The sequence below is a fragment of the Coregonus lavaretus genome, assembly GCF_964263955.1.
Source record: "Coregonus lavaretus genome assembly, chromosome: 23".
NCBI lineage: Eukaryota > Metazoa > Chordata > Actinopteri > Salmoniformes > Salmonidae > Coregonus > Coregonus lavaretus.
In genome coordinates, this window is record NC_140010.1 from 14,864,364 (window position 1) to 14,936,452 (window position 72,089).

The 72,089-nt window shown below is 41.3% G+C and overlaps 1 protein-coding gene across 1 annotated transcript; it reads left to right on the top strand.

Moving 5' to 3' along the window:
* Nucleotides 1–15,249: 15,249 nt before the first annotated feature.
* LOC311098619 (suppression of tumorigenicity 18 protein-like) lies at nucleotides 15,250–58,262 on the top strand. The gene is made up of 22 exons (XM_084139150.1): nucleotides 15,250–15,318; nucleotides 24,154–24,272; nucleotides 26,975–27,026; nucleotides 27,956–27,980; nucleotides 28,443–28,636; nucleotides 32,109–32,918; nucleotides 37,083–37,217; nucleotides 45,607–45,697; nucleotides 45,806–45,898; nucleotides 46,661–46,950; nucleotides 47,369–47,595; nucleotides 49,333–49,581; nucleotides 50,304–50,416; nucleotides 51,085–51,147; nucleotides 51,327–51,395; nucleotides 51,736–51,798; nucleotides 52,094–52,174; nucleotides 54,620–54,844; nucleotides 54,969–55,057; nucleotides 55,202–55,305; nucleotides 55,392–55,538; nucleotides 57,741–58,262. Exons 1-22 carry the CDS (start codon nucleotides 15,288–15,290, stop codon nucleotides 57,879–57,881), a joined length of 3,411 nt encoding a protein of 1,136 aa, XP_083995276.1. The 5' UTR covers nucleotides 15,250–15,287; the 3' UTR covers nucleotides 57,882–58,262.
* Nucleotides 58,263–72,089: the final 13,827 nt, after the last annotated feature.

Genomic DNA, 72,089 nt, shown 5'->3' on the forward strand with positions numbered 1-72,089 from the left:
AATAAAAATTATGTGAGCACCATTTCAGTTAAGACGGTTGAAAATAATTATTTCAGAAAAGACTACCAGCCTACCAGTCAAGAGATGAGTCTCAGCTAAACCGTGCCTATACGAACTGTTGACATGTTGAGGGTTGACGTTTGTCCGACTCTTGCCATTTAATAATAAGAGTGAAACCGTGTCGGATTCCAGACGTCATTAATATTTGGACATGCACACAGACATGATCAAATAGCTATATTCTTTGTTCTCTCTGTTTATAATTTCAGCAAGCTAGCTAGCTATATATCAATGCATTATCTACATTGCAGCCGCGAATCTGCCATAGAAATAGAAAGAACATACGCTCCAGTAATATGGATAGCCGAACAGTTTGGAGCGTGTATTGAAGCAATGGGCGAGTTCGTTTTGCATGGCCCGATGCCCCAGGTGGGTGGAGATTTCTCTTTAGGATCAATGGAATGGTTGAAAATGAGCAAACCCTGCATACCCGGGGCACCGGGCCATGCAAAACGAATTTGCCTAAAACTTTAGTGGTCAAAACCATTCATCTTGGGGTTCTAAAATGCAATCATATCACGCAATTTTACCATTTGTAACCCACCATCTCTTTTCGGCTTTATGTTCCAAAATTTGAAATGGTGTTTTTACATTGAACAAAAGTTCAGACTCAGTGCTTCAAAATGGCATATCATACACTGTAGTTGGAGGAAACATGGGGAAGTAATGCTGCTTTAAAAGTTGATAAAATTATAATCCCATTTAGGAATAAAAGGCATTTAAACATTTTGCTGCTAACTTCACACTTGCTCTACATTAATCCTTGGGAAATGTATATTTAGAAAAGGAATACTTTCACCAAATTGCCAAAATGGATTCTCTGAACAATATCTCACTAAGTTTCTGCATTAGGCAAACCATTAACAGTATTAAATAGCCTGTTGTTGTATAAGAACGATAACCTTTCACAATGAACAGCTACAGTGCTGCTCTTTATTTACCCTCCTACCCTCTAAAGCCTTAGACCCACCTATCTCTTAAAGAATTCACATTGGGACACGTGACTGTGGCCGTGCGCTAAAGCAGTGAGGTAGTGCTTAAAAAAAACTAAGAAAATATTTCGATATTAAAATACTAACTTCAAGTGCTAAAGGAAGTAGCCTACAATTAGGAAAAACTTAAAACACACAAAGGTAAAAACACCATCTAGACCTAGGTCTATATCATAAGATCCTTTGAGTGACTTTGGTTCAGGTCATGTTATGATATGAATAAAGGAATCTAGCCTGAGAGCACATATTTATGTCCTGCCCTTTGGAGCAGGACATGTACTGTCCATGGCCTTTTCATTGCAAAAGTCCTCATCTTCTCAAATATATGTTTGCCGGGTTGTGTCCAGTCCGGGGGATGCTTTCACATCTCTGGGAGGAAGGACATCAACATTGCACAGCAGCTGAAACCTGGTTCCATCTGAGTGAAAACTCTTGTCACAACAACACCAGGTTCCAGACAATTGAAGCTATAAAGGAGGAAAGCAGACAAAAATAGACAATACATTAAAACCTTGTATATCAGAAATAACATTAATTGACCCCCAAGTTCAAGTAATAAGCTCAAAGTACAAAGACAAAATACCTGAAGTGTTGCTTGTTCACCCTCGATCATCTCCTTGTACTGGTGGCAGAGAGCAGGTTTATGCTGAAAGACAAATTCAAGAAAAATATGTTAAAACATGAATTAATTCATCTCCTATAGCTTGTTTTTGCTTGTTGACTGCTACAGCTGTACTAAAATGCCCACTACACACAATAATGCCAAGGCAGACACTACAAGATAACTAGCTAGACTTAGCAAACATTTATAAATATAAAATGGTCATTTTTTTTTATACAGACTAGCTATACAATTAGTAAATCTTGGCAAATTATCCAATGGATTATGTTCATTTGCTGGCTTCTTAAAATTGGATTTTAAACCTAACTCTTACCTTTAACCTAACTTTAACCACACTGCTAACCTTAGCCTAACCTTAAATTAAGACCAAAAAGTCATTTTAGTTTTCATTCATTTGTACGATATAGCCCATTTTGACTTCGGCTGTTTGTCTAGTGGAAACCCAAGTGTAGGCTACAGAGAAATCTGGCTCTCAGACGACTCATGAATAGGAAGAACTTTGCAGCAGGTGTTTCTGATTTAATTAACATTGCCATGCTGGTGGTTGGTAACATTTAAATAAACCCAGCCCTGAAACTAAACGTAGGCTGAAAAGAAAGTGCATATAATCTCATAGGAAAAAACATGTAACATGCTGACCACACCGCTCGCGCGCGTGTGTCCGACATCGCGCGCATGTTGATTTTGTCCACCCACACCAGACGCGATCAGGACACACAGGTTGAAATATCAAAACGAACTCTGAACCAACTATATTAATTTGGGGACCGGTCGAAAAGCATTAAACATTTATGGCAATTTAGCTAGCTAGCTTGCTGTTGCTAGCTAATTTGTCCTGGGATATAAACATTGGGTTGTTGTTTTACCTGAAATGCACAAGGTCCTCTACTCCGACAATGAATCCACAGATAAAAGGGTAAACCAAGTTAGTTTCTAGTAATCTCTCCACCTTCAGGCTTCTTCTTCTTCTTTGGACTTTATTTGGCGGTTGGCAACCAACTTTAAGGTGCATTACTACCACCAACTGAACTGGAGTGTGGACCTCAGTTCATCTTTCAATCACCCACGTGGGTATATGCTCCTAAAAACCAATGAGGAGATGGGAGAGGTGGGACTTGCAGCGCGTCAAGCGTCACAAATAGAACCAAGTTGTATTTTAGCGCCTGGCTACGCAGATGTTTGTTGTGATTGAATAACATGTATGTGTGCATTTATTTTGCAACACTCGCACACGCGACGCGTGCAGTGTGGTCAGCATGTAAGACTAACGAAACATCCGAAGTCATACATTCGGATTTGGCACTTCAAGATCAAATCATCAGATCATTTTTTGCTGTTTTGGCTCTGTACTCCAGCAGTTTGGATTTGAAATGATACTATGAATATGACCAAATACTTCACTTTTTACTACTTTAATACACATATAAGTGAGTTTGTCCCAATACTTTTGGTCCCCTAAAATGGGGGGACTATGTGCAAAAAGTGCTGTAATTTCTAAACTGTTCACCCGATATGGATGGAAATACCCTCAAATTAAAGCTGACAGTCTGTACTTTAACCTCATAGTCATTGTATCATTTCAAATCCAAAGTGCAGGAGTACAGAGCCAAAACAACAAAATTGGTCACTGTCCCAATACTTTTGGAGCTCACAGTATATCATACTTTGACTAAAACAATGACTTATTGACTTACTGTACATCATTGTGCAACATCATGGGTAAGCTCTGGCCATCGTCTTTCAGCTTGAAAAAGGGAATTTCTATTTGTGTGTGCATTTAACTTCGAAACTTCACATTTGGAGAAATTGAACAATACAGAGCAGCAGCTTCGAAACTTGACATTTGGCGAAATGTAACGATACAGAGCAGCAGGATCAACTCAGGGTGTCAAAAACAATTCAAAATTTGACGTTTGGAGCAACTTTGAAATGTGATGTTTGGAGAAACGCGGATGAACGTCTAATTCTGCAGTGAGACTGTGAGAGCTAGTTGGCTGAGGTTATGTGACTGAGCCATGGTTGCTGTGTGAAATTGTATCCCGATACTGGCACTGCATCCTTGTGAGGGAGTCTTGTAAAATGGGTTTACTTAGCGCCTTTGCTGGCATTTTCCGAAGATAGCAAATGCACAAACACTGCCCCCTGATCGGATTAACTGTAAAACAAAGTGATGTAACTCTTTGTCTTGCTTGTGTGACAGGTTTCCTCTGTATTAGTTTAGTGGTCAGCTCAAAATGTATGTAGCTAGGGATGTTACAGAGCCAACATGCAGTTCAGCCATAAGACAAGCATCACTATATAATAAATATGACTGATTATGTCTCTTCTGAACATTAATTGACTGTAAAGCGTCTGTCCCCAAAATGTGCCATGTTAAACTACTGTGTCATAGAGACCTGCTGAGTGAGATACCCTTGCCCTTGGGCAACCATCCATGGAAGCAATCTCCTATAGTAACACATACAGTACTTTACATTAAAGGAATGTATGAGACAAGTTATTAATACTGTTGCCCTCTTTTACAAGCACGTCTTGTTGATTTTGTTCTCCTCTAAGGCCTTCCTATGGACACATTGTATTTTGTAATCATGCATAAAAATCATATACTGTATAGTATACTGTTCAACGTATACACGGCCCACACGTGTTCTTTATACCTAGTATTTTACAGAAACTAGAATACTAAGGTTTGTCGAGACCTTTCTTTAATCACTCAATTTACAATACAAATCAGTTGAAAAATCTCCATGCATCCCACTTATTTACATTTTAATTACTACTATTACTTATTTCTGGGATGTGACTATAGCAAGGCCTTACACTAGAAAGAAGCAAAATAACTGTTTCACTGGAGGTTTAGATGCTTGTTTCTTTTAAACACCATCATCTTTGCTGAAATCCCCTCTCAAAAGAACCTTTCACTTGCTGGAATACATTCAAATTAAAATTTAAATCCCTCTTTGCATTTCTTCAGCCTCTTTTAAAATAGCTGCCTCCTCTTAGAAAGCTGTTTATGTAGTGATCTGTTCATAATCCAGTTTGTTTTTCAACAGCAAAAAACACAGAAATCGTATTATCACTATCTTGGAAAGATGATGCGAGAAATCAGGAAGTATAAATGTCTGGATCTGTAGAAGTTTTCAAAGTGCAAAAGACCTTTGATGAAGAACAGTAACATTTGACTTGCAAATATCGATAGTACATTGTATTGAGAGAACTCAGAATGTATCAAATACCTTTTATGATGTTATTCAGAAAACTATACAATGACTGTTCCCTTAACATATGTACAGAAATCTCATTCTCAGCAATCTCAAATATGTGCTAGGTAGATAACTCATCAAACATGTTCTACAATTTGATATACAGCTTTTGTACTGAGCGTATGAAGATTTAACCATTGGCACAATGGGTGAACCTTACATGTCATTGAGAAGTCTTCCAGACTTCTATAAACAAAAACCCTTCCCAATTTCACAAGGCCTTCTAATATTTTGTAGAAAACAAGATTTAATCAAGAATGAAATTAATAAAAACATAAAACAGCAAAACATTTATATGGAAGTGCCTTGTGATATCTATCCAGTTGAAAATATGTAAAATAACTGGGAAGAGCCTGTTGGGAGATTTAATTTGCTCCAGCTAGATTGGGTTCATTGTTTGGAAACAAATTATAATTCTGTCTCCAGAAAGTTAACAAAGATCTAAACAAAAGGAAATCAATGGCCAAGCCCATTAATCACTCAAAGCAAGCTACTTGTGCTGAAGAAACTTACTTCATAATCAATTTCTTTGTTTTTCTCAAAAGGGCATTTGCATTCTGATTCATGTCAGCCAGCTTCCTGTATTGGGCGCAATCAAAACATTGTAAACCACATTAATGGGAGTATTTTTGTATTTTCAAGTGTGTCTCTGAATAGTCATCATGAAAAACTGTGGCTGTCTTACAAACTGCTGTAAAAAGCTGTTTTTAACACAGACCACTGTGCTACTGATAAGGGTAATGTGTTGATTTGTCAACAACAAAAGGTATCAAGGTGGAACATTGTGCCAGACTCTTGTGTTTAGTGATTTAAGACTTATGATTCTGGCATTGATAATACTGACATTTTTAAGCACAAGTACAAGCAATCCAACTCTGCAGAGTTTCTGCTAAAGATCGTAGTTTATAAAATTGAGACAAATCTGTGAGCTACACAATGTGTTGCCGAATGCTACTTATTATTACTCATATCAAGACAATCTACTGCTCATCAGCATCATCATTACAGAAGCCATTAGACACACCCGTTGCCATTGTTTGTGGTCATTCTTTTGCCTGGCCATCCCAGTGGAGCCACTGCTCCCCTGGCCTTTGTGGGTGGGTCGGTGTTTCTGTTGGTCTTTCGCCTCGCGTCAATATCTGAGACTTCTAGAGTAGACCCAGTTGAAGACCAGTCCCCAAGACCCAATACTCAGACCCAGAACTAGACCCAGTGTTTCAAAACTGTGACAAGATCAAGACCAGTTGAAATGTTGAAAACGAGATCCAGACCAAGACAGTTGTTAGAAGTCGGTCATCTTATTCCTAAACATAAGCCATTGCATGGCCAACCAGCTCACACATTAGGGAAGCAAGGCGCCCTGGCACTTGTGTATTGAATCATTCCTTCTTGGCCACATAACTCTGGCAAGAGGAGGTATTGAGCGATATGTCTTGATCACAAGTTGAGTGACTACCAAGACCATGTTGTCCAAACATTAGCACAGACCCAGACCATAAGGATTGCATCCAAAGACACCAATCCAGACACCTTGGGCACTGAAACCCTGGGCCATGCGGTCTTGAGTGGTGTTGACCATGAGATCAAGTCTCCATCTTTACTACATGTCACTAAAAGAGGAGCAACTAGTCCATTTTAATATCACCTAGCATACTGCGATATTCAGAACTGTTGAGCATACAACTTTTCCAAGAGATTGTGTATGCCATGGTAAAGCAAGAAAGAACAGTCAGGAAAACTTTTGTCTGCAATCTGACTTCTTCACTACTACAGCAGCAGATCACCCTATTATGTTATGTAGCTTTTGAATCACTGCAGTACCTCCAAAGTCCTAGAGTAGCGAGGTTGTCATTAAACATTGGGGGTGTGTCTTTAAAGGTCGCCCACCGTTATACACTAGTTATCCCCAAGGGGACTGTTGGGTAGTACTAATTGTTTCTTTAACTGTGATTTAGTTGCATGCAGTGAAGATAATGATCCCCGTGGAAAATGTGCTGTCTTTTCAAAGAAACCTTCCCTGCCTGTTGACATCAACATAAGGATAGTTACACATCCTGGAGCTATATCATCAACATGCACTTACAGTGCCTTCAAAAAGTATTTAAACCCCTTGATTTATTCCACATTTTGTTGTGTTACAGTCTGAATTCAAAATTGATTAAATTTATTTTCTTTCTCACCCATCTACGCACAATACCCCATAATGACAAAGTGAAAACATTTTTAGAAAATTTAGAAAAATTATTGAAAATGAAATGCAGAGATATCTCATTACATAAATATTCACACCTGTGAGTTAATACATGTTAGCATCACCTTTGGCAGTGATTACAGCTGTGAGTCTTTCTGGGTAAGTCTCTAAGTGCTTTGCACACCTGGATTGTACAATATTTGCACATTATTATTTTTGCACAAATTCTTCAAGCTCTGTCAAGTTGGTTGTTGATCACTGCTAGATAGCCATTTTCAAGTCTTGCTACAGATGTTCAAGATGATTTAAGTCAAAATTGTAACTAGGCCACTCAGGAAAGCAGACAGAACCAGGTTTTCCTGTAGGATTTTGCCTGTGCTTAGCTCTATTACGTTTATTTTTATCCTAAAAAACTCCCTCATCCTCACCGATGACAAGCATACCCATAACATGATGCAGCCACCAACATGCTCGACTGAAGGACCTTACAGATAATTGTATGTGTTGGGTACAGAGATGAGGTAGTCATTCAAAAGTCATGTTAAACACTATTATTGCACACAGATCGAGTCCATGCAACTTGTGACTTGTTAAGCTAATTTTTACTCCTGAACTTATTTAGGCTTGCCATAACAAAGTGGTTGAATACTTATTGACTTAATTTGTACACATTTCTAAAAAATATAGTTCCACTTTGACATTATGGGGTATTGTGTGTAGGCCAGTGACACAAAATCTAAATTGAACCCATTTTAAATTCAGGCTGTAACACAAAAGTCAAGGGTTGTGAATACTTTCTGAAGGCACTGTATGCTTTGTTGCTCTTTATTTGCATATGCAAATTGATTGAAAAAATGTAATTCCAATCGTTTTATGTGACTATTTCTGTGATGAACAAGGCATCAAGTGGTTGTACAATGGCAGACGGATGAGTAAATGGGGTTTTGCACTATAGACCAGGAGGTGGTGATTGGCTATTCATATTATTTGAGCACATTTCTGAAGTATTTTATCTTAAATTAACCTCACTTTATTTTAGAATATAATGATTTCAACATTTAGATTAATGACAATGAATATTCATACCTACTCTGTCGTATTGCATGGAAACCTAGAACTAGAACCAGCTTTGGGTTGCCAGTTGCCTAGCTTGAATTGAGATTTTTCAAAAGCATCGTTGGTTGACTTAATAAAGGTCATTGTACAGTACATTAGAAGAATTCCGGAAAACATTATATTTGTGTAGGCTTTACACAAAGCCTGTATGGTGCTCAAAAACAATGGGGTGCTTTGACATTTCACTTTTTTGCTTACATAATTTGCAGCAGAATGCAAAAAGCTTTTAGACACAGATGTGACCCATTGTAATACTTTTCTAAATGCAATCAAACACTTTCTACAAACATGAACAGGACTTTTTAAATGTGAACCCTTGTCTGACATGTAATTTCATCCAACCCACTCCTCTTTTCATTTCTCCACTATCTCCCCCCAGTTTTCCTGTTTATGAAATAGTTTTGAAAAACACTATATGCTGGTTCATGGGTCATGTTGTAGGCTTTGGGATAAACGTTTTTGCAGATTAATCAGGGACAACGCATATTTTTTGCGTGTTTGTGTTTTACTTTCACTGAATTTGTGAAAAACCGAGCGGCTGGTCTTACTACACTGTCCTCTGTAATGGTTTTCATTTCGCTAGGATTGTTGTTGACAAGTTGATCCTTTTTAGGGTTTTATTTTATTTCTATGTTCTCACATTACAGCTGTCTTACAATAGTTCAGGACATGAAGTAATCAGTACTTTCTTGGACAAGCACTTAAGATGTTCTTTCACTATGATTGTCTGCATCAGCTAAGAAAAAGAACATGCTTTTATTATTTGATAAGATGTTGAAAGTGATGGCTCTATGCTGTCATATTTTCTAAACCACCACCACGCACCAATGGTGCATAAGAAAGACCAAACGGAACAAGAATGTACTCTTTCAGTCCCTCTTTTCAGCATGTACCATGAAATGGCTCTTGAAAGACAGTTACAAAATTAGATGTTAAAATGAGGCATTAAACAAGGTGATGATCAACTGCCAAACCTTAAGTAATGATATGCCCCAGCCATCCTCAAGTACCCAGCCTTGCTTAACCAAATTGCGCAGATGATAAAAAGCACAGAAAATACATTATTATTATTAGACACTGTGTTCACGCGTCTCTCCCTGGAGACGGGGATGACACAACCTAGAGATAAGCGTGTTTGGGTGGCCCCTGTCATCAGCTGGGGAAGGGGATGCTTGCATCTCGAAGAGGCCCCCTTATGGGTATCACTTATTTTAAAGGCTAAGCCACAGCCCCCTACCCCCATACACCCACTCCCCCGCCCCTCCCCTCCGGCCCCAGGCTCCACCCAGAAGTGTGGCTTGCCTTTGTCATTGTAATCTGGCCCTGTTTGCTAAACGCTTCCACTGTTTACTCTCTGCTACGGGGGCTTGTATTAACAGGAGTCAGCAGGACGCGGGTGACATCACTGCGGCTGGGGCTGGGGGGGCTTTTGTAAGAGCTACGTTTGTGATGTCTCGGGGCACCTTTCTTCTCTCTCTTTATTCCCCCTTCTCTCTCTATCCAGGCCTGTCTAATGCATGAGCTAACTCAGGAGGCTAACATGGCCTACAGGGAGGAATTACACCTAATTACTTAAATAACTGCTAGGCAGCAGCTAGCCTTCCTTCCTTAGTCACCAAAAATATTTTCCAGGTCCCTGGCTTTTACTGATTGCTAGTCCTCTCTGGTAAAAGAAAAGGTCTAGGACAAAATGGGTTTTCATTAATTCAAATAGGAGAGAAGGAAATAAAATAAAAAAGACAGACAGGTACTAAGATACACAAAAACAAAAAAAAACAAATTAACCGACAAGGCTTTCATGACATATACTTTGCTTGTTGTTGCCGTAGCGATAAAGTCGCAGACATTGAAACTCGTCTGTTGAGCCATTGTTATCATCCCTGGCCATCTGCTGCCGAGGACTGACATTCCCGCTCATTTGCATGATGAGTGATATGGGAAGCTTGGGAGGGCATATGCCCCAGTCAGTCCTATGACAAAGCAAGTGAAAGTTTTTGAAGCATAATGTAAGGGGTAAAAAAACCGATATATATGTGTGTGTATTTGTGTGTGTGTGTGTGTGTGTGTGTAGAGGGCTAACGCATGCATCTGCCTCTTGTTTGTGTGTTTTGCGGATGTGGGAGTAGAATGAGGAGGGGGTTGTCTGCTGTTGATGTGCAAATGTGCATCATATTGAAGGGCTGTGAATGGGGAGGTGTGACGTAAAAAGGGACCCGAACGCAGGTGCTTATCTCCAGGCTGTCAAAGGCATAGTATGTCATATTCCTGGGGACTACCTTTCAAAGACACAGCACCAGCTCGGCCATCAAGCGATTGGGGGGGAAATCATACTTTCTGGATCATAGAAGTAGGTTTGTGTCAAAAGTAATTGTATATAATAATAATAATGTATAGTGGTTATGGTGGGTTGTATTTTTGTCATTGACATCAAGCGCTGAGTGTGAGTGCATGTGAAAGACAAGCGTTTTATCCTCTTGATGTTTGATGCTGTCATATGATTTCATAAAAAGGTGTTAGATATATGAGTGTTTAAAAGTTAATGCACATGCTTATTGCTATATGACAGTTTAACTACTACTGTGTTAAAAATGAGTTTGCTATAGTTTTATAATATGAATACAGAAATAATATAAATTGTGTTATATTTAGAAATGTCATGTCTGCACTTCAAGAAAGTATCTGTATGCTAAATACAGGATTGTTGCCATGATGTGGATCAGTGTTCTTAGAAAAACCTTGCTGGAAACAGAGTGCAGCTTCTACTCAGGTCTCAGACAGCTAGAGAGGAGATTATGTTGCTCAAATGGGTTTTTAAGAAGCATGACCTATTTTGGATCATCCAGATAACATTAAATGCTGTCGACACGAATGCTGTATGTTTAATTTAGGTAGAGTATAAGCTAAGAACACATTAGTATTGTGTCTGGAGACAAAGCTTTGTCAGGTTATGCTGGGCAAAAGTTGCATTAATGTTTGATGAAATCCTGTTGTATTCTAAATGTTGTATTATGGTCGATTTAATAAGTAATAATTGAGACTTCTGTGGCAGACATGGTCCAGACCTTACACTTGAACGAACTCTGAAGAGACACAGTACAAGGTCTCCAGGGAAACTGTTGATTTAGTGGGAAGGATGGATGTTTCAAAGGTTTATCATCAGGACCGTCAATAGACTAAGGCCTATGCCTCAGAAGGGCAAAGACAGAAGAATATGTTAAGGGCTAATTTGGAAGAAAATGAATGAATTTATTCAGAACATACTGCAGATAGGGATTTTGTCAAGACAACTGGTGGGTTGATAAGTGAGTTGTGTATTGAGAAAAACAACTTATTTTTCCATTCCTTTGCATAGGCCACATTATTAAATTAATATATTTTCAGGCGTAACATGTTGTGTGGGTAAGAATACTTTCATTGGATTAAAATCCTTAAAGTAGTCAATTCCCTCCAGCGGAAACTTATTTTCAAGATGTGTATGTTTGTTTGTGTAGTTCTCTCTTTGCACCCTACTTTGGTCTTTACGCTTGAGTAAGAGCTAAATGGACACCAGAGCTTGTCATGTAAACAGTATGTTCCTGTTGGAACTGTTTAGAACATACATTTAAATCGTTTGAGAGATTTCTCAAATATTACATTTTGTATCTTGTTTTTGAAAAACCATACTGAAACAAACAACAAAATGACTTGTTTATCAACTCCCAAAAAAGGCATTGTGATATACAGACCAATATACCATGTCATGTATAATAATTATCGCTGCAAGGTGAAATATTTTCAAAGTTAGGTATGTCCAATAAAAAGAGTTGGAGATGTGATAATACTGAGACAAACCACTGAAACCATGAGCATATGGTCAATCTTTGGAGGTTCTTTTAAAACCACAGTTACAACAACACAAAGATGACAGATGATATGGTATTGTAGTGAAATAAAGTAAAGTAATCTACCCTCTTGCTGTACTGTATGCAGCCCCCTTCCTGCTCCAAGCAGGATACTAATACCATTGCTACACAACAGGGTAATGTTAGTGCTCTTTGCCTGCACTCCAGTACAACAACAGGAGCTGTCCATGGTACCTGGAGAGTAAAGACTGTGTTGTCCAGAGGAGGTGAAATTACAAACTCCACTTTTTTATTTTATTTGTGTAAAACTTGATAAGTTGAGTTCTATGATGATAAATTGATTGTTCTATAGCATACTTGTTCTATAAGTGACTTGTTAACTTTGTCACTTTGCACTTGACAAATCTCTCCATAACTCAACAAATAGATTCAAACAGTTATTCAAGAAAAGAGCACACTTTACTTTTAAATTTTCAGATTGAAGTCAAATATAGAGAAAGTAGCTGTCGAGCAATGTGAAACACTGCAAGCAGCAAAGAGTTACAGTAGCAAAAATGATTGTGGAAAATGTCCATCCAAGTGTATTGTGTTTCCTGCTTTTCCCTACTAAAACTTCACCTAGTTAATCCAGGAAAATGAATTATGTGGATTTAATTCAGCAAGGTTTCAGAAATGTTCCATCTGCTGTTGAGCAGCTGCGGAAAGGATAAATGTAATTAATTACTTAACTTTTGAACAGTATTCCAGAAAAACTGTGATGTTTGTGTATGATTGGGAATACATTTGCAATCCTAAATGTACAACAGCAGTATGTATTTGTTATAGCAATGCTGAATGAACCTTTTTGCTGCTTGTGATTTGTTTGGGCCAAATTGATATCACTTGAATTCACAAAAAAAATTGTATTTTTAATGCCTAAAATGTAGGTCCTCTTATAGATCTATATGTAGTGGATTTCAGAAAGGAGGCATAAAAAGACTGATGTCTTTTTAGTAAGCCATGTTTGTCCTTTGGCTATATCAAATTAATTTGAAACCCACAATGGGTTAAATATATCCAATGGATTCTGTATAATGATAAAGCAGTACTCCTCTGAAGATCAATTTACTTAAGGTTATATATGTTTAAAATGAGCCTGATGAGTCTGACTGGGATAGACTATACATTCCTGGTTGCCATGTAGCAGTTAGAGATATCCTGATGCACAGACTATGAGAAGTATTTAGTGATAATTAGGAAATATTGAAATATTATATAAAACGTATATTAACCCAGATCATTTGAATATGATCTATCTATAAATAAATTACAGGTAGTATTCCTTAAAAAAAGAGAATACATGTAAAATGTATCGTTTTTAGTAAGTGGTTTTATATGCTTGATATGGTGGCGCTGTTAGCGATGCCCCTAATTAAAATTACATGGGATTTTTTTCTGCTAATTTTTTATTCCAAATATATTTTAGAATTTACCTTGATTGTAATGTTACCTCATTGGCTGCGGTTTTGTTTGTTGGCCTAACTATAAAGGATCTGCTTGTACCCTTGTGGGTTGAGAAGAATTAGGATTTATGAATTTATTTCCTCTGTTGTATTGTTTAAACAGCTTTGGTTTAGTTTTGATCCCTTCCTCTTGCCTTTGAGGCTGTTCCACGGTGTCAGCTGTTGACTGATAGTAAGAGAACTGCCTCACAGTGTGAATGAAAGAAAACTAGCGGTTGGTAAACACTGATAAGGGATAAATAGAAAGCGGTCAGGCAGAGATAGTTCTGTGGGAGCCCAGATTGTGTGCGGTCTGTTAAAATGAGATTCTGAGCCTGTCCTTTTTATTCTCCCCCCCCCCCCCCCCCAACCCCCCCCCCCCCTCCTCTCTGCTGCATTTGTCTGGAAAATCTCCAGTGACCCTGCACAACAGTCCCAGGCTGCACTATTCTCTTTTTGTGTTTTGTTTTGTTTTCTAACAAGGGTCAAGTTGGCCGAAAGACATGTCCCTGATGCTTATAGACAGCTGTCATGACTGCAAGTACTTACAATAATTCATGTTACATGGAATTATAGTTCTGCTGCACCAGAAACACAGCATCAGGGAAATAGCGAAAAGAAAAGTAAAATGTCTAGAACATTCTCGGAAAATGTCCAGCCTTTGTCTGTTTGACATTTTATTGTCTCAAGGTTTCACTTCATGTTTCTACACAATTTCTTTCAATGTTTTTTTTAAGCTACATGAGTATGAAAGGTTTTGGACTGAATGGAAATTTGAATAAAAATTAAATGTATATATACATAGATCTATAGAGACATAGATACTGTATATAGATATACATAGATCTATTGATACATAGATAGATACATAGATAGATACTGTAAATACATAGCTACATATGCGGCAGGTAGCCTAGCGGTTAGTGTGTTGGGCCAATACCAAAAGGTCTATAGTTTGAATCCCAGAGCGGACAAGGTGAAAAATCTGTCTGTGCCCTTGAGCAAGGCACTTAACCCTAATTGCTCCAGGATCGGTATTGATAATGGCCCTGGCCATGACCCCACTCTTCTCTTCGAGTCTCAGGGGGAGTTGCAAAAAACACATTTAAATTTCACTCATGCAGATAATACACACTTGTACATGTGTGAAACAGGACAAATATAAGCATCCACCAGATTATTATTACATAGATACATACACAGATCTATAGATACATACACACATTAATCCATACATCCATACATACATACACTAACTTATAAATGTATAAATATAATAATGTGTTTTAAATACATAAAACCATGTCAAAATATTATATTTTAAACGAGAAACTGTCAACATCAAACCTCAAACTGAATATCTACAATTTTTCAAGCCTTTTTTAGGGGCAATCTGTTCATTCTTTTGGTCATAGATTTTTTTGGGGGGATTCCATCTTTTATGTGATTAAAAAGACCTTCAGAGGTCTTACCTTGAGGGTCACCATGTGGTGTATTTACACAGAAAATAATTCAGCCCATTGTAGCCCGCCAGCTAATGAGATTGGTCGTTAAGTGAATGACACAAAGGCTACAAAAAAAGCTTAGCGGCTCGGTTGAATATTACGGTGTCCTCGCACACACACACAGAGACCTCGCGGCAGCGACACACTGGACTAGCCTGGCTACCCACCCACCCCACCTCGATTTCCTTCTACACCATCACCTCCTTGATGTTACTATGAAAGGCAAAACAAAGGCTAACGGGCATGGTAAGTCAGGCTAAAAATTCTGCCTTGTCGGAAATGTTAATGTCTGTGTGTCTCTGTGACTACGTATGAGAGTGTGAGTGAGTGAGTGTATCTGTGCCTGTTTAGAGCTTTCAGTCTGAGAGTAAATAGTGCTCTCGACAGATAAGTCGATTCATGAAAGGTTAGCGCAGCGCCTAAGGAGACTGTCACTTCCAGATATGTTGGCTAATGTGACAGAGGACGAGACCCAGCTGTTTCCTCTTCTTGCTTGCTTCCTTACTGTAACTTTACTCGCTAGCAACCCTCTCTTTTACATCTGATGTCTGTTTTTTATGGAAGTACTGTAGTGTTGTCTTTTACCAGCTCTACATTTTATTCTGAAAATATTATCAACGTTTGTTTTTTAAGTTTAAGATACTTTTTTCTACAAGTTGTTCCTTAGCTTCTATTTTCCATTACAGGATGGTAGTTTCTTAGTGACTACTCTGGTCAAACTTAAGTGTGCTTTCACTCTTTGAGAGTGCCGTCCAAGTGGTGAAACGTAAAGTTTTAAAGGTTATTTTGAGTGGACATGCTAGTGTATTTCAGAGCATTCTTTTCGGCTATTTCTTAATATTCTAAAGTTATTCAATATGTGTCCGTGCATTCAATTCGTGTCCATAATAGTTTATTTTTCTGACTTAAATTTATTTCTGGCTTAGACATTTTGTGATTGCTCGTGAGAATTCAATATATAGATGGTTTTTGTATGTATAACCATACTCCTGAATTTTACATTTAGACGTTTCACTGCCTTGTTCTTGACCTATGCTTGCAGGTACTCTCAACAGTTTTTAGCTGGCTGTTTTCCATATAAGTATATTATGTATCCTACATCATTTATATTGTATCAAAATATCATGCATGACCGGCAGACTGCATAGTGGGTTAAAGTCCATCTTTTTTTATTAAACCCTAGAGTTAAGTGAAATTTACATTTTATTGATGCGTATAATCATAATCACAGACCATCTGCTGATCTGGCAAGCTCGGTTCATACTGACAAAAAAGTCCTGCTAACCTTTTAAGTACAAAATACTATAGTCAGGGTTTAACTCTGCTATCCCAGAAGAGTGTGTGTGTGTGTTTGAGGAGATTGTATAGATTTTGGATAATACTTCATTCAGATCCTCTAGGCCATGTGTGTTATATATATCAGGATCCCTTCGATAACCACCATGATATTAAGCATGATCAATGTTAGCAACAGCCTGGCTAAGAGTACACATTACTAACATTTTGACACATATATGACTGCAACCTGCAGCACTGAATGTGTACATTGCCATGGTTACAGGCATTTAACTGCACAGAAGTTTTGTATTATTTCACTCTTTTTCCTTTTTCCTGGTTTGGAATAATGTTGGTAGAATGGTCAATGAAAAACGATTTTCTTTCGGTAAAATGGTCAATGAAAACTATTTTATTCATTTTCCCCATTTAGAATAAGTAAATTACAACACTTTTATAACCATTTTCTTGCCTTTTTTCAGCAAAATAAGATATTCACGATCGGGCATCTCTTTAAGCCATAAAATACTTATGTACAACTCATTCCAAACAAAGCTTACGCAGACTGAGAATTCATATGCCAGAGGTAAATCCCAGTTAACACGGATTTATACTGGCATGAGTTAAAGGACTAGAGTTTGTAATCCAGGTGGCCAGGGGATTTTGCCACACAGTGAAATCACTTAAAACTCCCCCAACGTCCTGAGCCATGGAGCTCAGAGAGCTGGGAGATTTTTCAGAATTTATGACAGCACAGCTGAACTCTTTCTGTGTGCATGTGCGTGCATGCATGTGCACGCTCGCATGCAAGCGCCTGTCCACCTGCGCATGTGTGTATGTGAGTCGTGTGTGTGTTTATTTGGATAATTTACTTCCTTTATATACTCAATTAGTAAGATTGGGAGCCAGATAACAACATGAGACCTTGACAGATTGGTATTATCTCCCTTTGACAGGGCGAGTGGATAGTATTGGGAAATCAGCGTCCCATCTGCATAAACATAAATACATGTTTGTAGCTGAAAGTAAAGGATCATGGCCTCTATTTTAACAGCCGTTGACTCCACCTCTTCATTAGTAAAGTGACCAAGTGGTTATTGGAATAATTTCCCTTTTTCCCAGTTTGCGCTCTATGGGCTCCATGTACTGTACATGTTTGGATGTGTGTGGCTGTGGAGGATGAGAAGACAGGAATAGTTTGTATGTGCGTGCGTGCGTGTGTTTGTGTGTATTTGCTTTTGCATGTACGTGCACACTTAACGTGTGTGTCTGTTCTTGTATATGTGTTTGCGTATGTTTGTGTGCATTTGTGTGTTTGAGTGCTTGTGTGTGTGTTTGGAGGACAGGACAGGACAGAGGAGCAGAGATGGAGTGGAGTTGTTTAATGACAGGAACAGCTGACTTGTTTAGAGAGCAGTGAAAGGTAATTAACCCTGGGAAAACTACAGCTGCCATGCGAGCTGTTCACTTCAGTGCAATCTGATTAGGAATCAGTGCTACTGCGCTGCTTGGCTCCTTTCAGACACACACACACTGTGTGTGTGTAGAGTGTGTACAGTGTGTGTGTTTTCTACGTAAACTTTTCCCACCCGGAGGCCTCTGGGCACGGGAGACCTGCCTTTTGTGGCACGGGATTAGCTTGAACGGTTACTACGTTTCTCCAAATTGCCGACCACCTGGTAGCATTCAGGCAACACTCCTCCTGCCTGAAAAGGGTCTCCTTGGGAAGAAACAATGGTCAGGATTACTCTGTAGTGATGACAGACACCCGGGCTGGAACTTCTTTCCCCCAAACACCTGTCCATGAATTAGTCCTTGATAGTGTTTTGAAAAACCTATGTTCACTAACGATTTGAAAGATGCAAATTAACATGACATACAGTATTCACACCCCTTGACCTTTCCCCCATAATTTCAAAGTGGAACTATGTTTTTAAACATTTTTACAAATGAATTAAAAATGAAAGCTGAAATGTCTTGAGTCAATAAGTATTCAACCGCTTTGTTATGGCATGCCTAAATAAGTTCAGGAGTAAAAATTTGCTTAAGAAGTCACATAAGTTATATAGACTCATTCTGTGTGCAATAATAGTGTTTAACATTATGTTTTAATGACTACCTCATCTCTGTACCCCACACATACAATTATCTGTAAGGTCCCTCAGTTGAGCAGTCAATTTCAAACACAGATTCAACTACAAAGACCAGGGAGGTTTTCCAATGCTTCGCAAAGAAGGACACCTATTGGTAGATGGGTACAAATAAAAAAAGCAGACATTGAATATCCCTTTGAGCATGGTGAAGTTATTAATTACACTTTGGATGGTGTATCAATACACCCAGTCATTACAAAGACACAGGCGTCCTTCATAACTCAGTTGCTGGAGAGGAAGGAAACCACTCAGGGATTTCACCATGAAGCCAATGGTGACTTTAAAACAGTTAGAGTTTAATGGTTGTGATAGGAGAAAACTGAGGATGGATCAACAACATTATAGTTACTCCACAATACTAACCTACATGACAGAGTGAAAAGAAGGAAGCCTGTACAGAATAAAAAATATTCCAAAGCATGCATCATGTTTGCAATAAGGCACTAAAGTAAAACGGAAAAAAATGTGGCAAAGAAATTAACTTTATGTGCTGAATACAAAGCGTTATGTTTGGGGCAAATCCAACACAACACATCACTGAGTACCACTCTTCATATTTTCAAGCATTGTGGTGGCTGCATCATGTTATGACTTTGTGTCATCGGCGAGGACTAGATATATATATATATATTTAATAATAAAAAAAACGGAATAGAGCTAAGCACAGGCAAAATCCTAAAGGAAAACCTGGTTCAGTCTACTTTCCAACAGACACTGGAAGACAAATTCACCTTTCAGCAAAACAATAACCTAAAACATAAGGCCAAATCTGCACTGGAGTTGCTTACCAAGACGACATTGAATGCTCCTGAGTTGCCTAGTTACAGTTTTGACTTAAATCAGCTTGAAAATCTATGACAAAGCTTGAAGAATTCAAAAAAGTATAATGTGCAAATATTGTACAATCCAGGTGTGCAAAGCACTTAGAGACTTACCCAAAAAGACTCACGTCTGTAATCGCTGCCAAAGGTGATTCTAACATGTATTGACTCAGGGGTGTGAATACTTATGTAAATTAGATATTTCTGTTTCATTTTCAATAAATTAGCAAAAATGTACAATAACATGTTTTCATTTTGTCATTATGGGGTATTGTGTGTGTATATGGGTGAGAGAGACAAACATATATTTAAGCCATTTTGAATTCAGGCTGTAACACAGCAAAATGTGGAATAAGTCTAGGGGTATGAATACTTTCTGAAGGCACTGTAGGTGTTAATTGATTGTGTCTCAGAAAACAAATGTAAATGGGTGCGATCCTGTGATGTAGGCTTAATTTTCTTTGGGGTATTATTAGTCTTGGTAGTTATAGATAGCATGGTAGCAAACCATTCCATAAAACAAAGCAATAGGCTGTTTTTGAATATTCAACATTTCTGTTCTGATTGAGATTGATATTTGATAATTAATTGCAAAAAATCATCTAAAAAGCTATCTTTCATAGAATAATATAACTATATGACTACCTATTTATAAAAGTGCCCCAGTTTTTGTGAAAAAACTACAGAAATGGTCTCTCTGATGGCGGAAGAAGAAGAAGAACCAATCTGGACTTTGTGCCACTGTGACTGTGTGGACCTGGTCCAGATTAACTCAATTTAGAAGGGAAGGCTTTGGGATGACTTTGGAAAGCGATTACAAGATTTATAAATCACCTCAGCGCAGGTGTCACCGTCTGACTCTTTTATGGGCCGCCTTGCTAACTGGCTCCAATAACAAGTTTCCCCTGTAGTTATGCCATCATAACAAATCATTGAAGCGATAGTGGCTGGCCAGCCAGGCTCCTAATTGTCTGTTAAGAATTCTGTGGAGCCTCGTTCCCTTTATTGAAGCTTCTCAGTCTTGGAGAAGTGATAAGACAGAAACCAGTTTGTAGACCCCCGTATAAAAGTACTCATTTGGCATGAGACAAACACTTTGCTTGGCGGCCAGGATGGCTGCATTGGAGACTGTTATGTCTGAAATCACAGTTGTCTCTGGAAGTCCGGAAGCGCCCCTCTGAGTATTTTGGTGTGTAAAAAGTGAAAGCCCACTGATCAGAATATATTCTGTTTCCCTTTTACTGTATTTATGTGAATGGATTGGTGTTCTACACTTTGGCGATTGTTCATGCGTTTTCTCTCCTTCTCTCTCTCTCTCTCTTTGAACTTATATTATCAGTACTGAAATAACGTGGAATTGGGCAAGTCCGGTATGGTTTCCTCCATACCTTGCCTGGCTTAGCTTGTGTTAGCCTCTTTAGCCTACTTGCTGTCACTGTCCACAGTTGGTTCTACTGTATTTAATACCATTCTGTCATCTTCTCATGGTATTGAATATACAATCTTTCATTGGAAGAGGTATACTGTGAGGATTTTTGATGGGATGAGTTTGGAGTGTTACAAAGACCAAACTACTCTATGATACTTTAAACTTGTATAGACCTTAAGACTATTTTCAGTACAATTGCTTGTGAGGTCAAACTATTAGTTCAATCATATCTCTATTAATTCTGCATCATAAGAAAGTCACCAATAACTGAAAATATTGGGACCCATTTGTTTATATTTAAGGAATATTAAATATATTACTTTTATATAAACATTACCCTATTATTTTAAAGAGTTTATAAAATGCATCATTTTGATGGCCGGCTTTGATATGAATAGGAAAATCAGAGTTCCCCCTTCCTCGCTTTCACCCTCCCCCTCCTAAAACGTTTCTTAGCTACTATTCTAATGTCCAGCTGCTAGCTTTTTAAGCAGAGGGCATGCGATGGCTTCCTGGTCGCAGCACCGCAAATAGAAAATACTTTTTTCAAAAACGTGTTTATCAAAATAGTCTCTTAGCAGGGCTTGTTTTACACTATGAATCATTTGCATCTCAATGAAAGGTGGTGAAAGCAGTTCTGTGTTCCTTACCATCATATACCATTTCAATTTGGCTCTCCACTGACAAGGGATCACTGTCTGCACACAAGCAACCAGCATTATTGTAAAGCGCACATTTTTTGTTTAAAAACACTTTACATGTTGCTGATTCTAAACACAGTGGAGGATAACAAAACCCCAACCGCTCCCATTTTACATATACAATTATGATCAGTTTGCTGTATACACTTAGACATTCATTACAAGGAAATATGAAAGTAAATTGTGCTATATATTGTTTGCTGTTTGCTCTTTATTATGCAGAAACAGAAAACACTTAGCATGTCAAATTAATCTGGAAATGATTCCCGGGGTAAACTATAAACACAGAAGTTACCCCGCACATTTACCCTCTTTTTTCCCCTCCTTCCTCTAGATCAGAGTGTAATTGCCAGTAATCAGGTCTGTTTGCTGCTGATAAAACCTCTCTGAATGCGAGGAACCCTCTTTGTGTGATGACTCAATTATGCCAGAAGTGGCTCATCAAACCTGGCCCATCAGCTGCTTTAATAAATAAGGAGGAAAACTTGCTGCGGGTGCATTATAATTCCATTCATTCCATAATTAAATTCATTCCAGTTTTAACCCTTAGTTCATATAGTCTGCCTCTGGAAGAGGAAACAAAAACAGAGGGGGGGGGTGGACTGAACAGACAGTGACCTTGCATAGAGCATCTACCCATCCCCTTAATTCAAAATGATACTGCTGAAGAAAGGTTAAGAGAAAGGCTCAGTGAGAAGAGAAAGGATGGTATCAGTTCAGATAGAGCTCCCTTTCTGTCTGTATGCATTGTTTCCACACAGCTTTAGACAGTAATTATGTTCAAAGTGTAATTTAATCATAACAGTTGGTTGGGGGAGCGTGCGGGAGCTGACATTTTAAAACCTTATTTGGTGTAATCTCATTTGCCTAGCTATCATCTTGCATCTGCCCCAATCTAAAGGAAATGTAAACAAAGTAATTCACGCTTATAGTCTTCACACTTTTAATTGCCCAACTGTAAGGTTTTAGTGTTTTTTTAATTAAGTACCACTAGTGCCATTGACTCAGTTTTACTTTATCACTATAGTGTCTGTTAATTACATGAGGGTGTCCCAAGTGCAGGGATAAGCTGGGAACAAGGGGACATTTGAATGACTCAAGGTCAATTATGATTATTATTATACTAATGAATATCACTATTAGTTGGAGCAGTAACTGTACAGTAGTTGTTGGGATGGGTAAAAATAGGAACAGGACCACTTGTATTGATGGTGACATACAAGTGCCGTTAGTAGTTTAGGAATCAACCACAGTATCAGTAGTCATAGTTGTACAGATGTAGGATCTTAATTTGACCAGTTTCTCACAGCAGGAAAATAATCCTTAAGCAACAGGAACTTTTAATTATTGTGTGGATTATAGTTAATGGACGTTTTTGTAGGGGTTGATACATTTTTGGAATACACTGCCAGTTTGTATTTCCTGCTATGCAGGACATTTCCTGCAACAACAGGGTGATCAAATTAAGATCCTACACCTGTAGTAGTAGTTGTTTTAAACAGTAGCATAAGGTAGCTTCAATATCAACAATTTACAAAACTGCAAGACCTTGTCAATGGCTAACCTTTTTGAAGTGGATTTCCAACAACTCAAATAACCTCATATCTGTATATTATCTATATTTAACCACTTGTAGTTTGAATGGCTATGATGAACAATAATTATGAACAATATATGCTTGATTGCATTTATATTTTGTATTAGAGCAGGCAAAACCACAGTTGGATCCAAAGTAACAGATCCAACGGATAAGCAGTCCCCATTCAACCCCTCTCCAAACGGTGTGTGAGGCCATGGTTATTCATGACTGTTGGACTGGGAAGCCCTCTCCCAGTCCCAGTCAGTCACAGCCCATTCTCTCCTATCCTCTGTGGTGGGAAAGGTAGCAGATGGAATAGGGTGGGGAATGGGCTGGTCCCAAGGACAGCATGCAAAGCAGCCAGATTAGCACATAGAGAATCACATAGAAACACTGAGCATCAGGCATTAGGCAACTCTGCTCAGTATCCCCAGAGAAATCTGCCCCATACATGGGCAAATAGTCCTCAGAGAGCAAGACGTTATTTGTCTATTTGTGTTGGGGGGCAGGAATATGATTCAGCAGATGAGAAACCCACCGACCTTCCTTAAATAGTAGTGAGTCTCTTTTTTTCTTATGCTAATGACTCCGAGTCCCCCCTTTTGGTTTCCAGAGGGGAAATGCTCTGAGTGTTATAATTAAGATGTTTTTTATTTTTCCATTTTTTTTCCAAAGCTAACAGAAATAAATAATTCCTGTAATAAGATCTGTGAAGTGAAGAGGTTTAATGTACTCATTGTGTTCATCCTTGTTTTTCCTCTTGGATGTTTTGTGTTAATTAGACTGTGAGCAATTTGATCTCTGTCAAGCAATCAATTTGCATCTTGGTCCTTATTCCACCATGTGAGGTATTATCATGTTTCCTGCCCGTCACTATCTCTGGCTGAATGCACGTTCACCAACCATGTCTATCACCACCAGAACCTTTAGCATCGAGGGCAATATTATAATTATCAATATGATTCATTAGTTAACCAACCTACAGTATACTACGATTAGATGGCAAATTGGAAATTGCGAATCAGTGAAAAGTTAGTAAGTTGTTTCTTTCCACTCCACTTTTGATTTGTAGGCCTACATGTATTTTTATTATAAGTATATTTGTTTTGTTTTTTTGTTACAGAGGATGAATTTCATGCTCACATCCTGAAAAAAGTCAAGAATTGTACACACATCGACCAAGGTGGACTGCGTGGACCTTGCAGCACGTCGTATATATTACCCAGAAAACTGCAAATAAAGGTAGGCTTAATATAATTTGATAATATATTTTCCAGTGAGGGGTTTGGGTACTATAAATGTGGATAGAAGAGCATGGAGTTAGTGGATGCCCTCTACAATAAGGTTGAAATATAGCCAAGTTCATTGTCCTGAAAAAAAAGGACATTTTACCAATTCGCTTTATCTGTGAACGGATATAGTCATGTATTTGTAAGGCTAATGGAAGTGGTAGCCATGATGTTCTGGATAAGCAGCATGTTTAGCAGTGTCATGTCAACGCCCTTTTGACCCCCGCGAAATATGAGACTCAGATATTCTTCTACATATGCAGGGATGTGGGCGTTTGCAGATTTTGTGTATTCAATATGTAGCTAGCTTTGTTGAGTCTGCTGCTTTATTGTTATACTACAGCACATGTATTGTAGTCTACTGTATGTTGGAAGTGACCATGCCTCCCAGGCTGCATTTAGACAGGCAGCCCAATTCGGATCTTTTTTTCACTAATTGGTCTTTTGACCAATCAGATCAGCTATGAAAAAGAGCTGATGTGAAAAGATCTGATGTGATTGGTCAAATGACCAATCAGTGGAAAAAATATCTGAATTGGGCTGCCTGTGTAATTGCAGCCCCAGTGTTCTACTTTAGAAATACGTTTCTAAGTCCAAAATGGCTGGCTGAAACCATGACAATGTCCAGACAGCCTTGTATAAGGATGGTCTCTTTAAAAATAGGATGATCATAATGTCAACAATAAGGAAATGGGAAACATTTTGTACTGACCAATGACCACCAAAGATCTATCATGTGTATGTTATATAGTTTTGTGCAGTGTCATGAATATATGACACAAACAAATCCCTGCCTGAGACTTTAGTAAATATTTAATACAAACAAAGCCTTATTTGAATAGCATGTACTGTATCTACAGTATTTGTTCTGCTTGTGTAAATATATTATTTGAACGTCATGTGTTCTCTCCATGTCTACTTCTCTCTCTTACCCATAAACATCTATAGGAGATTTTCACGTTGCTCCATTATTTCTGATTCGTCCTCTGCAGAATTAGTTACAGCCATACAGCTTCGAGTTTGTGAAGGACCAACAATAGCTTTTGTCGAATGGGTGTCAAAAGCACATGCTCTATACCCTCTCAGAACATCTGTGCTGCTCACAAAGCAGAAAATATAATACTTGAACACAAAAGGCTTGAGCTGTTTCTCCATCTCCCCTCAGATAATACATGAAGTTGACTAGATACAGGCCTTTGAAGGAATACAGTCTGTAATTAAACGTTCTAACAAACATATTGAGCACAATTGAAAAAGCATGATCTTCTGACAAAATATCAGTCGAATTTATACTTCTCAGGGTCAAAACCAAGTTCATCAGGTATCTAACGACGATTGAAGCATTATTATATTCAATATAGTATTTTCAATATATTCAAATAATAAATATTTTCAAAATACATGATATTCTGGCTTTACTTGTAAGATAGAGGAATTTAAATGGTTCATGTACAGAGCATTAATACGGCATTAAATAAAAGAGGTTGTGTTATGAAATATTTAATAAGTGTTTAAAACAAGTAGATTTGCATAATGTGAGTGTTGCCTCTCAATAACACAGAGGTGCCTAATGTGAAAATATTAGTCAATCTGTGAAATTAATACAAGTACACCGATTACACTATCTCAATTTGAAATTTAAATTAATTTGTATTATTGTAGACATTGTAACACATACACTATCTATACAAATCTTGTTTAATAAAAACAAGTTATATAAATTCATACAAAACGAGTGAGTATCTCTTGTCTGTGTGTGTCTGTTCATACGATGATGGAAAAAGTGTAATGAACTAATGAGGTACATTAGTTTTTACAGAATGTAATCTATAGTGTTTGGGTAGTTGTTTGTCTCAATAGGGCCCTAGTAATCAAAAGTAATGAACCTATTATGAGCAGGTCCTCGGAGGGCCTGGCGTGGCATTGAAGAGTGTGGCACATAAAAGGTTTATTAAAGTAAATTAAGGTCCATCACTGCCACACCTGCTCCCCTATTATAAATGTATGACAGGTCAGTGCCTTCAATCACAACAGCAAACCAGAGAGAGGAGTCATGTTTCCCATTACCAGGAAAAGTAACAGCGTATCTATCCTGTGACTCACAGATTTCACTGGCCTGTGACCACTATACACCGCCATCAGCCCGGAATAATTACCTTTAATAGGTTTTATTGGGGATCCACACGAGCAATGGTGGCGAGGGAGAGTGGATGGATTTGAACAACTATTTTGGTCTAAACACACTATTGTGTGTCTGTGTACCACCACCTGCACTTTAATGTCATTATTTTGCATTATGATGTTTTTCCCACCTTGAAAAGTTTTTTGTTTTGTTTTATTAACTTCACCTTCGCTTGGTGTTTTGCTTTTACATGTGTTTTAGTGACTCTACACCGATTAAATGCCACAGATAATCAACACGTAAATACATAAATGTTCTGGGAAATATAGGGTAATGTTGATAGGAAGGTTAAAAGTTACTTCAAATAAACTTCAACCACTGACGTCAAGAGCCCTCAAAAATTGGATGGATACAGCATCTGCTGAGCGAAAGATCATTATTCCAGTCCCAGTTGTCAATATTAACAGAATCTGTATTTTGTTAGAAATGAGTGTTACATGCTTATAAATTCATAGTGTGTTCTTTATCAACAGATGGATTCAGAAGGAGAGGAAAACACAATCCAAACATGGAACAGTGGTAAAGGTGAGCAGCGTTGACAACTCTTACCATGTTCAAGCAAGCACATCAATAGCAGTAACCGAGCACTTCAGCAATTCACACACATTCCACTTATACAGCTATCGGGTCTAGGGAGGAATCAGTTCAACAATCCAACTTTACAACTGTCAGTTTTACGAATTATCTTACCGATTTGAAGAGCACTGCATTGCCATTATTTTATTCAGATGGGGAATTAGTTCATCAAATTGGAACTGTGGCTCAAATTCGTTAAGGAGTGAATATATATAGTGTGATTGAAAACCCCTAGACGGGGATACCATTATGCTAGTGTTCCAAGCCTCTAAGGACTGGCTGGTGGCACCAGAGCCATTACTACGTCTGGGAAATTCATGGAAGCTTTATTGTGGGGTTGTGCTTCATGGGAATAGGGTGGACTTGAATGAGAATGAGATTTGCATCTGTGGTGCATGGCCTTCAGGGAAAATCGATTTGCCTTTTCAGATCATGTTGTCAAAGCTGTCAGGAGGATGAGCTACAGCAGATCTCAGAGAGAGGAGAGCAGATTGGGGTTGTGGATATTTTATAAAAAATCTTGACGATAATTTTGATCATATCAGAAGGCTTTTGTTTAAATAAAATAGTTAATTCTAAAAGGTTGCAAAAAATCTATTTTGATAAGTAGCTGTAAATGTAATCTTTTCATAGAACATTTGATAGAGTACCATCCGAAATCATGCTAGGGGAACACCCCACTACCATGAGTGTAGTCGGCCCACAGTGTATTCATTCACAACTGCTTATCCAAAACGTGGAGCTAGTACAGTAGATTGGTAGCTTTGATCAGGATTGTGTTTCCCCAGTAGACAGATGCAGAGCCTGAGTCACTCCACAGTGGAAATGTAAACATGACTATTTACCTGACGTACCTCTGCTTCTGTTTACAGTTCCAGCTGACTGCATCACCCAGGCTCCCAGGTAAGGGTTCACGACCTCTTTGTGAAAATAAACACTTACAGATATCCTCTAACTCACCCCTGGGTTTCTATGCCCTTGCATACAGAATGAAATAGGCATCCTTTGTTAGTAGATGTGGTATGCTGGCCATTCTCTTATCTTGATAATACCGGTTATAATTGAATTTGGCCCTGTAGCTCTTCACTGCATCTAGGTACTTCATTTGTATAAAACATTTTTTGTTCGTTCATCATCTCAGCCAAATACAGTTTCTTCAACCTTATGTTGACCTTTTTTCACTCTAGTTACAAAAAACACTTGCATTTACTTTCTGAATGCTGAAAAATACAGTTGGGGAATAAACTGACAATGTTACATTTTAGGTTCACTTTCAGTTCAAAGTTTTCAGATTAACCCCAGTAACGGCTATGGCCTTTTGTTGACCCCATTGCATCTTTTTATGAATCCACTCCCCCACAACAGCATATATGGGTCAATGGCTGCTAGGAAGAGGCTTGCCCAGGAAGGGGTGCAGGGCGTCCCCGTCAACAAGAGAAAGTCTCTCCTGATGAGGCCCCGCCACTACAGCCCCAGCAAGGCATGCTGCGAGGAGGAGAATGAGGACCTGGCACCGCCACAGGACAAAGAAGAGCTGAGGAACATTGACACTCCAGCAGGTAGACAGATGTCCTGTTGTTTGTCTGTTTTGATGAACAATTGACGCTGAATTTTAAAATCCCATCTGTTGCATTCATATTTCCCTCCCTCTCTATTGCCTGTCTGCTCACCATCAGCCAGACCCCATAGTCATTGTGTATTGGAAGTGAAAGACGAGACTGCTGGGTCCACATTAGTTGTGTCTGTCTCACGTCCTCAGTCATACTTTTGACAGCTTATCTGCCATGATATTTTTGGCATGGCTTTTCCCCCTATTTCTGATGTGGCCAGATTTCGGACTCCTCATTTTCTTCTTGTCTGATGTGTTTGGTTTTTCTGAAAAGCCATTCAAAAATAGGTTGAAAACACTGAGAATTGAAAAATGATGATAGTGTTTGCTTTAGGCCATTCTGATTTGAATGTCATCTGTTGATGTTTGTTTAGTAAAGTTAGTTTAGTTGCGGTTACAATATACACACGATTTATTGATTATTAACACAAGCTGATGTTGCATCTTAAACAGAACCAGCTCCCCTTCGGAAGTATGCTATTGCTTAAACATGTTCTTATAAAACCAATGTCACTGATACAATAGAATAAATTGGTGATTATTTGTCAAAAGATACTAAGACCAAGCTGCGTACTCAACAATGACATAAGGAAATGCTTGTGTTTATTTCATTGAAAAACACTGCCTCCCCCCAGAAGCAAAACATTTCTATTTCCAAATGAATTGAATTTTGAGCATTTTGGCAACAATACCCATGGTTTACATGTGCATTCTCACCCACAATAATCTGCACTTATTTGGTGTAGTTTTAACGATGTAACTAAGCAACAAACGTAATTGTCCCCTTCGAAAGCTTTTGTTAGGCCCTCTAACACAGTCCAAATATACATAATTAGGCATAATGTCTACAGCTCATTATAGTACACATGTGGGTAGTTAAATGGACCAAGAGAGTAGCTCAATGAATTGTGCGGATTAATTGGAAATGGAATTTATTTGTTTCCGGGGTTCATATAACATTACAATTATCGTAACCCTTTTTGCACTAGCTTCGCTATCTGTTTTTTTCCCCTTTGATAACTTTCTTTGTTCATATACCTCCCTCTCATGGTCTGTTTGTGTTTCAAGCAGAGCTTTTGTGTCTGTATTCAGTCACCACTAGCTACTTGTACTGTATTATAACCTTTTAATCAAGAAAAGTTGATATTTTTTATCAAAAGAGGGCACCAGCAAACAGAAAGCTCTATAAAATACAGTGAACATGTATCAAAAGGCAGGCAACACAAAGAAATGACTGAACATTGTGTGATTAACATAGGCCTACATACATTTGTAAATATATTTTTCTCACAATCAGGTCTGGGGGTATTTTATGTGAAAAGATTATGACAGTTAAAGTGGATAGAAAAAGCCATAAGAATGTAACAGCGGGATACTGTTCATATCTGCATTTTAAAACAAGAGGGAAAAATAAGCCGCTAATTTGGTCGAGCCGCACTGCGTTCAACTCCAGCCAAGCTCCAACCATACTGCAGAGCGCCGGTAATGGCTATTCTGGAGTACAAACTGTTCACCTGTTCCAATAGACAAACCACAGGAGGGATCCACGTTTTTTTCTCCCATGCAGTCTCTTTTCCACTGCACTTTTCTCACTGTGTGTGTGTGTGTGTGTGTGTGTGTGTGTGTCATCCCATCTTGACAAAAATAAGTTATTTTCTGTCTGCTCTGCTAATTGTAACTAAGCATAACTGACTTTTCATCTTTGTTGAACAGTCTGCTATTTGTATGCCTCTGTTTAGAATTAAATGTCTCTAGCAACAAAAAGATTATCAGCCACGTCATTGCATGTCTCACAAAATCCAGCTTCATATTTTGCAGCGAAAAGGAGTTTAACCAAGTCTATTTCATTCACCTACTTCCTCTGTTGCTGTTCTGTTTACACCTGCCTTGTAGTGTGGTAGTGAATATACATCACATTCAGTAGTACATGTACCTACATTTACACAATCCAAAATCATATGCTTCAAAACAAAAGCCGTTATTCTTTTTTGGCAGAGGTTCGCCAGATAAGTCAGAGCGCTACACTTCCTGCATTTAGCAGCTTTTATTTTGGGGGATGAAGTTTTCTACTGTGGCCTGACTAATGGCTAGTAGTAGCTGTTTGGTAATGCCTTGATCATCCTCAGTGGAATCCACTTACTAGCCTATATAGCCTACAGAATTGCATCCTAAATTATCTCCAGATCTATCATCAACCTATTGGATCCCTCTCTCTCTAGTCTCTGTGGGTTACTTTTAATTTGCTCCGTGACGTCTTAAGAGGATAGATCTACTCAGTACTGTACAGTCTACTTATGATTTATAGAATAAAAACCCTTATGGCCTCACTAAAGAGCTTTAGCACCGAAAATAAGTTTCAATGATTTGGGGGCTCAAAATAGATTTTTATTGAATCAATCCAGATGATAGCGTTCCATTGTTAATCATTGACCATGACTTAATATTAATATAATCAGGGGTATTACTATACTAAGTGTCATTTAACATGTATTTTGGGGAACTAAGAGGCCTAGCTTTTCTGTTTGTTCCACTTAAACTGACCAATGCTTGAAACCATAAATTCAAATGTCATGTGAAATATATTTTACCATTACACACAGTCCTGGGATACAATAATTGTTTTGATATGTTCATAAAAATGTCCTCTGATGGAAAAGCTTTCTTTAAAAGCTTTTAGTAAAGAATCAATGTAAAAATCAATTATCAGGTGCACTCGGCATAATAACATATTGAAAAAAGATTTAGAAAATAAAAGGAAAAGAAAGAAAGACTGAAAAGGGAAACAAGGATTTTTGTAAAAAATAGAATACTGAAATGTTTTCCTCTTTCTTGGTTCTTATGCTTACATATAGATATGTGTTCTTAAATGAGTTGTGTGCGAATGACAACAAGTGACTATCTTTAAAATCATAAAGCCCTGCTTGGCTTACACCTCATAACTACTTAAAACTGATGTTCAGTGCCACAAACCATGTAAATCTCTGTCATAATCTGGTCCGTCTAAATCCACATCAAGTTGTTGTATTCTGATGAGAGATTTCTAAGAAGAAGAAGACAATCTTATTCTTCATCTTTAGGTTTCATGTTCAACTAGCCAAAATTGTCTCATGTATTATCTCTGATGTACTTGAGGAATTGCTGGGAAATCTTGCAGTTGCTGTCCTGTCCATACTATTACTATTTTCATTACATATTGTATTTGCCAATCCTCTTAACAGTCATTTCAAACGACAAGACATGCGTTTTCAAGATAGGAAAAAGTGTCACGAAATTCGTGTTGAATGTCTCTGCAAAACATTACTCTCTCTGCCTAACCAAATGTTCTCTGAAAAGCATGGCCTTAATATGAACAATTGACTCAAGCTTGAAAATAATATCACAGCAGAGTTTTTGTTCTCTTTTGCTCTTACTTTGTTTCTAAGATGGAGACTCAGAAACACTTAACGTGCCCAAGAGTAATGGCTGCCAGGACGCAATAACAAAACCCCATGATTCCTTTGGATGGTCTGAAGTGGTGACTGATGACTCTCCCCATGAGGAGGCTGCAGCCTCGGAAACTTTGGAGGACAAAGAGGTGGCGGAACGAAACCAAGAAGAAGAGGAAGAAGACCAAAGTCAGGACAGGATGAGTATGACTTGCAGTTTGTCACCACGTAAAAGCCCATACGGAGACAGCCGGGAAGCCGAGTGGGAGCTTCTGTCCCTGTCTCATTCTGCAAAGTTGAATGGCTCCAACGGCTCAATCAGCAGCCCCTCCAAAGCCACCACCGGAGAAAGATACCTATCGGGGAGAAACGGCCACCAACACATGAGAGATGATGATCCTGAGTCGGACCTTAGCGGGTACAACATGGGCATATTGGGCAGAGCAGGTCCCTTCCAGGCAGGGCCCCTGCGACTCTACCGATCAACCCCCAGTGAGGAGGACAGTGAGGGGGAGCCAGAGGTGGAGAGGCCTCCTCGGCTGGAGGCCTGGACCCTGGGCCTGCAGGAGATGGAGAGACCCCTGGGCCAGGAGATGGACAGAGACAGAGAAGAAAGAGACAGGGACAGAGGGAGGGTGAACCTGAGCCTCCTGGAGCAGGCCATGGCCCTGCAGTCAGAGCAGAGGCAGGTCCTCCACAATGCCTACAGGGAGATGGACAGGTTCCTACTGGAGCAGATGACCAATGAGAGGAGGCACCAACGGCTACTGGACGTGGACACCAGGGTGGGCTATCATGGATGCAAAGGTACAAATACTAGATTTGAATACATCTTATTTCTTTGTCAATTCAAGATTCTAGATTTTTCTTCTTCTTCATAACAGGTTTATATCAACGTAATGACAGTGAGGACCCATTTCTTTAAGTCATTCCTCTGTTTTTGTATGTGTACTATTAAGGCCACTTGAGAACAATAGAACTACACCACTGTTTAAAAGTTTGGGGTCACTTAGACATTTTCTTGTTTTCCATGAAAACATACATGAAATGAGTTTGAATAGGAAATATAGCAAAATGAATAGGAAATGTAGTCATTGACAAGGTTAGAAATAATGTTTTTTAATTGAAATAATAATTGTGTTCTTCAAACTTAGCTTTCGTCAAAGAATCCTCCATTTGCAGCAATTACAGCCTTACAGACCTTTGGCATTCTAGTTGTCAATTTGTTGAGGTAATCTGAAGAGATGTCACCCCATGCTTCTTGAAGCACCTCACACAAATTAGATTGGCTTGATGGGCACTTCTTACGTACCATACGGTCAAGCTGCTCCCACAACAGCTCAATAGGGTTGAGATCCGGTGACTGTGCTGGCCACTCCATTATAGACAGAATACCAGCTGACTGCTTCTTCCCTAAATAGTTATTGCATAGTTTGGAGCTGTGCTTTGGGTCATTGTCCTGTTGTAGGAGGAAATTGGCTCCAATCAAGCGCCATCCACAGGGTATGGCATGGCGTTGCAAAATGGAGTGATAGCCTTCCTTCTTCAAGATCCCTTTTACCCTGTACAAATCTCCCACTTTACCACCACCAAAGTACCCCCAGACCATCACATTGCCTCCACCATGCTTGACAGATGACATCAAGCACTCCTCCAGCATCTTTTCATTTGGTCTGCGTCTCACAAATGTTCTTCTTTGTGATCTGAACACCTCAAACTTCGATTCGTCTGTCCATAACACTTTTTTCCACTCTTCCTCTGTCCAGTGTCTGTGTTCTTTTGCCCATCTTAATATTTTCTTTTTATTGGCCAGTCTGAGATATGACTTTTTCTTTGCAACTCTGCCTAGAAGGTCAGCATCCCGGAGTCGCCTCTTCACTGTTGATGTTGAGACTGGTGTTTTGCGGGTACTATTTAATGAAGCTGCCAGTTGAGGACCTGTGAGGCGTCTGTTTCTCAATCTAGAGACACTAATGTATTTGTCCTCTTGCTCAGTTGTGCACCGGGGCCTCCCACTCCTCTTTCTATTCTGGTTAGAGCCAGTTTGCGCTGTTCTATGAAAGGAGTAGTACACAGCGTTGTACGAGATCTTCAGTTTCTTAGCAATTTCTCGCATGGTATAGCCTTCATTTCTCAGAACAAGAATAAACTGACGAGTTTCAGAAGAAAGTTCTTTGTTTCTGGCCATTTTGATCCTGTAATCAAACCCACAATTGCTGATGCTCCAGATACTCAACTAGTCTCAAGAAGGCCAGTTTTATTGCTTCTTTAATCAGCACAACAGTTTTCAGCTGTGCTAACATAATTGCAAAAGGGTTTTCTAATGATCAATTAGCCTTTTAAAATGATAAACTTGGATTAGCAAACACAACATGCCATTGGAACACAGGACTGATTGTTGCTGATAATGGGCCTCTGTACGCCTATGTAGATATTCCATAAAAAATCAGCAGTTTCCAGCTACAATAGCCATTTACAACATTAACAATGTCTACACTGTATTTCTGATCAATTTGATGTTATTTTAATGGACAAAAAATTTGCTTTTCTCTCTACAACAAGGACATTTCTAAGTCACCCCAAACTTTTGAACGGTAGTGTACATACAGTGGATATTGCACTTATTCTAATGAAGAGTAGTGTGCATAAAATAAGTATTCAGCAGATATGATTATGCATGTTTATCTAGTATGAATCAGACCACTTGTGATTTCAATGATGAGGCACTTCGAAACATCAAAATAATAAAGAATCAAATTCAGAGACGGAAATCCTCTTAAGTACTAAAAACATTTTGGCAACAATTGAAGTAATAAATAACCAGACTAAAATAAAAAAAGAACAAAATCTTCTGATGGAATTGCTACTACTCAGAATATTGGATTTTGATAGGAATCAACTGGATATTTAACCATGATCATAAGTCTTAAATCCGCCCAAAGTACCTCTCATGTTTTACACTGATTCTTCAAATGACTGCAGCCTAATGTGTAATCCCAAATGTAATATTTCAATGGATGGGCATTAAGAAGTGAATGGCCTGTGTTGAACTGGAAGCCTTAACTAAAATGACAGATTAATAGAAGCATTTTGAAAAAAGTGTCTGGCTCTTTGCATGATACTGTACTTGTTTCTATGTACCTACAGATTAATTCTAGCATTTCTCAGAAGCTCACTTAAAATACAGTTTCGAGGAACATTCATGCAAGCAACCCTTTACAAGTTTAATGAAATATCAAACTGAAGTTCATTAGAATATTGTCAAAAGCTATTACCTTTGTTGCACTCTTTGCTTGCATGGGTAATGAAGGTTATAAAGCATGTTAAGAATGATACTGCAACATTCTTGAAGGTGTCATAAGATTGTTATGAATGTACAGTACCAGTCAAAAATTTGGACACTCCTACTCATTCAAGTTTGTTTTTACTTTTTACTACATTATAGAATAATAGTGAAGACATCACAACTATGAAATAGCACATATGGAATCATGTAGTAACCAAGAAAGTGTTAAACAAATTCAAAACAGATTCTTCAAATTGCCACCTTTAGCCTTGATGACAGCTTTGCACACTCTTGGCATTCTCTCAACCAGCTTCACCTGGAATGCTTTTCCAACAGTCTTGAAGGAGTTCCCACATATGCTGAGCACTTGTTTGTTGCTTTTCCTTCACTCTGCCGTCCGACTCATCCCAAACCATCTCAATTGGGTTGAGGTCAGGGGATTGTGGAGGCCAGATCATCTGATGCAGCACTCCATCACTCTGCTTCTTGGTCACAGCCTGGAGGTGTGTTTGGTTATTGTCCTGTTGAAAATCAAATGATAGTCCCACTAAGCCCAAACCAGATGGGATGGCCTATCGCCGCAGAATGCTGTGGTAGCCATGCTGATTAAGTGTGCCTTGAATTCTAAATAAATCACAGACAGTGTCACCAGCAAAGCACCCCCAAACCATAACACCTCCTCCTCCATGCTTTACGGTGGGAACTACACATGTGGAGAGCATCCGTTCACCCACAGCGCATCTCACAAAGACACAGTGGTTGGAACCAAAAATCTCCAATTTGGACTCCAGACCAAAGGACACATTTCCACCAGTCTAATGTCCATTGCTCGTGTTTCTTGGCCCAATCAGGTCTCTTCTTCTTATTGGTGTCCTTTAGTAGTGGTTTCTTTGCAGCAATTCGACCATGAAGGCCTGATTCACACAGTCCCCTCTGAACAGTTGATGTTGAGATGTGTCTGTTACTTGAACTCTGTGAAGCATTTATTTGGGCTGCAATTTCTGAGGCTGATAACTCTAATTAACTTATCCACTGCAGCAGAGGTAACTCTGGGTCTTCCATTCCTGTGGCGGTCCTCATGAGAGCCAGTTTCATCATAGCGCTTGATGGTTTTTGCAACTGCACTTGAAGAAACTTTCAAAGTTCTTGAAATGTTCCGTATTGACTGACCTTCATGTCTTAAAGTAATGATGGACTGTCATTTCTCTTTGCTTATTTGAGCTGTTTTTGCCATAATATGGACTTGGTCTTTTACCAAATAGGACTATATTCTGTATACCTCCCCTACCTTTTCACAACACAACTGATTGGCTCAAACGCATTAAGAAGGAAAGAAATTCCACAAATTAACTTTTAACAAGGCACCCCTGTTAATTGAAATGCATTCCAGGTGACTACCTCATGAAGCTGGTTGAGAGAATGCCAAGTGTGCAAAGCTGTCATCAAGGCAAACGGTGGCTATTTGAATAATATAAAATATATTTTGATTTGTTTAACACTTATTTGGTTACTACATGATTCCATATGTGTTATTTCATAGTTTTGATGTCTTCACTATTATTCTACAATGTAAAAAATAAAGAAAAACCCTTGAATGAGTAGGTATGTCCAAACTTTTGACTGATAGTGTATATGTGAATGTCTATGTATTAATCTAAGTGTTCCTGTTATGTGCCTCCTCCCAGACTTTCCACGACCAGATAAGAAGGATATAAGGTGTCCTACCCCTGGTTGTGACGGCACTGGCCATGTCACTGGTCTGTACCCCCACCACAGGAGTCTGTCTGGCTGTCCCCACAAAGTCAGAGTCCCCCCAGAGAGTAAGTCACTCCGACATACACATACATGTATGTACATCAGGCATTCTTGAAAGTCAGCACAAAACCAATTTACAGTGGGGAAACAAAGTATTTAGTCAGCCACCAATTGTGCAAGTTCTCCCACTTAAAAAGATGAGAGGCCTGTAATTTTCATCATAGGTACACGTCAACTATGACAGACAAAATGAGATTTTTTTCCCCAGATAATCACATTGTGTCACGGTTTCGGCCGAGGCTGCTCCTCTTCCTTGTTCGGGCAGGCTTCGGCGGTCGTCGTCTCCGGAGTACTAGCTGCCACCGTTCTATGTTTCATGTTCATTTGGTTTTGTCTGTTCATAACACCTGTCCCTTATTTGTGTCTTAATTGTTTCCCTATTTAGTTTCGTGTGCTTGGGTCAGGTGTTATGCGTGATTGTTCATTGTCAGCCTGCCTCTGTGAAGTTTATTGTATTCTCTCGTTGTGTTTTCCCGAGAGCTCGCACTGCGTGCGCTTTTCTTGTTTTGACGCACTGTGTTTTGTGCGTAATTGTTTGCGTCACCCGGTTGGGTTGGCGACTCATTGTTCTCGTTGTTTTGGGAACATTACTAAAGACGGTTGAAGTCATCCTGGGTCCTGCGCTTGATTCCTTCCACTCACCTACACACACCACTCTGACAGAATCACACATCAATCATGGAATCAGCAGGAGAGACCACGCCGACAGCCGAGATGGCTGAACGTCTTCGTGGTCAGGAGGACCGCATCAATCAGGTCTGTCACGCCCTGGAGGGGGTGATGAATACCCTGCACCGATGGGAGACCAGCGGGGTTCCCACACCTCCACGAACCGACCCAGCTCCATCGGTCAGCCCTCCTGTCTCATCTCCGGAACCAAGTGGGATTCGGCTCTCGCTCCCGAGGGCGTACGACGGCTCCACTGCCGGGTGTCAAGGGTTCCTGCTGCAGGTGGAGCTCTACCTCGCCACCGTACACCCGGCGCCCTCGGGACACGAGAGCGTCTCAGCCCTCATCTCCTGTCTCACCGGCAAGGCGTTGGAGTGGGCCAACGCCGAGTGGAGGAGAATGGACGCCGCTACCACGAACTATGCGGAGTTCTCCCGCCGCTTCCGTGCTGTGTTCGACCATCCACCAGAGGGGAAGGCGGCGGGGGAGCGGCTATTCTACCTCCGACAGGGGATGAGGAGCGCCCAGGACTTTGCCTTGGAGTTTCGGACCCTAGCGGCTGATGCAGGGTGGAATGAGCGGGCCCATATCGACCATTTCCGCTGCAGCCTCCGGGAGGACGTCCAGCGAGAGTTGGCGTGCAGGGACACTTCGTTGACTTTCGACCAGCTTGTCGACATGGCCATCCGGCTGGATACCCTGCTCGCCACCCGTGGGCGTCCCGGGAGGGGGGGTTCGCCCATTCCACTCTCCAGCACCTCCGAGCCGAGCCCTATGGAGCTCGGAGGTGCTGGCGCTAGGGAACGGAGGAGGAGGAGCCCGAGGGGACCCGGCCCTTGCACCAACTGTGGTCGTGGAGGGCACACCGCGGCTAGGTGTTGGGGCGGGTTCTCTAGTGAGGGAGAAGGCAGGTCACGCATTGGGGGGTCCACCCAGGTGAGTAGGCGCCCTGCTTACCCAGAGCTTTCTGTCGTGCACCTAACCTTGCCTGTTTGTTTCCCACAGGTTGCACCTCGTTCCCAGCATAAGGCGCTGGTAGATTCAGGCGCAGCTGGGAATTTTGTAGATCGGCAGTTTTGTATAGAGTTAGGGATTCCCCTCCTTCCAGTGGATAAGCCTTTCCCCGTCCATGCCTTAGATAGCCGTCCGTTAGGGTCTGGGTTGATTAGGGAAGTCACAGCACCCCTTCAGATGATGGCGCAGGAGGGTCATGAGGAGAGAATTCAGCTCTATCTGATTGACTCTCCTGCGTATCCGGTAGTGCTGGGTCTTCCCTGGTTGATGACTCATGACCCTATTATTAAGTGGCGAGAGAAAGCTCTTAAAGGGTGGTCTGCTCAATGTGAGGGGCGGTGTCTGGGTGTTTCCATAGGGGCGACCTCGGTGGAGAGTCCGAATCTAATGCCAGCACTGCAGATTCCCCCCGAGTATGAGGATTTGGCACTGGCGTTCAGTAAGACTAGGGCGGCGCAGCTGCCGCCTCATAGACGGGGGGATTGTGCGATAGATCTCCAGTCAGGAGCAGCTCTCCCGCGGAGCCATGTGTATCCCTTGTCTCAAGAGGAGAGAAAGGCTATGGAGACGTACATCTCTGAGTCTCTTAGACAGGGATACATACGGACCTCCGTTTCACCCGCTTCCTCAAGTTTCTTTTTTGTGAAGAAAAAGGATGGAGGTCTGCGCCCGTGTATTGATTACCGCGGTCTCAATCAGATCACAGTGAAGTACAGCTATCCACTTCCTCTGATTGCGACTATGACGGAGTCACTGCACGGTGCGCAGTTCTTTACAAAATTGGATCTTAGGAGCGCATATAACTTGGTGCGCATTCGAGAGGGCGATGAATGGAAGACAGCGTTTAGCACGACTTCCGGACACTACGAGTATCTAGTCATGCCATATGGGTTGATGAATGCTCCCTCAGTCTTCCAATCCTTCGTCGATGAGATTTTCCGGGACATGCAGGGACAGGGAGTAGTTGTGTACATCGACGACATTCTGGTGTATAGTCCTACCCGTGCTGAGCATGTAGCCCTGGTGCGCCGAGTATTGAGGAGGCTGTTGGAGCATGACCTATATGTCAAGGCAGAGAAATGTCTGTTTTTCCAGAAGTCGGTCTCCTTTCTGGGTTACCAGTTATCTGCGTCAGGGGTGAAGATGGAGGTAGACCGGGTGTCAGCTGTGCGTAATTGGCAGACCCCAACCACTGTGAAGGAGGTGCAACGGTTCTTGGGTTTTGCGAATTATTACCGGAGGTTTATCCGGGGTTTTGGACAGGTGGCAGCTCCCATAACGTCTCTGTTAAAGGGGGGTCCGGTGCACTTGCAGTGGTCAGCTGAGGCGGACAGGGCATTTGGGAGACTGAAGGACCTGTTTACCTCGGCGCCGGTGTTGGCGCATCCGGATCCCTCTTTACCGTTCCAAGTAGAGGTGGACGCGTCAGAGGCCGGGATAGGGGCCGTTCTTTCCCAGCGTTCTGGCACTCCACCTAAACTCCGTCCCTGTGCGTTTTACAGTAAGAAGCTCAGTCCGGCGGAGCGGAATTATGACGTAGGAGACAGGGAGCTGTTAGCCGTGGTACAGGCCCTAAAGGTGTGGCGGCATTGGCTCGAGGGGGCTCAACACCCTTTCCTCATTCTAACTGACCATCGTAACCTGGAGTACATCCGGGCAGCTAGGAGACTGAATCCTCGCCAGGCTCGCTGGACTATGTTCCTAGCCCGGTTTGTGTTTAAAATCACATACATCCCTGGGTCCCAGAACGGGAAGGCAGATGCTCTGTCTCGGCGGTATGACGCAGAGGAGAGGTCAGTTGAGTCCACGCCCATACTACCGGAGTCCTGTCTGGTTGCTCCGGTGGTGTGGGAGGTTGATGGTGAGATCGAGCGGGCGTTACGCACCGACCCGAGTCCTCCACAGTGTCCTCCGTACGTTCCGCTCGAGGTACGCGATCGCCTCATTTGTTGGGCTCATACGTCCCCCTCCTCTGGCCATCCGGGTATCGGCCGGACAGTGCACTGCCTGAGCACGAAGTACTGGTGGCCAACGTTAGCTAGGGATGTGAGGATTTATGTCTCCTCCTGTTCGGTGTGTGCCCAGTGTAAGGCGCCCAGACATTTGCCCAGGGGTAAGTTACAACCCCTGCCTATTCCACAACGACCCTGGTCCCACCTCTCGGTGGATTTTGTTACCGACCTTCCCCCCTCACAGGGGAACACTACCATCCTGGTCGTTGTGGATCGGTTCTCTAAGGCCTGTCGTCTCCTTCCCATGCCGGGTCTACCCACTGCCCTACAGACCGCAGAGGCTCTGTTCACCCATGTCTTCCGGCACTACGGGGTACCCGAGGATATAGTGTCTGACCGAGGCCCCCAGTTCACCTCTAGAGTGTGGAGAGCATTTATGGAACGGTTGGGGGTTTCGGTAAGCCTTACCTCGGGTTACCACCCGGAGAGTAATGGGCAGGTTGAACGTGTCAACCAGGACGTGGGTAGGTTTCTGAGGTCATACTGTCAGGGCCGGCCGGAGGAGTGGGCGAGATATGTGCCCTGGGCCGAGATGGCACAGAACTCTCTTCGCCACTCCTCCACCCAACTAACCCCTTTTCAGTGTGTATTAGGGTACCAGCCGGTTCTGGCACCATGGCATGAGAGCCAGATCGAGGCCCCCGCTGTGGATGAGTGGGTGCGGCGCTCGGAAGAGACGTGGGACGCTGCACACGTCCATCTGCAGCGTGCCATACGTCGACAGAAGACGAGCGCCGACCTACACCGCAGTGAGGGGCCAGTGTACGCACCTGGAGATCGAGTCTGGCTCTCAACCAGAAACCTGCCCCTCCGCCTGCCCTGCCGGAAGCTGGGTCGGCGGTTTGTGGGGCCATTTAAAGTCCTGAGGAGATTGAACGAGGTGAGTTATAGGTTAGAACTACCTGTTGATTACAAAAATATTAACCCCTCGTTCCATGTGTCTCTCCTCAGGCCGGTGGTAGCTGGTCCACTCCAGGACTTTGAGATTGAGGAGACTCCTCCGCCCCCGTTGGACATCGAGGGGGCTCCGGCGTACACCGTGAGGTCCATCCTGGATTCTAGGCGCCGGATGGGGGGTCTTCAATATCTCGTGGAGTGGGAGGGGTACGGTCCGGAGGAGCGGTGCTGGGTGCCAAGGAGGGACGTATTAGACCAGTCCCTACTGACCGATTTCCATCGGGGTCATCCTGCGCGCCCTGCTCCGCGTCGTCCGGGTCGTCCCCGAGCTCCGGGTCGGCGCACGGCTGGAGCCGCGCGTCAAGGGGGGGGTACTGTCACGGTTTCGGCCGAGGCTGCTCCTCTTCCTTGTTCGGGCAGGCTTCGGCGGTCGTCGTCTCCGGAGTACTAGCTGCCACCGTTCTATGTTTCATGTTCATTTGGTTTTGTCTGTTCATAACACCTGTCCCTTATTTGTGTCTTAATTGTTTCCCTATTTAGTTTCGTGTGCTTGGGTCAGGTGTTATGCGTGATTGTTCATTGTCAGCCTGCCTCTGTGAAGTTTATTGTATTCTCTCGTTGTGTTTTCCCGAGAGCTCGCACTGCGTGCGCTTTTCTTGTTTTGACGCACTGTGTTTTGTGCGTAATTGTTTGCGCCACCCGGTTGGGTTGGCGACTCATTGTTCTCGTTGTTTTGGGAACATTACTAAAGACGGTTGAAGTCATCCTGGGTCCTGCGCTTGATTCCTTCCACTCACCTACACACACCACTCTGACACATTGTAGGATTTTTAATGAATTTATTTGCAAATTATGGTGGAAAATAAGTATTTGGTCAAAAACAAAAGTTTCTCAATACTTTGTTATATACCCTTTGTTGGCAATGACACAGGTCAAACGTTTTCTGTAAGTCTTCACAAGGTTTTCACACACTGTTGCTGGTATTTTGGCCCATTCCTCTATGCAGATCTCCTCTAGAGCAGTGATGTTTTGGGGCTGTCGCTGGGCAACACGGACTTTCAACTCCCTCCAAAGATTTTCTATGGGGTTGAGATCTAGAGACTGGCTAGGCCACTTCTGGACATTGAAATGCTTCTTACGAATCCACTCCTTCGTTGCCCGGGCGGTGTGTTTGGGATCATTGTCATGCTGAAAGACCCAGCCACGTTTCATCTTCAATGCCCTTGCTGATGGAAGGAGGTTTTCACTCAAAATCTCACAATACATGGCCCCATTCATTCTTTCCTTTACACGGATCAGTCGTCCTGGTCCCTTTGCAGAAAAACAGCCCCAAAGCATGATGTTTCCACCCCCATGCTTCACAGTAGGTATGGTGTTCTTTGGATGCAACTCAGCATTCTTTGTCCTCCAAACACGACGAGTTGAGTTTTTACCAAAAAGTTATATTTTGGTTTCATCTGACCATATGACATTCTCCCAATCCTCTTCTGGATCATCCAAAACTTCAGACGGGCCTGGACATGTACTGGCTTAAGCAGGGGGACACGTCTGGCACTGCAGGATTTGAGTCCCTGGCGGCGTAGTGTGTTACTGATGGTAGGCTTTGTTACTTTGGTCCCAGCTCTCTGCAGGTCATTCACTAGGTCCCCCCGTGTGGTTCTGGGATTTTTGCTCACCGTTCTTGTGATCATTTTGACCCCACGGGGTGAGATCTTGCGTGGAGCCCCAGATCGAGGGAGATTATCAGTGGTCTTGTATGTCTTCCATTTCCTAATAATTGCTCCCACAGTTGATTTCTTCAAACCAAGCTGCTTACCTATTGCAGATTCAGTCTTCCCAGCCTGGTGCAGGTCTACAATTTTGTTTCTGGTGTCCTTTGACAGCTCTTTGGTCTTGGCCATAGTGGAGTTTGGAGTGTGACTGTTTGAGGTTGTGGACAGGTGTCTTTTATACTGATAACAAGTTCAAACAGGTGCCATTAATACAGGTAACGAGTGGAGGACAGAGGAGCCTCTTAAAGAAGAAGTTACAGGTCTGTGAGAGCCAGAAATCTTGCTTGTTTGTAGGTGACCAAATACTTATTTTCCACCATAATTTGCAAATAAATTCATTAAAAATCCTACAATGTGATTTTCTGGAGAAAGAAAATCTCATTTTGTCTGTCATAGTTGACGTGTACCTATGATGAAAATTACAGGCCTCTCTCATCTTTTTAAGTGGGAGAACTTGCACAATTGGTGGCTGACTAAATACTTTTTTCCCCACTGTATCTCCACTTACATCTACATGTACATACAGGTGTAGGATATTAATTTGAACACTCTTTTGTTGCTGAGAACTTTCCTGCACAGCAGTAAATGGAGATGAGCTTCGTGATGTACATAAATTCACTGAAAACCCACACGGTTATATTAACAATATTGTACTTTTCCTGTAGCCTACTTTTGGCCAGCTAATAGCCTAACCACCAATCAAGCAACATTATGCACTAAATGTTCACATCATGTTGCTGCAAGATTATTTTTCTCTGACCATATAGGTCAAATTAAGAACCTACATATGTACAGTATAGAATAGAAAGTGTTGTTATTTGACTTAAAATAAGCACTAATGTTTAAATAAAACCTTCAAAGTTATCAAATAGTTACAGAAACTGATTGAGGGGCATTCATTCTACATGTATAGAATCATGAAATCGAAAAATATTATTTGAATCCACAAGTGAGACTTGTTGTCACCTACAGTTTTCTTGGAATTTCTGAATATTGAAAAGGTTTTTTATTGGCTATGGTTTAGTCATTTCAATGTAACATAACAAGCATCCAACATTAAACAGTAATGTTACAAAAGGAACAGAAAAAGTAATTAACTTTTTTTCAATATGAAAGCATGTGCTCTTAGACCAGAAGCAGTGTTTGCAAATCAAAGGGGTTGCTAACACTGTATTCAAAAATAAATAGACAACTCCTGCAAACTAATTGGAAAATATGTACAGAAGAGAAAAGTTCCCAAGGACACAGAGTGGAACTCCAACTCTAGCTAGGTTTCCGTCCAATTGGCGACAGATTTTCATGCCACCAGAGATGTTTCCATCAAATTGAATTGTTGTGGAATAAAGGCTGTGCGTGATGACGTTGTGCTTTTTGTTATGTTTTTATTGCCACTAAGGTATTTACATTATGCGACCAACACACAGTGCACTGACAATGTGAACAGTGTTAGTTAGATATGCTTGTATCTCTAATTGTATGACTTTTCTAAGGATCTGTGTACTATTGGTTTCTCTCTGATGTCAGTACGAAGAATGTGTGAATTGAATTGAATTATCTATAAATTAACAAGCAGACTGTATGCCTATAGTTTTCAACTTGATCACTGTGGATACATTATTATTTTCCTGTCTTTTCATTTTGTGCTCTGTTAATTGTGTTAACTCTTGATACTCCAATGAACTCAGTCACCACTGATACAGTATATTCATCACCACTGTTAAAGTATATTCATCACCACTGATACAGTATATTCATCACCACTGATACATTATATTCATCACCACTGATAAAGTATATTCATCACCACTGATACAGTATATTCATCACCACTGATACAGTATATTCATCACCACTGACACAGTATATTCATCACCACTGATAAAGTATATTCATCACCACTGATACAGTATATTCATCACCACTGATACAGTATATTCATCACCACTGATTGTATAGTAAATCTCTCCTTCTACTGACCCTACTGTTTCACCTACTGTCCCTCTCCTGTCTGTCTGTCTGTCTGTCCCCAGTCCTGGCCATGCATGAAAACGTCCTCAAGTGTCCTACTCCCGGGTGCACAGGAAGGGGCCATGTAAACAGCAACCGTAGCACCCACCGGAGGTACATCCTGCAGGACTAACCCATTAAACATTACATACTGTACATAGACAGGTTCAATGTCAGACTAATGTGTTTGATTTCCTCCTATTCCTCCTTCTCCTCCCCCAGTCTCTCAGGCTGCCCCATTGCTGCTGCAGTGAAAGTCTCCAAACCTCAAGAGGAGAGCCCCAAATGCAGACAAGCACCTGAACGATTGTCCAGGTAAAATCCCATGAGAGGACAGAGAATGCCTTATAGCTGTAATAATGCAATATTGTCATTTTGACTGTTGACAATTATTGACGTGTATGTACGCATACATTATGATGACAGTAAACCATTGAGACATTGAAAATTATACTATGAAACGAATTGATTGAAGTTCTGAGAGAGCAGTATGTCAATTGCAATATCACATAAAATCAGGAGATATTTTGGTTAACATTTACAGTCTCATATCCAGTTTATTAATTCATTGTATTGTAAAAGGAATTACAATATATAGCCTATCAAAGCTTCACAGATATGGTTTCTCAGTATCACTTGTTCTTAAGCAATGGTTTAAGGTCCCATGAGATTCTCTCTATTAGGGATACAGACATCAGAACTCTGTGTTCCCTGTAGACAAATCACAGGCAGACTGCCAACCCATACTAAATTAATTAGTTGGGTAACATGCCTGTGTGTGCGTCTACAATACAGATCAGATCCCACATCCAGGAGGAGGACATTGATATTATTATATTATTCAAACTACACTGTTTCTATTACTTCACAACCCCCTCGTATGGAAATGATCCACACTATAATGTCTATTACTTCCACAATCACCACCACCTCTTCCACAGCCCATGCATAATGTGCATTCATGTGTCAATATCATATCCTATGCATTTTATTTGACACCGTAGCCACTTTCCTGCCCACTTGTGTGCATGTGTCAATTTCCTGGATCCTTACATGCGTTTTATTTGACACATACAGTAGCCACTTTCCTCATCAAATCCAACAACAACACCTCGTCTTCTTGGATTCTTCTCCAACCAGACCTCTCGGCCCCCTCATGAAGAAGTTGGAGTTAAATCAGTACAACTACAGGTTCGTCCACCACCATCCTGTCACCGCCGCCTTGCAAGCCAACCTCACCAAGGACATGGACAAGTACAGCAAGATCCGCTTTGATTACGCCAGCTTTGATGCACAGGTCTTCGGCAAACAACCTCTGATGGCACCCAACCAGGACCAAGAAATCTCTTCTTCACACTTCCCTGACTGTGAGTTTCGCACATTTGATTTGATTCAAAGGGGGGCGGAGGGAGATTGGCTGTACCATAACAGCGTGTCAAGCCACATTAAAGGGATTTAATCTGCAAGCGTTGCTCATCTTATGCCACAAATGTGCAGCTCAGTAGGACACTATGTATGTACATGATCAGACAACAACCAAACTAAGAGTATGCAACACACTCACAAGGTTCCTTTAAACAAGACAATCATGCTTGTTTAATATATATATATTTTTTTTTTATCAACACAGACCTTTTCTATTCAAGCACAGACTGATCCCACTGCAACCACACTGTAAAAATAAACCTGCTGATTACATGTACCATACAGTATGATATAATGTAGGGGTTATAATCATGTGTTCCTAGATCTCTGTGTAAGTTGTATCTGTGTTCTGTTATCCAGCAGCTCTACAGTACGCTGGCTTTCTGGGCGCCCCCGGCAACCGCCTGCCCACGCCTGGCCCTGGACGCCACAGCCCACCCAGCCATTACAAACCTGGAGGTGAGGGGCTCCAAGCCACCACCACCGCCATCCTCAACCTCTCCACCCGCTACCGAAGCAACATGGAGGCCATCTCCATCTCGGGTCGGCCCCTGGCATCCTCCACAAAGGTCATCAAATTAGACCAGGTATTTCATGTGGTCATTTTAAAGCAACTCTGATTTGGGTATAAAAAGGGAGAAACATAAAAAGGACAGTTTTTAGCAAAGGAAACGTTGTCTCTGGTAGCGGCGAAACAAGAGGTCCCTCTCCGTAAAGCATTAATGTACACAACATCACATCAAAAGAAGAAAATACAACAAACCTTCTTTCTCAATTACAATTAGACTCATGTGGTCATGCATTTCATTTCTACTTTTATGGTAATAGACAAAGAAAATATTATATTTAAAAAAAAAAGGATAACTGTATAAAAGTGTATCTTGCATGCTGCAGATGGCGGAATATATTTTGTTTAGGAATATATTATCCAGGATAAGCTGTGCCTCTATCAGATGGCCTATACAACTAGTTCAGTGGATTAAACCAATCAGCTGAAGGACTCATTAGCTGAAATATTTTATTCACACAAAACCAAAATCTCCCCGATGTATTAAATGTGCACCAGTTTAGTTTAAAACTTGACCCCTTTGTGCACATCCTATGTAATCTCTAGTGGGAAAACCCCCAATTGCCCTGTCCACTACACGGAAAACCATGATCCTCTCAACTGAACTGAAACATGGCCTTCCTATGCATTAAGTTTAACCGCATGACAACAAATGTCTCAAAACCCAAACAAGGCCTTGCTACAGTATGTAATTAATGTCAGAATATTGATAGATAGATGATTCAAGGTTTCCAACACCTACACAGCACAGAACCCAGCTTGGTGAGCTGATAATGTGGCCCTGTACCAGGTACCAACCCACTGAATGAATAAAACAGTGTTAACAAGTGAATCATCTGTCCTCTTCCGCAGAGGACTTATGTACCATACACTGTATGGGGCCATGCAACTCATATGTGTTTGTAGCTCTGTAGGCTACCAGTAATGCAAAGGCAAAAAAAGCATGTCACCACACGTCTACACACGTCACCATCACACACATAATTCAAATGGATAGCCACACATGCAATGGCCATGAAAATTATACCCATTCATTCATTTCAAAGGCTGTCTTTTGTTTAAAACAAAAATGGAATATAGGTTTAATGGGACATATGCGTTGAATAATTGGTTTTGTTTGTAAGCCAAATTTCAGTAAAACTTTTAATGCTATAAAACCTATAAAGCTACAAGCACACATAGCGTTTCACATAGCGTTTCACATAGCACAGAATGAGTAACACATCTGTCAGTGAGAACTTATGCTACATTAAGCTTTTACATTTTTGTTTTAATGGTGATGACCTAAAACCAGCACCCGCAGCTGCCATCTTGGTTTTGTGTCCTAGAAAACAGACCGATGACACAGCTGTCACTGACAAACTATACACCAAGGAGCGATTATTATTTTGTTCAACAGAATTAATGCTGGCTTAACACCATACTTTACCCTGGTGTTAGATAATCATGGCATGTCTTATTTTCATGTAAATGTATATTTGAGGGGCAATTCAAGTTATTTCTCACAGGAATTATACACGTTGTCATTTTCAGAAAGGTATACCGTTAAAGTATTGCATTAGATTAAAAGGGCATATCATGGTGATGTATTCATTTCAATCTTTACCACTTCATACAGTAACTCTCATTTCTCATTCCAATATAGACTGACATCACAGTCTCCTTTTTTGTAAACTGTTGACTATTTAATAAAAGTGACTCCATTGTAACCTCATGACAATAACTGAGTCTGACTTGTGAATTTCTTCTCCTTTAGGACATGCCCATAGAAGTGGATGAGAACGGCACTCTGGACCTGAGTATGAAGAAGAGTCGGGAGGTGAAAGCCCCACCCCAGGTGCCTTTGGGAGACGCTGGCCAGTTCCCTCCTGAGTCCACTCTGTCCCAGCAGGCCAGCAGTGTGCACATCAGCCCTGCCTTCTACCAGGCCCTGTGCGAGAGAGACACCTGGGACACCCCTCTCAACTTCAGCAAAGCACAACAACAAATGATGCATGACAGAGAGGTAAAAATCACAACTTGGCTGTTCCTCCTTTTAAATACACAATAAATACTGTACAAGATACCTATGAAACAGAAGAAGAGAGCTTGTTTTGCAAAACAAGAGAAAGTATAGCTAATTGTTCAACATATTCATGAGACTACCAACAGACCCCCGGTCTATAAGGGTGATATGGGCATACAGTGTATAGTAATAGATAATCGTGTACTCTGTGTATGTTCCTAATAAAGCTCTTTTTAAAGAGCATGTTCTTCACAGCTGGTATTCCTGGTTGTTGTCGATTTAAAAGGCCATGACATTTGTCCTGTTATTAATTCACCGAAGACAACATCTGGTGCTGAACACAGAATCTTTGAGAAAGTAAATCCATAAATACCGTCCATGTGGATTATATGTGACTTTAAATGGATGTATGGTTTACTGTAAGTATCCTTAAGCGTAATCACTCAGACTTACCCCCCAACTCCTAGGCTTGTTTTTAAGAGTATTAAGTGGGGTGTTTTCATTGATAATTCACTTTTAGATCATGTTCAAGACTCAAGACTGAGACAGGAAGTCCGGTGGTTAAGGAGATTTTTAAGGACACATTATTAAGACTGCATCTGAAATGGCACCCTATTCCATATGTAATGCACTACTTTTAACCAGGATGCATAGGGCTCTGGTCAAAAGTAGTCCACTATATAGTGAAAAGGGTCCATTTCAAATGTACCTATGTCTCTCAGCAGGAGGATTTTGACGACGCTTCTCTGGAGGACCAGAGCTACTCCGGAGACGCAAGCATGTTCAGCCCCAAGACCAGTATGCTCTTAAGAGACTCTAAGAAAGAGCTGATGAGGTATATCATGTTTAACATTGGGTCTGATCATTCTAGAGGTCCAGTGAGGGGAGAAATTGACATCTTGAGGCTTCTTTGCTCAGTCATCCGTGTATCATGTGCATTTCCCTCTCAAAAGGTCAGCTGACAGATGGTCAGTATTAATAACAAAAGTGTAACTCCAGACCAGACCTGTTTAAATAGGGCATTATATTATAAGTGGGGTGAATGAATACACGCTCAGTGAAATGCACTGGACATGATCTATCCTGTTATTAGCTCTTATATTGTTACCTATTATATATTACATATCGTTGTGACTGGTATGTCTGCAGGTTCATGTGAAGAATGTATCTTGTTAAAAGTGAGTTTTTACATGTCCGTATGTCCTCAACCACTCTTGACTTTGTAGTTAGACTCTGCATGTTCTATTGAGTTATGCTCTGGAGTTTGTATCCACTCTATGGTAAGGTATGATTGAGTAGTTTACAGAAAAAAATTAGAACTGCCAAGTGATTTACGAACAACTTCTGCCACACCAAATAAACATCTAAATTACTAAATTTCCTGCTGTACTAACTTCCGCTTCCACTAATGCAATTCAAGGTCATATTAAAAAGGTTAATACACTGTATCAGAAGTCCATGTATTGTAGAGTATGGTCTAACTAAGTGCTGTGTTCTCTGCAGCTGTCCTACCCCCGGCTGTGACGGTAGTGGCCATGTTACAGGAAATTATGCATCACATCGAAGGTAATTAGACACTGGTTAACACCAGCTAGTAAATACTGTACGGCCTGGTTCAGAGGAACTATGTCGACTGTTTCATGTTGATCAGTATTATATACTGCTGAAAATGAAAGGGAAAAGTCATTTTTTTTACATTCAAATAGCATTGTAATAACTCTCAACTGTGGATCCTCTGTCTGCAGTGTATCTGGGTGCCCCCTGGCTGACAAGACTCTCAAATCACTGATGGCAGCCAACTCTCAGGAACTAAAGTACGTGTTGTCCTGTCAGTCATCATTTTACCACTGTTTATAGACATATCATCATTCACCTGTTTGGGTTCACTGATTCAACTTTGTGCTGTTTTATTGGTTTACATTATACATGCCACCTGGTCTCATGCCGTTTTAGTCATACATTGACTATATTGAATTTGGACTTTTCTCCACTTCATGTCATCAGGCTGTATATACATTTACATTATGCAATGTACTGGGTATCTACTGACCTCATACGTTTTTTTTCTTTCATTCATGCATTTAAATATGATATCATTGTCCCAGATAACGTGGCACTGAGTTTCACCTGTTCTGTCGCTCTCTCCACCTGCAGGTGCCCAACACCTAGTTGTGATGGATCTGGACATGTGACAGGGAATTATTCTTCACACAGAAGGTAGTCTAGACTGGATCACACAAATAACTGAGTAGATGAATAGGGATGTGTTTGAATCTCATTGTCTATGTATTTATTTTGTATTAGTTTAATAATTTTAGACAATTTATAAACTGCTATATATCTAAGAAGATACAATTCTTAGAACTGATTGATTCTTGTTGTTGCTTAGTGTAGTTTCCAATGACAGGCTATGTGAGAACATCATCTTATCACTGATGAAAGAGTTTGCTTTATTTTAGCCCTAAAGTAGTGTTCATTATTGTTAAACCGTATTGTCTCTAAACATTTGTAGTTTGTCAGGATGTCCACGTGCCAGAAAGGGAGGCTTGAAGCTCACACCAAACAGAGATGAAAAAGAAGAGCAAGAAATAAAGTACGAGATGATTCTTATTGTTCTCATTATGATTTCTGTTTCATATTTGTTGTTTTAGTTTTTAAACTTTTCTGGTTTTTCACTGGCATGCATGCCTACGTGAATGAAAATACTTGTATAATGTTGTAAAGAGGTCATTATACCAGAAAAAAATTGGAAATAGTTTTCCTCTTCATAGCATTAGTAAATTATCTTTCAAGGATTAACAACATGTGTTAAATACATGTGTCAAACGTTGTAATCTTTTTAGTTGTCTTAATAGAATATCTGGCTTATCACGCTCTGGTGTGCATTGTGTTCTTGTATTGTTTATTTAAGGTCCCCCATACTACGGGGTGTGATCAAAGCTTTGATTCACTGATGCAAAGCTTAATTGTTCTAGATGCAGTTGTCTTTGTAAAAAGCAGTGGTGTAAAGTACTTAAGTAAAAATACTTTAAAGTACTACTTAGTAGTTTTTTGGGGTATCTGAACTTTACTTTACTATTAATATTTTTGACAACTTTTACTTTTACTTCACTACATTCCTAAAGAAAATATTGTACTTTTTACTCCATACATTTTCCCTGACACCCAAAAGAACTCGTTACATTTTGAGTGTTGGAGTGTGCCCCTGGCTATCCATACGTTTTAAAAACAAGAAAATGATGCCGTCTGCTTTGCTTAATATAAGGAATTTTAAATGATTTATGCTTTTACTTTTGATCCTTAAGTATATTTTAGCAATTACATTTACTTTTGATACTGGAGTATATTTAAAACCAAATACTTTTAGACTTTTACTCAAGTAGTATTTTATTGGGATACTTTCACTTTTACTTGAGTAACTTTCTATTAAGGTATCTATAGTTTTACTCAAGTATGACAATTGGGTACTTTTTCCACCACTGGTAAAAAGTATTATTGGGGAGGAAATGATGTAATTGATTACTGCTTAAATCCAAGGTCAGATGTATGAGACCTTGTTTACTTCTACATCTGGACAGATTTACCCTTCTTTTGAAAAACTAATGCAGGGCCAAAGGGTTAGGAGTTAGACTGGAATATATCTCATACACAAGAGAGGGTGGGGGAGTAAAACTACATGTAGTGCATCTGTAATGTTATTAGATTATTGTAAATTGTAGGCCATATGGCATGATTCCATTGTCCCGAATTTTGGGTTCCGTGTTGAACCATCTGTGGAAAGGGTTCTACATGGAACTCAAAAGGGTTCTTCTTGGAACCAAAAGGGTTCTTCTTGGAACCAAAAAGTGTTATTCAAAGGGTTCTCCTATGTGGACAGCCAAAGAACCCTTTTAGGTTCTAGATAGCATTTTTTCCCCCTAAGAGTGTACATCTACCTGTAGTGTATGGATGAATGTAAGTAATGTGGTTGAGGTTGTTTTGTCCTCTAAGTGCTACTGGTACTCTACTGAACAACAAAGTGCAACAATCTTTGTTACAGTAGCACTCTGTTCTGTTTGTACACTAGCTTTGTGTGCCATTTGTACCATCTCAGCCTGCCTTTCACCTTTGCCAGTAAGGGAAGGGGTCGGCAACCCTCAAAATTACATTCTTTCACAAGAGGGGATACATGACAATTATGTGTAATTCATGTCACTCCATTACTGACCTGTAAAAAACAGAGCTGGGAAATGTAATTACCCTTATAACTCTTAATAATATTCAACAAGACTTGTGCTTATGTTTTTTTATGTAGGCTATATCAATCTGAATGTGTTAATTATTCCAAAGTTTTTGTGGATTAGCAACTTGGCTAATGCGATTATTTGAGCCAGTTTTGTTGACTACATTTTTAATCAGCATTTTACTGGATTAATCAACATAATGGTTTGACGAATCTTCCGGTCTAGTTAGTGAGGGATGTTTATGAACTGTGAAAATGATTTGTTTGAGTATGTACGCATTTATTATGTGTGGTTTAAGAGGTTAAGTAAAGTTGTCTCAACTCAGTTGACAGCATTTTGATCTACTTACATTTCCATTATACAGAAACTGTAAAAAAGCAATAGATTTACATATCTCAGATCATACAGTTTTTACTACCTCTGTCATATCAAATGGCTTGAACTGCAAAACTATTCTGAGGAAAAAACAGCTTACTGGTGACAATCTTTCTTCTCTGCCTGATCTGAATGAGAATAGGCATCTCTCACAGGGGCACTCTGTACATTGTCAACAGTCTGTGTTACAACATGACTCCCTCCACTACAGTAGCGGTACAAGGGGAGGACACCAGATAGTAATAAACCTGACTCCTGGGGTGTATTCAGTAATGTTAAACGTTCTGAATGTTGCAGACAGAAATATAATGAATAGACCTGACATGATTCCTTATTCTATTTGACAGATAATCATATATGTTCTATACAATACATTTCTATCTGAACGTTTTGTAATGTATCACCCTCCTTAACAAACCCCTTGTTTGTCTCCCTACTAGGTGTCCAGTGATGGGTTGTGATGGCCAGGGCCACACATCAGGGAAGTACACATCTCACCGCAGTACAGGGAGCTGCCCCCTCGCTGCCAAGAGGCAGAAAGAGTCATCCATCAATGGCCTCCCCTTCCCCTGGAATAAAGCCTGCAAACAGGAACTGCCCCACTGTCCCCTGCCCGGTTGCAATGGCCTTGGACACGCCAATAACGTGTTTGTCACCCATAGAAGGTTAGCCTGCATTCCCTCCATTCATTTTGTCCCATACAATACTAATTAAACTGTTTTGTTTTGTTTCTTTCTAACTGAAGTTTCTAATGTCTTTCTCATTATTTGTCATTTTCTTTCTAAATAGTTTGTCTGGATGCCCTCTTAATGCTCAGAGTATTAAGAAGAAGATGACAGGAGAGGAGATGATGACTATTCAACTTGAAGCCAGCAGTGGTAAGCCATTATAATATGTTTTACAAACATGTTCTGTTTGTGGTGGTGGACAGTACATGTATGCTTTGACAGGGTAATGTATTTTATTGAAATATTAATATCAGTACCATCAAAGTATGTTTAGTATTTTCTCTTTTCATACAGGAGTCGACAACAACGATGATATGCAACACTTGGATCATGAAATCAAGGAACTTAACGAATCCAACCTGAAAATAGAAGCTGACATGATGCAACTGCAGACCCAAGTAACTATCCACAACTGTGAAGATATTATGTTTTTTAAAGGATTCATGCCCAGTTCAGTTTGACAAGTTTCCCTCTCCCCTGAAAGCAGATTTCGTCGATGGAATGTAACCTGAAGACAATTGAGGAGGAGAACAAGATGATTGAACAGCACAACGACAGCCTTCTGAAGGAGTTAGCTCGCCTCAGCCAAGCTCTCATCAACAGTCTCACAGACATCCAACTGCCTCAAATGGTACAGTAGGCCTCATACGAACCTCCTCACTTGCACATGTAGCTTTTTTATTTTACCATATGTACAGTCAGGTACAGAATTATTGACACCCATGATAAAGATAATTTAAAAAAACTGTATAAAATAAATAATACAAATACTGAGCTATATTGTATGCCAAAAAAATAGGGAAATTATATTATTTTACAATAATATAATTACTCAGAAAAATAATAATAATTTATTTTCTCAAAAAGAAAGTGGTCAAAATGATTGGCACCCCTGTTTTCAATACCTTTTAATGCCTCACCGTGCGAGGATAATGGCACTGTGTCACGATCGTCTGAGGAAGCGGACCAATACGCAGCGTTGCGAGTGAACATGATGACTTTAATTTATAAAGCACGTCAATACAAAACAAAAGACGAAAGTGAAGTCCAACAGTGACAATGACTGAACTTGGAACAAAAACCCACAACCCCCACAAGAAAACATACAGAATAAATATGGCTCCCAATCAGAGATAACGAGCCGACAGCTGACACTCGTTACCTCCGATTGGGAGTCATTGACCAAACCTAGAAATACAACCACAGAACTGCAAACATAGAAATACAAAACCAAAACCCAACAAAACAAAATACACCCTGGCTCAAATACAAAAGTCCCAGAGCCAGAGTGTCACACACTGAGCCTTTTTCTAAGATGTTTAATGAGATTTGAGAACACATGGGGAGGGATCTTAGACCATTCCTCCATATCTTTCCAGATCCGAGATATCCTTCTACTGCACTTATGGACTGCTCTCTTCAATTCAAACCACAGTGTTTTCAGTGGGGTTCAAGTCCGGAGACTGAGTTGATCAAAATGTTGATTTTTGTGGTCAATTAACCGTTTCTTTGTGGATTTTGATGTGTGCTTGAAGCTATTGTCTTGCTGGAAGATCCACTTGCGGCCAAGTTTCAGCCTCCTGGCAGAGGCAACCAGGTTTTTGGCTAAAATGTCTGAAATCTGGCTTGCCTACTAGTTACTTAAACTACATACCGTGTACTAATCGTACTACATACTAATTAGAACGTACTGTTTAGTAAAAATGTATGCAGTAAGCAACAAATATCAACATATTACTCATTCATATTGATAAGGCGACATCTAATGCCCAATCGCCCTTGTTCCCCGCCATTCGTTCATTTTTGTAAAGTGCGTCCCCTATTCTGATTATCAGCTGTTGTCAAACACAGGTGGGTGTGAAAATACTATTCTCTTCCTCAATAGTGTACAGCGAATTCTACTAGATGAAAAGCCGAAATGAGTATGACATCCTGGCATTTAAAGCATACAACATCAAAATGTCACATACTATAAAACTGCCTATTTTCGCATACCCAAAATGCCTACTATTTAGAACGTAAGTATGAATATTCGGACACAGCCCTGGTACTGGGTAAAGTTGATTATGCCGTTGACCTTAACAAGGGCCCCAGGACCAGTGGAAAGCCCCATAACATCAAAGATTCACCACCATATTTTATAATAGGTTTGGGGGTATTTTCTGCTTATGTATCCTTATTTCAACGCCAAACCCATCACTGGTGTGCGGGGCCAAAGAGCTCTATTTTCATGTCATCCCACAATTTAAATGCCTGGAGTTTGCTAAATGCCATTGGCACTTGGATTGGAACCAGTGATATGGTCAGATGGCTTGAAAATAGAGCTCTTTGGCCACGCATCTCATCATCTCAGTCTCCGGACTTGAAACCCATTGAAAACCTGTGGTTTGAATTGAAGAGGGCAGTCAATAACCGCAGACAAAGGATATCAAGGATCTGGAAAGATTCTGTATGGAGGAATGGTCTAAGATCCCTCCAAATGTGTTCTCCAATATCATAAAACATTTTAGGAAAATGCTCAGTGCCATTATCCCCGCAAGGTGAGGTATTGAAAGGTATTGATAACAGGGGTGCCAATCATGTTGACCCCTATCTTTTTGAGAAAAACTAATATGACCTGTTAAACAACATCTCTTTATCTGAGCAATTGTATAAGTATAAAATAATATAATTTTAAAATGTTTTTGAGCATACAATATAGCTCAGTATTTGTATCTTTATCAAGGGTACCAATAATTCTGGGCCTGACTGTCTATCTATAGTGACATTAAATTATTATTGTCACAAGAAGCTTCAGTTTGTGAACTAATATTTGAAAATGTTTGTGTTTCAGGGGCCCATCAGCGAGCATAATTTCGAAGCCTATGTGAACACATTAACAGATATGTACAACAGCTCTGAGCATGACTACTCTCCCGAGTGTAAGGCTCTCTTGGATAATATCAAACAGGCTATGAAGGGAATCCACGTTTAAGCTGTCGAGACATCAAGAGGAGGTATCTTTGAGTTGGGATAATGGCACTGGATGGCTGTGTGCAGTGCTGGCTTAGTTGCATGTATAAGACAAGGCTTTGGGAAATGTGTCGACATTTCACTGTTGAATACATTGCACTGAGACAATTACCAGCCAAAAATAATTTGTAATGTTTTTTAACGCTTCTGTATTCACTTGACATGTTTCTTCTGGTGAGATTTCTACCACCCTTGCACTTAATTATTTTGTATGGTTTGCTTGATTTAAATCTGTATTTGTTATTTTTTGTCTTTTTTATATTACTGTTATTTATCATCCTTATTCATCAATGTATTTATTTCCACACATTTCTTTTTATTTCTATCAATATAAAATGCTAAATATTTGAAATCCTTTGACTAATTCTGCACATTGTAAATTACATTGAAGCACGTTCCAGTTTCAATCATAGCTCTCTTTCGCCATCTAGTGATGGTTTATTTATATGTCAGCTCATGTCATAATAAAATAATTTGGATCTCCCATGAAGGTAGAGAACTCTACCAGAATAATCCAGAATCAACATGTTTTTTAGTTGTTGCTTTTGCTTTCTATTTAATATTAAACACTGAATGTATGGTAAGACTAAAGATCTTAAATGCAATGTTACTGTACATCTCTTAATTCAACAATATGTTAAATTGACTGCAATTGGGGGAATTGCTTTCAGCTCTTAGCAAAATGCAACATGCTTTTATTTAATTAAATGAACTGAATGTCAGATTCAACTTTGTGTGTGTCACTAGAATAGAGCAACTGACAGCACTAAGAAAATTGAAAAATCCACTTTGACAAGATGTTCATTCTTTTTCTTAAATGATATAGATATTAAACTGCCTTCTGTGCACACACTGTGTGTGCATATATGTGCCTACATGTAAATGAATACATAAAATATACAGTACTCTGTTTTGTGGTAGGACAGTATTATGTGGCTGGTGTCTAATTTATTGTACAGTACACTTTTCAAAGGAGAAATGTTCTTAATGACTGTTTATATGCCATTTCAAATATTTAAGCATTGTCTCGGTAGCTGTAATCTCAAAGTCAGGTCTTGAAGTTTCACAGGTTAAGAAGTGTTAGTGCTTTTTTACTTTTGACTTATCTTCAGCATGGGAAAAGAGGAAGTGGTTACACCACCATACAAACATTTACTCTGGTTTAAGCTATTCTGACATCCTTTACATACATAAAATGTTAGCTAATGTATACTTAATGGTGGTCGGTGGCATTTTAGTTTCTGTATATGTCACATCAATTTTTTAAATATCCCCCAAAAGCACTTGGTGGCGTAAATATCACTGCAGGTTCTTTAGGGCCAGATTCAATAAGCGTTTGCACCTTGGTAAATCAAGACCATATTGTCAATAATGTCAATAATGGACAACTGTCAATAAAAATATTTTCAGTCCGTCACTATTATGAAGCAAAAAGAGACAAACAAACAATGATATTGCTAGTTCTTAACTGTTTATTTTCAATTGTTTATGTGTTATTTCTTTTTAAATTGTGTTGTGAATCAGTTGCACTTTTTTCTTTTGTATTTCAGTTTATTTCTATTGCCCTGGGGTTCCAGAAAAAGATTAAGCTTTCTTTGTTTGTGAGCATTGCTCTTGATGTCACAGGAAAATGCTATTATTTTGACGTTTGCATGGGTTGATAGTCTTATCAAGTTACAATAAATTGAGTTTGACTTGGCCTACTACACATTTCCTGAGGAGGAATTGGAAGAGCATATCTGCAAAACAAAGCCAAATTAAGGACACTTGTTGAGGAAAATACTTTATTTTATCCAAATACTCAACACATTCTAAAGAATTGTAATCTTTAAAAATGTAATCATTGACGGTTTGTTTAACTTAATAATTGTGTTAATTTATTTATAATTCGTAATATTGAATTCATATACCACACATTGTTTGCTCAGGAAGTTTTGTGAAGAATATTTATTTTTCCCTGTTAGTATTTGATGTTTTGTAATGTGAACTGGATTTTTGTGGAATGATATTAGTATGATGAAACTGTACTGGACTTTTGTTTTTCATTAAAATGTTGTTTTTTCAGTTCAAGTAGTTTGTAAATCAAAAGTTCCTATTACTTTTACTATTTCATAAGCAGATATGCGCTGTGTTGTACAGTTTGTGTATGGTAGAAATAAAACTTTTTAAATGGTTGTGTGATTCTCAGATGTAAAGTAGTACGTTGGCAATGCCTTACAGCACAAACAATGAGCTTCTTTGACTGAAATCTACTTCACACTGTATTATATAATCTCTCTCAAAATGCATTTGAATGAGATTCAACAACTGCTCCTTGGGCAGTCATTATCTAATGGAAATGGAGAAGAAAATATTGGATGGCTCAATATTGGTTAACCCAGAATTTCCATGTTGGTGCCTCCTTCTCATCCCCATCCTCTCACTGTAGCTTCATGAAGTCGATACCAGAGTATGACAAGTCTGTGCCACCTGGTGGCGGGTATCAATAAGACAAGACATCTCAGATGAGAAAGTAGGCCATCTGTGTAATACAGTTAAATAGGCCTATTCTTTGTGCATTGTTGACAATTTTGTTGCGGAGAACAGAGTATATTCATTGAAATCCATTCAATCAATTGACAATCCTCATAGAATTCTTTGTGTGTAATACAGTGTATTATGTTTATTCACAATGAAGTTACAGACTAGAGTGAGCAGGCCTTGCCAAGTAGCAAGACTACAACAGTGATAGTTCTCAAAGAGAAAAGCAGAGAACAGTAAGAATCAACCCATTTGAACTTGTCACCTTATGTTGAGGTTGCTTGCTAGCTTACATGACATCCAGATACAGTTAGCAGCTTAGCAGTTTACGTTTCAGTACACCTCATCAGAACCAAGTATAGGCCAGCTACAGGTAAATGCCAAAATAAAGGAAACACTTGAGTAAATGGGGGATACAAAGTATATTGAAAGCAGGTGCTTTCACACAGGTGTGGTTCCTGAGTTAATTAAGCAATTAACATCCCATCATGCTTAGGGTCATGTATAAAAATGCTGGGCAGGCCATTATTTTGGCTACCATGGCTATGCCCCTATAGGATGATAATGCCCTTATGCACAGGGCACGAGTGGTCACTGAATGGTTTGATGAGCATGAAAACGATGTAAACCATATGCCATGGCCGTCTCAGTCACCAGATCTCAACCCAATTGAACACTTATAGGAGATTCTGGAGCGGCGCCTGAGACAGCGTTTTCCACCACCTTCAACAAACACCAAATGTTTCTTGTGGAAGAACGGTGTTGTATCCCTCCAATAGAGTTCGACACTTGTAGAATCATGGCTTGTGGTGACCCAACAACCTATTAAGACATTTTATGTTGATCTTTCCTTTATTTTGGTAGTTACCTGTACATTATTGTCCCGTGTAGCTCAGTTGGTAGAGCATGGCGCTTGCAACGCCGGTGTTGTGGGTTCGATTCCCACGGGGGACCTGTATGAAAATATATGCACTCGCTACTGTAAGTCGCTCTACAGCCATGGTCAAACGTTTTGAGAATGACACAAGTATTGGTCTTCACAAAGTTTGCTGCTTCAGATATTTTTGTCAGATGTTACTATGGTATACTGAAGTATAATTACAAGCATTCCATAAGTGTCAATGGCTTTTATTGATAATTGCATTAAGTTTATGCAAGACCTCTGCAATCTGCCCTGGCATGCTGTCAATTAACTTCTGGGCCACATCCTGACTGATGGCAGCCCATTCTTGCATAATCAATGCTTGGAGTTTGTCAGAATTTGTGGGGTTTTGTTTGTCCACCCGCCTCTTGAGGATTGACCACAAGTTCTCAATGGGATTAAGGTCTGGGGAGTTTCCTGGCCATGGACACAAAATGTCGATGTTTTGATCCCCGAGCCATTAAGTTATCACTTTTGCCTTATGGCAAGGTGCTCCATCATGCTGGAAAAGGCATTGCTCGTCACCAAACTGTTCTTGGATGGTTGGGAGAAGTTGCTCTCGGAGGATGTGTTGGTACCATTCTTTATTCATGGCTGTGTTCTTAGGCAACATTGTGAGTGAGCCCACTCCCTTGGCTGAGAAGCAACCCCACACATGAATGGTAATGTGGGCACTCACTAACTGTAAGTCGCTCTGGATAAGAGCGTCTGCTAAATGACTAAAATGTAAAATGTAAATGTCTCAGGATGCTTTACTGTTGGCATGACACAGGACTGATGGTAGCGCTCACCTTGTCTTCTCCGGACAAGCTTTTTTCCGGATGCCCCAAACAATCGGAAAGGATTCATCAGAGAAAATGACTTTACCCCAGTCCTCAGCAGTCCAATCCCTGTACCTTTTGCAGAATATCAGTCTGTCCCTGATGTTTTTCCTGCAGAGAAGTGGCTTCCTCGCTGCCCTTCTTGACACCAGGCCATCCTCCAAAAGTATTCGCCTCACTGTGCGTGCAGATGCACTCACACCTGCCTGCTGTCATTCCTGAGCAAGCTCTGCACTGGTGGTGTCCCGATCCCGCAGCTGAATCAACTTTAGGAGATGGTCCTGGCGCTTGCTGGACTTTCTTGGGTGCCCTGAAGCCTTCTTCACAACAATTGAACCTCTCTCCTTGAAGTTCTTTATGATCCGATAAATGGTTGATATAGGTGCAATCTTACTAGCAGCAATATCCTTGCCTGTGAAGCCCTTTTTGTGCAAAGCAATGATGACGGCACATTATTCCTTGCAGGTAACCATGGTTAACAGAGGAAGAACAATGATTTCAAGCACCACCCTCTTTTTAAAGCTTCCAGTCTGTTATTGTAACTCAATCAGCATGACAGAGTGATCTTCAGCCTTGTCCTCGTCAACACTCTCACCTGTGTTAACGAGAGAAGCACTGACATGATGTCAGCTGGTCTTTTTGTGGCAGGGCTGAAATGCAGTGGAAATGTTTTTTGGGGATTAAGTTCATTTTCATGGCAAAGAGGGACTTTGCAATTAATTGCAAATTCATCTGATCATTCCTCATAACATTCTGGAGTATATGCAAATTGCCATCATAAAAACCGAGGCAGCAGACTTTGTGAAAATTAATATTTGTGTCATTCTCAAAACTTTTGACCACGACTGTAGATAAGAGCGTCTGCTAAAATGTAAATGTAATAAGGTATTATTACACCTTTGATGAGGAAGGAGAACAATGGACAAAAATGCATAGATGAAGAGAACAAGTCAAAGTGTCACGCCCTGGCTCTGGGAACTCTTAAATGTTGAGCCAGGGTGTGGATTTTCTATGTTTATTTTTCTATGTTTTTTGTTCTAGATCGTTTAGTTCTATGTTGGCCAGGGTGGTTCCCAATCAGAGGCAGCTGTAGCTCGTTGTCTCTGATTGGGGACCATACTTAGGCAGCTTGTTGGCACCAGTTAGTTTGTGGGATCTTGATCCGTAAAGGTTTGGTGTGTGTAACCTCAGGACTTCACGTATCGTTGGTTTGTTGTTTTGGTTTTGTTCGTGTGTTAAGTACTAATTAAAGATGTACACTTATCACGCTGCGCCTTGGTTCCACGAGTCATCAGTCAACGTTCGTGACAGAAGATCCCAGCTAAAGAGGACAAAGCAGCGTGTCCAGGAACAGACAGCCTGGACTTGGGAGGAGATCCTGGACGGGAAGGGATCCTGGACTTGGAAAGAGATTCAGGCCGGAATGGATCGCCGTCCTTGGGAGGAGACTGTGGAGGCGCGCTACAGAGAGGAGCAGCGGCAACGCAGAGGGTAACGGCCGAGGAGGAACCCCGATAGACAGCCCCAATATTTTTTTTGGGGGGGGGCTAAAAGGGTGGTTGGCGGAGCCTAGAGTTTGAGCAGAGCCAACTCCCCGTACTCAGGCTAGGAAGCGTGAGACTGGGCAGGCGCCGTGTTATGCGGAGCCACGTACTGTGCCGCGAGTGTTCCAGCACAGTCCTGTACGTCCGGTGCTAGCACCACGCACGTGTCGTGCTAAGATGGGCATGCAGCCAGGACGGGGTGTGCCGGCTCAACGCTCGTGGCCTCCAGTACGCCTCCTCGGTCCTGTATGTCCTGCGCCAGTGCCACGTGCTGTGGCGCCAGTACGAGTGCACAGCCCTGTACGTCCTGTGCTGATGCCTCACACATATTGTGTGGAAATAGGCATTCAGCCAGGACGGGTTGTGTCAGCTCTCCGCTCCAGACCTCCAGTCCGCCTCCACAGTCCGGCCCGGCCTGTTCCGGCTCCCCGCACCAAGCCAGTGGTGCGTGTTCCCAGTCCAGCCCGGCCTGTTTCTGCTCCCCGCACCAAGCCAGTGGTGCGTGTTCCCAGTCCAGCCCGGCCTGTTCCTGTCCCTCGCACCAAGCCAGTGGTGCGCGTCGCCAGCCCGGTCCGGCCTGTTCCTGTCCCTCGCACCAAGCCAGTGGTGCGCGTCGCCAGCCCAGTCCGGCCTGTTCCTGTCCCTCGCACCAAGCCAGTGGTGCGCGTCGCCAGCCCGGTCCGGCCTGTTTCTGTCCCTCGCACCAAGCCAGTGGTGCGCGTCGCCAGCCCGGTCCGGCCTGTTCCTGTCCCTCGCACCAAGCCAGTGGTGCGCGTTGCCAGCCCGGTCCAGCCTGTTCCTGTCCCTCGCACCAAGACAGTGGTGCGCGTCGTCAGCCCGGTCCGGCCCGTTCCTGCTCCCCGCACCAAGCCAGTGGTGCACGTCGCCAGCCCGGTCCGGTCCGGCCCGTTCCTGTCCCTCGCACCAAGCCAGTGGTGCGCGTCGCCAGCCCGGTCCGGCCTGTTCCTGTCCCTCGCACCAAGACAGTGGTGCGCGTCGTCAGCCCGGTCCGGCCCGTTCCTGCTCCCCGCACCAAGCCAGTGGTGCGCGTCGTCAGCCCGGTCCGGCCCGTTCCTGCTCCCCGCACCAAGCCAGTGGTGCGCGTCGCCAGCCCGGTCCGGCCCGTTCCTGCTCCCCGCACCAAGCCAGTGGTGCGCGTCGTCAGCCCGGTCTGGCCCGTTCCTGCTCCCCGCACCAAGGCAGTGGTGCGTGTGTCCAGTCCGGCACGGCCCGTGCCTGTTCCACCGGTGCCTGGTCCGGCACCGGTCAGCTGCTCCACTCCGGAGTCAGAGCAATCCGCTCCACCGGGGTCCGGTCCAACTCCAGGCAGCGGATCCACTCCGGAGCCAGAGCAATCCGCTCCACCGGTGTCCAGTCCAGCTCCGGCCAGCGGCTCCAGTCCAGAGCCGGTAAGGTCTGGTCCACCGTCGTCGGGTCCAGCTCCAGTCAGCGGGACCAGACCAGGGGCGCAACGGGGAGGTGGAGAAAAGGTGGTGGTCACGCCCGGAGCCGGATCCGCCTCCGAGGCGGAATGCCCACCCGGCCCCTACCCTCTTGTGTTTGTGTGGCGCGGTCGCAGTCCGCGCCTTTGGGGGGGGTACTGTCACGCCCTGGCTCTGGGAACTCTTAAATGTTGAGCCAGGGTGTGGATTTTCTATGTTTAGTTTTCTATGTTTTTTGTTCTAGATCGTTTAGTTCTATGTTGGCCAGGGTGGTTCCCAATCAGAGGCAGCTGTAGCTCGTTGTCTCTGATTGGGGACCATACTTAGGCAGCCTGTTGGCACCAGTTAGTTTGTGGGATCTTGATCCGTAAAGGTTTGGTGTGTGTAACCTCAGGACTTCACGTATCGTTGGTTTGTTGTTTTGGTTTTGTTCGTGTGTTAAGTACTAATTAAAGATGTACGCTTATCACGCTGCGCCTTGGTTCCACGAGTCATCAGTCAACGTTCGTGACACAAAGTCAAACCATGTGAAATGCAAAACAGTTTATTTTGTTAAAGAAAATGTATCAGTTCTGAATACTTTGTCACCAAAACAAATACTCCATGTCGATCTATACAAATAGCCTTCGAGTGACACGCCTCCACCACCGCACCAGCCATTTGGTGGTGGAGGCAGTGTGGATTCCTGAGACGGTGTCTGTGCCGGTCGAGGAGACCAGAGGCAGGCTGTGAGGGTAGGCCGAGGAGATCAGAGGCTGGCTGATCAGAGCCGAGGCCGAGGAAATCAGAGCCGGGCTGTCAGGGTGGGCCGAGGGGGCCGAAGAGGTGGTCGCTCCCTGGAGGGTCCCTGGAAGGTCCATATGTGTCGCCTCCGGGTCCATAGATGACACATATCCTTCCGGCGCCGACATATCCCTCCACCTCAGCGGGAGGGAGTGTTTCAGAGGGGCAGGGGCTGCCTCCTGGATGGGCTTCCAGGTTGGCTGGCTGGTTGCCGAGGCGAGGGCGGCGTGGTATGATTGGACCCCCAGAAAAATCCTCCTTACATGCATCTCCTGCTGGCGTCTCGGGGTCACTGGGGTCAGAGGCATGTGGAGGGGGGACTGGTCCAGAGAGGGGCTGGTCTGGGTGGGTTTGGTAGCGTGGGTCTCTGCTGGCTGGGGAATAGTGCTAGTGTTGCTGGTGGTGGTGGGAGTCTTCTCCACAGGCCTGTTGGCAGGGGAGCTGTCCTTGGGTTTGGCTGTGTCTGTGTCTGCAGAGCTCGTAGTCTGAGTCTCCTCTCTCTCCTCCCCTGGTCTTGTCACTCAGCCTGAAACACAACTCTGTGTTTTGCTGCCCTCGCCCAACATAGTCACTCATGTTGCCCATGATCTTGCCGGTGATTTTCCCCATCTTGCCGTCGCCGGAGTCAGGGGGTATCTGGGCAGCCAGGTCGATGAGGTGGTCTCCAACATACCTGGTGACCAGATTGGGGAAGCCCCAGAGACGCTGGGTCTGCTTGCAGCGGACATGAGACTACAGCTTCTCCCAGATGTCCTGGGTGATGGAGGGGATCCTGGTCCTACCCTGCAGATACATCTGGATGGACGGCTTGGTTTGACCTTTAGAGAATAAATAATTACATATTTATATTTTTCTACAATGTTGATTTTTGGGGCAGTAACTCCCAGCACCACAAATGAGATAAGCTTGGGTTTACCTTTACCCTCCAACCCAGGACACTGACATGCAGACTGGGAGGGAGAGAGAGGGTTGTTGGCACGCTGTGGGCATAAGGCTGGAAGGCAGGTGGTTTTCCTGGCGATTCTACTCATCTCAGCCTGAGAAGTGGTGGAGTTGGTCCTGGTGGTGGAGGTTGGGGTGGACTGGGTGGGGTTGAAGTACTTTGAGGTGGAGGTCTGGATGAAGGTGGTGAGTGAAGTGGTGGTGTCTCTGCCCTTCAGTCTCACTGGCAGCAGCATCCTGATAATGGAGATCACCAACACGGCAATCCTCCAGCGTTTAAGGGGGGCCTTAGATTAGAATATATTACATTAGATTACCACCAAACCCAACAACTCATGACAAGGTGTGCGTCCAAAAGGGCACCCTATTCCCTATATAGCGCACTACTTTTGACCAAAGCCCTCCTTTATGGGGCCGGTAATTTGTACAGACCTTCTGTTGTACAGTGCCCTCCAGGTGTCGTTGGTGCCAGCGGTGCAGGACGGGAGGATCACCTTTCACACTGTTTTCTCACCATAGTAATCTTTCTCACCGTCATCGGAGTGTTGGAGTGAACTACACGGTCGGAAGTGGGAGTCTTGGAGTGGACAGTGGAGTTGGAGCTGTCGACACTGTGTTTGCAGTCAGGTGAAGATGTGACATTAGAAGCATCCACAGAAACAGCCACAGAGTCCACTTTGTCCTCCATCTTGCCCGTTTTGTAATGACCAATAGCAGGCTGACGAGGGCAGTGCTGGTACTCCAGAGGCAGCGGAGAAGCAGAACGAGTCTTGTACCTCAAGGAGCTGGGGGAGGCGTTTCGGGAGGAGTAGCAGGAGGAAGTGCAGGAGGCGTGCATGGAGCCATAGTGTCTGTCATCACCCTTATCACCTCCTGGTAGCTGGAGACATGGCCTTGGCCTCGGTGTTGCTGGTGGGCTAGGACTAGCTGGTTGCCTGGAGCTACCAGGTGGACTACCCAATGGGTAGGGACTATCCAGACTACCGCCCAGGATCTTAAACTTGTCAGGCTGCAGCGGGTCATTTCTGTCGTTTGTTACAGTGTCTGCCACTAGATCTGGAGGACCTAGAAAATATATAGAAGAAGAGAATGTGCCCTCGAATGGTTTTAGTTCTAGAAGATGTTCCGGAGACGTCAGAGATGTAGCTACAGGAGGACCTCCCAGAGCAGAAGTCTGAGTCAGAACCAGAGCTGCAGGAGAGGTCAAAGTTCCCATCAGCGGTCAGGATGTCTATCTGTAGCTTCTTCATGCCCAACTGCCTCTCCAGGCGCTGGAGATATTTGTAATTGAGGCTGACACCCTCTGTGAACTTGTTTACCAGGTCTCTGCAAGAGAAAATGTATATTGTAGCACATTTCTTACAACAAATGCTGTTCAATGTACTTAACAAATAAAACAAATTACAATTGAGTAGCCTAAGAAGATAAGACTGGGGATCTGTCCCAAATGGCACCCTAATCAAAATTGGTGCAATATATGTGGAATAGGGTGCTATTTGGGTTTAAATTCTGAATTATTCAATGGTAATCAATGTTGTTGTTTTTTACGCACATGAAACATCCCTTTGAATTCACAATGAATTATGACAGAGGAAACTTACAAGCCAATCTTGTTGTAGACCTCATCCTGTTGGAAAAAAATCTAAATTGGCTGTAAGGATGATGAAATACACATTTAAGGCCTAAAATCTTTATGCCTGCTTCTAATACCGTTACATAAAAGTAGAGTCGGCATACTGGCGTGGCGCATGGCACTGTAGCCTACTTACATCGTCTTTCTGCAGATGGATGGCCCAGAAGAGGAGGATGGCGAGGAGAACCACAAATAGTTTGAAGGACCCGGTGGTCCCGTCTGAGACCAACTCCTCCTCTGATGCTGGGAGGAGCTGGGACACTCGCCTACGGAGGCCCAGGTACTCGACTGAATTGGTGAACATGATTACTTTTTCAGTCACACATCACCACGACCATGCACTGTAGGATTAGATATTAAAAATGCGCACAGAGATTTAGCTTCGATCCAGCGGTGTTCTGGTGGTTGCACATTCTTCTTTTTGGGGGGGTAGATCAGCTTAATATTGCAGATAGATTGTAACTTCCATCAATGTAATTGTCTGCATGACTTCCAATCCCCCATGTTTTTTTATATATATACTCCCCTTTATTACTTTTCAACCCCGCCATCCTTTCCCTACTTGGGGTAAATTAGTGAACAACAATGCTTAGGCCTCTACTTCCAGCTTATACTTACTATCTACATTTTATGGACACAGTCAATTTTACAATAATTCTATTTTATTTGTTTTTGCTCCTGAACTACTTCTACTCTCAACCTCTCCGATCATTTTCATGATGTCCATCCGGTTTGCTTCTATATGCCATATCTTTCTAACTGTGCTTTTTCCCAAAAGCTCCCAACATACAACCTATATACTTATTATGGACACAGTATGCTTACATTATTAGTTATCTTGTTATTATTTGTTGTTATTTGTTATTAGTCCCATCCTTCAACTCCATTCAACACCTCCCATCTATCTCTTAACACCATCCATATAGGATTTCTATTTGCCATATATATTTCAACTGTACTGTGATGATTTACAAAAGTTCTGAACCTTTCTATTCTCATTGCTTCTACAGATTGTGAATTAAAAATAAACATTTTTGCTAAAAGTATTATTATATTATTGATCGATTGACTATGACTTTTCAGATCACCCAGTAATGCTATCTGCAAGGTTAACTCCAAGTAAATATTGCAATCCTTTAGCCATTCCTGGACCTGTGTCCAAAAACAAGCTACAAATGGACAAAACCAAAACAAATGATCTAATGATTCTGTCTCTTCACAGGAAAATATGCAGAGCTGGGAAGATTGTATCCCCCATATAAATAACATTCTATTGGTAGCAAGAATTTTATATAAACATTTTAATTGAAAGATTCTAATTTTTGAATCCGGTGTCGTTTTGCATGTCAGTTCATAAACACTATGCCATGGGATCGGTACGTCAAAAATCTCATCCCAACTATTTTGCAATCTATATGGGATGGCTGTCAATCCTTTGGTCCTTAAATGAAACTGATATACTTTTTTATTTATCACAGTTTTCCATAACCAATTATGTTCTTTAATGCAAGGCTGACAGACACTTTCCCCCTTCCACTTTCCTCTTCCATTTTTGCGGTAAGGCTGCAATTATTTGGTTGTAATTTTGGGTAGAGCAGACATTTCCATATGTTTTTGTTAGCTGCATGTGCGACATAACTCCACCAGTCCTACCGATGATATCATTTACGAAGATTATACCTTTTTTAAACATTTTGTCAAAAAATAAAGGTTTTTTGTCAATTAGTATATTTGAATTTAACCACAATATTTGTTGCATTATTTGTTCTGTCGTTTCTGGAGGATTAAATTGAAATTGCAACCAACTTTCTATGGCTTGTTTTAGAAATAGTGATATTTGGGAGATGATTTCCTTTTCAAATAACTGAAAATGAGCGGTTGTAATCTGAATAAAGGGAAAAAGGCCATTCTTGAACATTGGGTGAGACAATCTTACTAATTTGCTTGAGAACCAGTTCGGATTTAAGTATAACTTTTGTATGACTGAAGCTTTTAGTGATAGGTCTAATGCTTTAATATTTAATAATTTCTGTCCTCCGAATTCATATTCATTATTTAAATAGGCCCTTTTAATTTTGTCTGGCTTGCCGTTCCAAATATGATTGAATATTTTTTTCTCATATAATAATAATAATAATATAATATGCCATTTAGCAGATGCTTTTATCCAAAGCGACTTACAGTCATGCGTGCATACATTTTTGTGTATGGGTGGTCCCGGTGATCGAACCCACTACCTTATAATTTAAAAAACTGTTCGCTAGGCGTAGGCAAGACCATAAGCAAATAGGTCAACTGGGATAATACCCAAAGAGTAAAAAACAAACAATAGGCTTGAACATTTTTTTTTACCACACCAGACAAGAAGTTCCCTCACGGAAAATAAAGTTCATTGATTTGAATTGAATTATTTTATCGTTTTAGGGGGTGAGGATTCCACAAAGCAGATACAACATCACCAAGCACTTTATTGGTCGTCTGCCCACAGTATTTGGTTATTCTGACAAACTGACAAAAAATTAAATATAAAAAGGAGTTTATTGCAGGACCAGTACAGGTTTGAAGAAAGAATTAGACAAAATAGTTCATCATGTAGGCTAACAGGATACTAAGTTATATAATTTAACACACAATACACACATCAAAACCAACTGTTGCCATCAAAATGTTAAACTAAGATCACTAGCACTTGAAAATGATTGACAGTGTTGCACAGCATGTGCTGTTAAAATTCAACAATATCTGGAAGCAAACAGCATGGCAGCATGTTTTAAGCTTGAGAGCTATACTGTATTCAGCGGCGCCTGCAGGCTAGAACCAGAGCTGTAGTGGTCACCATGAGGATGAGAAATACAGCCTTCAACAGTAGGTACCACACCATCGCAACATCCAGAACACCTGAGAGAGAGAGAGAGAGAGAGAGAGAGAGAGAGAGAGAGAGAGAGAGAGAGAGAGAGAGAGAGAGAGAGAGAGAGAGAGAGAGAGAGAGAGAGAGAGAGAGAGAGAGAGAGAGAGAGAGAGAGAGAGAGAGAGAGAGAGAGAGAGAGAGAGAGAGAGGAGAGAGAGAGAGAGAGAGAGAGAGAGAGAGAGAGAGAGAGAGAGAGAGAGAGAGAGAGAGAGAGAGAGAGAGAGAGAGAGAGAGAGAGAGATGAGAGAGAGAGAGAGAGAGAGAGAGAGAGAGAGCTTCACGTTAATTTGATCTCTTTGATGTTTTTCACCTCTGAGTCCCAGGGTAAACATTTCCCTTGAATCCATCTTTACCAGGCTATTTCTACGGTAGAAAAGAAAGAAAGAGAAAGAAAATAAAGAAATGTAGAAAAGAGAGACAGACAGGAAAGAGAAAGAGAGAGATTAAAATCACTGAAGCCACAAGGACATTATTCTCATTAATATCATTGATGCTGGGCGGTGAACTATAGACGCTGGGCGGTGAACTATAGGGCTGCTAAACCATGTGGATGGGAATGAACATCTCACCTTGGCTGGAAACCCCCAAACCCACGCACCTCACACATACCCTGCTTTGGCTCGACCGTGGGCTCAAGGGTATTGACAGAGGGCCC

What these genes read in the sequence shown, in the direction of transcription:
- LOC311098619 (XM_084139150.1), top strand. Translation starts at nt 15,288, where the DNA reads ATGAAAGGCAAAACAAAGGCTAACGGGCATG. An exon ending in AACAAAGGCTAACGGGCATG is followed by an intron (nt 15,319 to 24,153) that starts GTAAGTCAGGCT and finishes TTTTTGTTACAG; the next exon opens with AGGATGAATTTCATGCTCAC. An exon ending in AGTCAGAGTCCCCCCAGAGA is followed by an intron (nt 37,218 to 45,606) that starts GTAAGTCACTCC and finishes GTCTGTCCCCAG; the next exon opens with TCCTGGCCATGCATGAAAAC.